At 39.0% G+C, this 72,089-nt stretch overlaps 1 protein-coding gene and 1 non-coding gene across 4 annotated transcripts; both read left to right on the top strand.

Moving 5' to 3' along the window:
* The first annotated feature begins 7,232 nt into the window (after positions 1 to 7,232).
* Positions 7,233 to 7,339, top strand: LOC131257231 (small nucleolar RNA R71). The gene has a single exon (XR_009177243.1). It is a non-coding gene; the product is annotated as a small nucleolar RNA R71 (small nucleolar RNA).
* Positions 7,340 to 32,803: 25,464 nt separating this feature from the next.
* On the top strand, positions 32,804 to 56,046 carry LOC131255566 (aldehyde dehydrogenase family 2 member B7, mitochondrial-like). 3 transcript variants are annotated; one of them, XM_058256315.1, is made up of 11 exons: positions 32,804 to 32,941; positions 45,993 to 46,118; positions 46,788 to 46,930; positions 47,020 to 47,173; positions 47,669 to 47,898; positions 50,273 to 50,362; positions 53,297 to 53,470; positions 53,557 to 53,694; positions 54,783 to 54,920; positions 55,010 to 55,071; positions 55,490 to 56,046. In XM_058256315.1, the coding sequence occupies exons 1-11, from the start codon at positions 32,866 to 32,868 to the stop codon at positions 55,761 to 55,763; spliced, it is 1,605 nt and encodes a 534-aa protein (XP_058112298.1). In that variant the 5' UTR covers positions 32,804 to 32,865; the 3' UTR covers positions 55,764 to 56,046. The 3 variants fall into 3 exon arrangements, with proteins under 3 accessions (XP_058112298.1, XP_058112297.1, XP_058112299.1); XM_058256314.1 differs by lacking the exon at positions 32,804 to 32,941 and adding an exon at positions 39,391 to 39,552; XM_058256316.1 differs by lacking the exon at positions 32,804 to 32,941 and adding an exon at positions 43,235 to 43,259.
* Positions 56,047 to 72,089: the final 16,043 nt, after the last annotated feature.

Raw genomic sequence — 72,089 nt, 5'->3', positions numbered from 1 at the left:
ACCATCTATCTTGTTCACACGCAAGAATCGTCCGTAAGGACGCTCTCGTTTTACAAAAAAAAAGAAGCATCAGTGTGAGAAGGCGGGGCCTGATGCAGCTCGGTTACAACATTTTTCTGCTGCGGAAGGAGTTTCTGAGGCGACTGTGCGCATGCTCCACCGCCTCTTCACGCTGAGGGACCTCCCATCCACCGCCCTAGATGTCTACAAAAAGGAAGGGAGCTTAGCTAACCGGGGCAGAGAGGAGGAAGGAAAAAAAGGAGAAGACGTGAGGAAAAGAAGGGGAGCTCGGTTTTGAAGGAGGCAGCGTGTGAGAGAGGAGCAGTTTCGGCTGCTGCTGCACGAGGGGGGTCCAAATCTGACGTGAACAGAAGCATCAAACAAGGTGGCTGCACGTGATCTTGCGATCTGGGCTTAGTTTGGACGATTGCAAGGGAGAGAGAAGAAGGCAATAGAGAGTTCGTTTTCTCTTCTGATATATTTTTTTTGTTTTATTTTGTTTTTATTTTTAAGAGCGCTAGCCATCCATGTCTAGCTAAACCTCTTAGCTAGGGCTAAGAGGTGAAGCTTGTAGTGAGATGGGAGACTCTAATTGCTGGGTTAACTATTTAATCGTGAATTGAACTTGATTATGGTTTAATTATTAAGGGAATGTTTGTAGTTTTTAATGGTCTATTGTGACTGAAATTACAATGGGTCTGTGATAGCTTTGAGCATGTTCCTTTTCTCCTTTTCATGTTTATGAAGTCAGGAAGCCCTATTGTTCATCATTGTCCCATGGGCATGGTAGGATGACAGTACCTTCCTGATCTTCATACGTTGTTGATTGGTTGGAAATTAGTTTAATTCTATTGTTTACTTTGTCTCCTGGGCATGGTTTGGTGATGGAATCCATTCTAATTCATATACCTTTCACCTCTTGAGAACCAAATCAAGTAAGTTCAGTTTGACTTCCATAACCCTTGATGCGAGCATAAGATCTCCCTGATCTCTACAAGTGGATCCTCTGAATCCCTAGTTTCCTTCCTCTGAATTCCTTAAAGTCTTAGACAATTCTTCCACAATTATTTCTTAAATTCTATTTGGTTTAGATCACATCTTAGTCTAGTTCTAGTTCTACTTGGTTTCAGATAACGTACAGATATCAGTCCCTGTGGATTCGACCTCGGTCTTACCGAGTTTATTACTACATCACAACCTTATACTTGGGGAGTGAACAAGTTTTTGCAACCCCCAACCAGCATTTTGCTAGTCCCGAGCAAAGTATGCGAAAAATAAGTTGAGAATTACAGGAGAATTTCTATGAACTCGAGTGATTTTGGAAAACAATCTAGATATTCAGAATTCAACAATTCATGAATGTTGGGCTTTACTCTCTCCTAGACTCAAACACACGGCAAACTTCATTCAAAGTATTAGTCCCTTAATTAGAAATAATCCTAAACATTGAGTTCCACAGATGTAAAGTGTAATCCCAACTTTCAACATTAATATTCAATTCTTTATTTCAGGATATCGTTGGTAATTAACAAGAGAATTCATAATAACCAAAGCTTGCCTCAAAGATCATCTTTTCATTCCTTCAGTTTTTTTGACTTTTCCATTGAAAGTAATGTCAAGAAGGGGAATCAAATCCTTACCTATAGGGAGCAAACCTAAGGTAAAGACTGTACACCCAACTTGTTCACATATCATTCATGGGGAATTAAATCTACACCTATAGGGAGCAAACCTATGGTGTAGACCATTCGCCTAATCCTTTCATGTTTAGTGATTACTAAGTTAATCCTTTAATATCGAACTGAAACCTTAATATGCAAGCGAGATGTGTCCTGCGAATTTATGACTCAATCAATGTTTACAAATTCTAATAATAGATTAACAATTCAAACTTAGCTCTGAAATTTGATAGATGACTGAATCCAAGAGTCATAAATTACCAACTTCACTTATCTTGTAATTTTAAATCCAAGATGGTTATCAAAATCACTTCAAATTCAACAAAATGTCAGAAAATTTTTAAAATTTTCACAGCTTTTGTACAAGACCAAGAAAATGCTGATTAGGTGACATAATCTCCCACCCCCAACCTAAAATTCACATTGTCCTCAATGTAAAAGAAATAAGCATGCGATGCACATGGGACAAAAAGTAAATAAGAAGTGATGGAAAGATAATACCTGGATGAAAGAATCAAGAGGCTTTTCAGAGATTTCTACGTAAGAGCGGTCAGCACAAGAGAGAAACCAACAAATAAAATAACAAAAATACAATCCTACCTATACCACTTTCGCAGGTGCTCTCGATTGCATTTAGCGCATGCAACAAGCCTTTAAACCCCTAGGTTACCCCTAGTGGACGAGTTGTAGTCTCGTGAGGGTTTGCAGGGATGTTACCCACAAACATTGAACTAGCTAGGACGATGAAATAAGTTGAAAAGCTGGGTTGCCTCCCAGGAGCGCTAAGTTTAACGTCTTCAGCCAGACCAAAACAACTACCATAATCCTATGAAAGCGATAAACCTACCTATACCTCCATCAGACTAGGAGATCAGTCCTGGTAAACAGGATCAGTCAGAGGCATGGACATGTCCTCTGAATCAAATTTCTCGACAAATGGTTTCAATCGATGGCCATTGACTTTAAATTCCTTGCCATTGTCGGGATCTCTTATCTCAACGGCCCCATGAGGAAAAACAGTAACAACAATGTAAGGGCCGGTCCAACGAGATCGAAGCTTACCCGGGAAGAGATGTAATCGAGAATTGTACAAAAGGACCTTCTGACCAGGCGTGAATGATTTTCGCAAAATGTGTTGGTCATGAAATGCTTTCATCTTGTCCTTGTAAATTCTCGAATTATCGTACGCATCATTCCGGATTTCTTCAAGTTCATTCAATTGAAGTTTATGTAGCGAGCCAGCGTTGTCCAGATTGAAATTAAGATTTTTGATTGCCCAGTACGCTTTATATTCCAACTCCACAGGCAAGTGACAAGCTTTCCCATAGACAAGTCTAAAGGGAGACATTCCAATAGGAGTTTTAAATACAGTACGGTATGCCCATAAAGCATCGGTCAATCGGATTGACCAATCCTTACGATCTGGGTTAACCGTTTTCTCCAAAATGTGTTTGATCTCCCTATTGGAAATCTCAGCTTGTCCACTTGTCTGTGGATGGTATGGGGTGCTCACCTTATGAGAGATACCGTATTTCTTCATTAAGCTCTCGAATGGTCTATTACAAAAGTGTGAGCCCCCATCACTAATGATGACTCGAGGCGTTCCGAATCGAGAAAGGATGTTCTCTTTTAGGAATTTAATGACCGTGCGATGGTCATTCTTTCGACACGGAATCGCTTCGACCCATTTAGTGACATAATCCACGGCGAGCAAAATATACAGATTCCCAAACGATTGGGGAATGGTCCCATGAAATCGATGCCCCAAAGAATCAAATGCTTCAATGATAAGAATGGGATTCAAAGGCATCATATTTCGACGGACAATGCTCCCAATTTTCGACAACGCTCACAAGCTTTGCAAAACTCATGAGTATCCCTAAATATAGTGGGCCAAAAAGCCACACTGCAGAATCTTAGCCGTGGTCTTTTTAGCGTAAAAGTGACCACCACAGCCTCTAGTGACGAAGGAGATGACGCCTCGATGCTCATCGTCCGGTACACATCTCCTTAGAATTTGGTCTGGGCAATATTTAAATAAGTAAGGATCATCCCGAAAAAGTTGCGCACCTCGGTGAAAAATTTCTTCTTATCTTGCGAGTCCACTGTGGGTATAGCACCCGTAGCAAGATAATTAGCAATATCAGAACCAAGGTGAATGGGAGACTCAAAAGTTGTTCATCGGGGAACATATCATTGATATGGGTCGCCTCAAGGGAATCGAGGTATTAAGGCGAGAAAGGTGATCGGCCACTACATTCTTTACTCCTTTTTATCTTTAATTTCCAAATCAAATTCTTGGAGTAGAAGGATCCATCGTATCAAGCGAGGCTTAGAATCATTCTTAGAAAGAAGATGCTTCAGTGCTGCATGATCCGTATAGATAATGATCTTGGATCCGATCAAGTAGGACCTAAATTTGTCCAAGGCGAACACTACGGCTAAGAGTTCCTTTTCCGTAGTCGAGTAGTTCACTGGGGGGATTTAGAGTCCTACTCGCGTAATGAATGACGTAGGGCTTCTTATCTTTCTCTGGCCTAAGACCGCCCCAAGAGCATAATCAAGCGTCGCACATAAGCTCAAAAGGAAGGTTCCATTCGGTGGACGCATGATAGGTGCGGTGGTTAACGTGCCTTTAAGCTTGGTGAAAGCTTCCGGGCATTGCTCAGTACTTAAATGGAACATCCTTTTCAAGAAGATTACATAAAGGACGAGAAAGAAGACTAAAGTCCTTTATGAATCGCTGTAAAATCCCGCGTGTCCTAAGAAGGATCGCACGTCTCGATGTTCTTGGGTGGAGGTAGGTTAGAGATAAGATCGATTTTTGCCTTATCTACCTCGATTCCCTTGGACGAGATGATATGCCTAAGGACAATTCCCTTCGAACCATGAAATAACACTTCTCCCAATTAAGTACCAAGTTCTTTTCTTCACATCTTTTCAAGACATATTTAAGATTCTTTAAGCACTTACTGAAAGATTGACCATAAACAGAGAAGTCGCACATGATGACCTCTAGATATTGCCCTACCATATCGTAAAAGATACTAAGCATACATCGCGAAAGGTGGCGGGGCATTACATAGTCCGAATGGCATCCTTCGATAGCAAAGGTGCCGTAGGGACATGTAAATGTGGTCTTTTCCTGGTCTTCGGGGCTATCTCTATCTCGTTGTAGCCTGAATACCCATCAAGGAAACAGTATTAGGAATGACCAGCTAACCTTTATAGGATCCGATCAATGAATAGTAAAGGAAAGTGGTCTTTCCTCGTGACGGTATTCAACTTCCTGTAGTCAATGCACATTCTCCAACCAGTAGTGACTCTAGTTGGCACGAGTTCATTATTAGCATTGGCTACGATGGTGATTCCGGACTTCTTAGGGACCACTTGAGTTGGACTCACCCATTGACTATCAGATATAGGGTATATAATACCCACGTTTAATAGTTTAAGAACCTCGGCCTTAACCACTTCCTTCATATTTGGATTTAGTCTACGTTGTGGTTGCCGAGCAGTCTTTGCATTATCCTCAAGATATATGCGGTGAGTACAAATCGAGGGATCGATTCCCTTGAGGTCCGCTATCGTCCATCCTAGGGCTCCTTTATGCTCAATGAGAGTAGATATAAGCATACTCTCCTGTTCTTTCTCCAGGTGGGCAGAGATCACCACCGGGTATGTCTCATCTTGACCTAAATAGGCATATTTCAAATCAGAGGGCAAAGGTTTTAGGTCAAGCTTCGGCGGCTTGAGGTTAGACGGTAGAGGCACTACATCGGTTTGTGGCAATTCTTCAAATTGTGGCCTCCACCGGTTAACTTCAAGTACCGGTGCAGTATCAAGCAAGACGCACGTCTCCCTAAGCATGTCATCACCAAAATCATGGGAGTGGGCCAGGCATGTCTCCAGATGGTCGGAGGATAAGGTCAGAGGCGTCGTATCTTCCACAAAAGAGTCAATCATGTTAATGTCGTGGAAATCGTCATCATCCTCTGCGTTGCTGCCGTTATTGAAAAAAATGTTTGACTCCAATGTCAAATTTCCAAAAGACATAGTCATGATACCATTCCTGCAATTGATAATTGCATTTGACGTGGCAAGGAATGGGCGACCAAGAATGACAGGAATCTGAGTGCTCATGTTATTGATGGGTTCGGTGTCCAGGATGATAAAGTCTACAGGGTAGTAAAATCTATCAACTTGGACCAACACATCCTCAATTATCCCTCTTGGTACACGAACAGAGCGATCAGCAAGTTGTAGTGTGGTTAGGGTGGGTTTTAATTCACCCAAACCTAACTGTTTGTATACCGAGTAGGGAATCAAATTGACGCTCGCTCCTAAGTCAAGAAGTGCGTGATCAATTCGATGGTTCCCGATTACACATGATATGGTTGGGCTACCGGGATCCTTGAATTTCTGCGGCACGTCTTGCTTCAGGATGACACTCACTTTCTCAGTCAAGAAGATTTTCTTTTGAATAATTTTCCGTCGCTTGGTCGTGCATAAGTCTTTTAGGAATTTGGCATATGAAGGTATCTGTTTAACGACATCAAGCAGAGGAATGTTGACTTTCACCTGTTTCAACACCTCTAAGATATCCTGAGAGTTAGAGAGAGGTTTTGGTGAAACCAACCGTTGGGGGAATGGAGCAACTGGCTTCTCTAGAAGTTCCGGTTCCACTTTTTGTGGGGCATCACTGGATCCATCATTGTTGTCCTCTTCTGGTTCTTGAGGCTTTTCGGGCCTAACCGGAAGAGTTTTATCAATGATCTTCCCACTCCTAAGAGTGGTGATGGATTTAGCATGTCCCATCTGATTTGAAGAGCTGGGATCATTATTCTCGTATTGCGGTTTAGGATTGGGGAGAGGTTGTGCAGGAAGCATCCCCTTTTCTATAACCGTCATACGAGAATCTATCTTTTGCATAAAATCTGTGATTCCCCGCATTGCCTGAGCCAGCTCTTGTATGGGATTTTGAACTGGTTCCTCTTGAGGTTTCACTTGATTTGGATTTTGATTGAAGAAACCTGGAGGAGTCGCCGTTTGTCCATTCCTCCAACTAAAGTTTGGATGATTTTTCCAGCCAGGATTGTATGTGTTGGAGTTGGGTCCAGTAAAAGGTCTTTGATAGTTATTTACGGCATTGGCTTGTTCATTCAACACTCCTCGAAAGGCAGGTATTGTAGGACAGTTTTCAGTTGTGTGAATGTTGCAATCACAGATGCCGCAAACAATTTCATTGACCTTATCCTTCTTTCCTTCCATGGCCTCAACTTTCCTTATGAGCGTAGTCACTTTACACTTGAGATCATCCTCTTCTTTTAAGAGATATAATCCACCTTTCTCCTTTAATTGAGTCGGCCTAGACGTGGTGTTCGACTTTGGGTAATAGTCCCAAGATTGTATTTTTTCAGCCAAACTATCGAGGTAGTCCCATACCTCGTCGATATCTTTATTAATGAACTCTCCATTACACATTGTCTCGACCATTTGGCGCATGGAAGATGTCAGTCCATCATAGAAAAATTTGTAATGCGCCACGTTTCAAATCCGTGTTGTGGGCATGAACTGACCAAATCTTTGAACCTTTCCCAACATTGAAAGAATGTTTCATCTTCCTTTTGGGCAAAGTTCATGATCGCTTTTCTGAGGGTAATCGTTTTATGATGTGGGAAGAATTTTTTTATGAATTCCCTCTGCATGTCGTTCCATGTGCCAATGGATCTAGGACGCAGTGAATGTAACCACGTCTTAGCTTTCTCTTTTAAGGAAAAAGGAAAGAGTTTCAGCCTAATTGTATCCTCAGATACATTAGGAAAACATAATGTAGCTATAATTTCATCGAACTCTTTCAAATGCAAATATGGACTCTCTGATTCAAGTCCATGGAATTTGGGAAGGAGTTGGATAACTCCTGGCTTGATGTCCATTTGTCCTGTATTTTCAGGAAAAATCATGCATGAGGGCGTACTCACTCCCGCCGGTTGTAAAAAATCTCGTAAAGTACGAGGCGGGGGTGCCTGTTGCACCTCATTTTCATCCTGGGTATCCTCCACCCTGGGTGGAAGTAGAGGAGGTTGGTCTTCAGCCATAACCTCAGTTAACTCAGGGGATTTCGAGCGGTGTCTAATCCTGCGATGGATAGTCAACCCCTCAACTAATCCTCCTTCAGTCAAGAGACGTCGAGTGTTGTCACGGGCCCACTTGGGCATGAAATACTCGCAGCCCTCAATCAAATTCAAAGTCTAATCCTAAGAAAGGAAAAGGAAATCTAAAAAGAAAAAGAGAGTTGGAAAGAAATTACCAAATTGGAGTCCTAAGTTAAGGGCCTGCAAAATAAAAATAATATAAGTTAAATTCTAAAAGAAAGATAGCAGTAAATCAATTTCTAAAAGAAGAAATTTTTAAAAGAAAGTGAAGATTTCTAAAATAAATTAGGAAAGATCTAAACTAGAAAGTAAATAATTAAAAGAGAACTGAAAGATAAGAAGTAGGGAAAGAGCTTACCAAATTAGAAATTTCTATCTTAAAGGCCTATAAAATAGGAAGGTTAGTTTCTAAACAAATATTCTAAAAATAAATTAGGAAACAAAATTAGATTCTAAAAGTGTTAGAATTAGAAAGTTACTAAGATGAAACAAAAATAGAAAGTTAATTTCTAAAAAGGGAAAGAAATAACCTAAATTCTAAAAATAAACTATTTCCTAGAATTAGAAAAATTCTAAAATTTACACCTTAATTCTAAAAACAAAAAAAGTAGAGAGATTAGGAAGGAATTACCAATTGAGAAACTTATGTCCAGATCCTACAAAATAGGAAACAAGTTAGTTTTGAACTCAGATAGAAATAAATAAATAAATAAATAAAACTAAGGTCAGTAAAATCCTAATCTTAAACTAATCCTAAAACCAATTAATTTCAGAAAATCGTAACCGTCAGTCTCCGACAACGGCGCCAAAAACTTGTTCACTCCCTAAGTATAAGGTTGTGATGTAGTAATAAACTCGGTAAGACCGAGGTCGAATCCACAGGGACTGATACCTGTACGTTATCTGAAACCAAGTAGAACTAGAACTAGACTAAGATGTGATCTAAACCAAATAGAATTTAAGAAATAATTGTGGAAGAATTGTCTAAGACTTTAAGGAATTCAGAGGAAGGAAACTAGGGATTCAGAGGATCCACTTGTAGAGATCAGGGAGATCTTATGCTCGCATCAAGGGTTATGGAAGTCAAACTGAACTTACTTGATTTGGTTCTCAAGAGGTGAAAGGTATATGAATTAGAATGGATTCCATCACCAAACCATGCCCAGGAGACAAAGTAAACAATAGAATTAAACTAATTTCCAACCAATCAACAACGTATGAAGATCAGGAAGGTACTGTCATCCTACCATGCCCATGGGACAATGATGAACAATAGGGCTTCCTGACTTCATAAACATGAAAAGGAGAAAAGGAACATGCTCAAAGCTATCACAGACCCATTGTAATTTCAGTCACAATAGACCATTAAAAACTACAAACATTCCCTTAATAATTAAACCATAATCAAGTTCAATTCACGATTAAATAGTTAACCCAGCAATTAGAGTCTCCCATCTCACTACAAGCTTCACCTCTTAGCCCTAGCTAAGAGGTTTAGCTAGACATGGATGGCTAGCGCTCTTAAAAATAAAAACAAAATAAAACAAAAAAATATATCAGAAGAGAAAACGAACTCTCTATTGCCTTCTTCTCTCTCCCTTGCAATCGTCCAAACTAAGCCCAGATCGCAAGATCACGTGCAGCCACCTTGTTTGATGCTTCTGTTCACGTCAGATTTGGACCCCCCTCGTGCAGCAGCAGCCGAAACTGCTCCTCTCTCACACGCTGCCTCCTTCAAAACCGAGCTCCCCTTCTTTTCCTCACGTCTTCTCCTTTTTTTCCTTCCTCCTCCCCGCGGTTAGCTAAGCTCCCTTCCTTTTTGTAGACATGTAGGGCGGTGGATGGGAGGTCCCTCAGCGTGAAGAGGCGGTGGAGCATGCGCACAGTCGCCTCAGAAACTCCTTCCGCAGCAGAAAAACGTTGTAACCGAGCTGCATCAGGCCCCGCCTTCTCACACTGATGCTTCTTTTTTTTTGTAAAACGAGAGCGTCCTTACGGACGATTCTTGCGTGTGAACAAGATAGATGGTCTGGATTGACCATCCGATCAACGATGGTGGCCCACCTGGATTGACCGCAGCTCGATTTGCGAAGCAGAGCATGCGATGCCTCGCGCTGTGAAAGTCAGTGGGCCCCTGTTAAGTGTCGGTTGAAAAATCCACTCCGTCTACTGAATGCACAACGGAAAAATAGGTGGGAATGGCTGGTTTCGAATCAAATTAGGTGTGGCCCACGGATAGTTTCGTTGCACCGTCTATCTTCCATTTTAACGGCTGAAATCATATCTCTGGTGTCTTTTGACATTCCTCCACCTAGGTGTGGGTCACACCTTCCCTCTGGACTTGGTGGACGGTTCAGATGAATGTTTTGGATGCTGAATGGGCCCCACTGCTAAAAAACGGACGAACGCTGTCCGTCCGTGCTCGTTCGTGCTCGAGAAGGAGACGGAGACGAGTCTCCGTGCTGACCGGGTGACTTTCGGTCCAGTGCACAGCAGGTGTACACCTGTTGTGTGCACGGGCCGTGTAAAATGGGCCCCACCGAGATGTTAATGAGAAATCCGTTCCGTCCATCAGTTTTGTCAGCTCATTTAAACGGTTGAGACCAAAACTGGAGAACATCCAGATATCAGGTGGGCCCCACTTAAGGATTTAAGGAGCTGATCTATCCGTTGGGCCACTTCCACAGCGATCCAATGGCTGATTTTTGATGTGTACGGTTTATTTGTGGTCCTCAGGCCACGTATGAAGTTTCGAACTGATCAGATGGTGGAAACCCTATGATCTTGTATTATGGACACTTTTCAGGCCACTTGAGCTTTAATTCCTCGATTTTCTTGGATCCCTGGCGTGCAAATCTATTAATCTTGGTCTCCTAAGGTCCGTCCCATGCTTTAGTGTCATCAGATCGGTAAATCCATGCTTTTTAGTGTCCTTTTCCAGTCCAAGCTCATGAAGACGCCCTGCATCACAAATACAATTAAATTAGGCTATTAAACGGTGTCATGCTTGTAAATCCATGCAATAAATGGGTCTGATATGCAATATTTGACCCTCAACATCTATCTTCATTTGCTTGAAAAATATTAATTACAATTCTTGATGAAAGAAAAGTCTTTGTAAGGCAAAAAGAATCAATCTGAGAGGACTCGCTCACCCCTACTCTTTTACGATCGCCTTATTGTTGAACTGATGGCTGGCTTGGTAATTAAATTTCTGAATCCAATCTTACCAAGTCATTTCAGTGTGGACTTATCAGTGTTCGATCAAACATTAAGCCTAGTGCAACTCTAGCACACCAACACTTGCTATTACTCTATCTGGATTTCTAAAGTAATATTATTGTTAGGATTCCTTACCTAAATCATAGTTAGAAACGTTCGTGTAGCGATGGTGGGGAGGCGAAACGGCGTGAGGAGTTGTGGGAAAGGATCCCAACAACGATCTCCCTATCTCTCTCTCTCTCTTTTCCTCACTCTTTTCTCCTCTTTTCTCTCTTCTCTCTCTTAGGGTTAGAAGAATTCATATGGAATAAGAGAGGGGTGGTTTAAGGTCCTTATATAGGCCCAGAAGTGATGTAAATGACCCTAAGGCAATAGTATACTTGGGTTATAGTCAAAGGGTGCCTGTTTTTGATAAACAGGGCCCTTAGGAATGTCTATTTCTTACCCACGTCCTGGAGTAAGTTCCATGTCCATGGATCTACACCAGGGCTGTGTTTATGGTGCGATCTGATAAACTGATCGGCCGTGAAGGACCTGCGTCAGATCAACGGTCGTAGTTACTCGATCAAGGCCACAAGTATACCAATAAGTGCAGGAAAATTTTCTTGATCCATGGGTGTATTTAGGTCATAATCTGATGGTCTGAAGTCTTCAATTTCGCTCGCAAGTGAATGGTCTAATTCACTTAAGTTTGAGTTCATTTTCTAAAGATATTCACGTTTCTCACACACTTTGCTCAAGGCTCAAGTTGTGCGTTTCTAGATACTAGGGCTCGATTCCCACGATGGTTGTCAAGCCCAATAAAATAGTCGTAACCCTATAGTTTCGCGGTCATCGGACTTTCGACACGTGGTCCAGGTCCGATACAAAGTTTCAATATACTCCCAAGAGCAACTGGGTTTTAGGATTTTCCCGAGGTTTTTAAGTAATGTTGAGTTAGCAATTTTAATGGTTTTGGATCTTGTAGATCGTATAAATAGTGGTTCAAGCTAACCCACTAATTAACTTAGTTCAGCACTTAATTAATTTTCATCTAATTTCCACAGTATACGGTCTTTAGGGATTTCTGCCTAAGGTGGTACTCGGGCTTTGTATGGATTTTTTTGAGACGTTACAATCTACCCCCCTTAAAGAAAAATCTCATCCCTGAAATTAATACATTTTCGTTCTCCTCGAGGATCTGAGGGTAGTTCTTATAGACTTTGGCTTCCATTTCCCAGGTCGCCTCTTCCTCAGTGTTATGAGTCCACAATACTTTCACAAGAGATAACTTTGCTACATAGCACCTGTTCCTTCCTATCCAAGACACGTGTTGGTCGAAGTACGTATGTAGCATCTTCACTTAGCTGCACCTGCTCCCACTTAATAATGTGAGTGGGATCAGGAATGTATTTCTTCAGTATCGATACGTGAAATACGTTTTGCACGCCGGCGAGTGGTGTGGGCAAGACGAGATAGTATGCTACCACACCTACTCGATCCAGAATATGGAATGGGCCTATAAACCTCGGTGTAAGCTTCCCTTTCTTGCCAAATCGAAGAACTCCCTTCATGGGGGAACCTTAAGAAACACATGGTCTCCCACTTTGAATTCCAACTTCCGCTGTCGTGTATCGGCGTAACTCTTCTGTCTGCTCTATACTGCGAAGAGTCGGCGTCTAATAATATCAATCTTTTCTGAGGTCGCCTGAACCAAATCTGGGCCAATCAGGCTCTTCTCGCCAACTTCTGCCCAACAATGGGGTACTCGACATGGACTCCCATATAATGCTTTATAGGGTGTCATGCCAATGTTCGCTTGGAAGCTATTATTATAAGCGAATTTAGTATAGGAAAGACAATCATTCCAACTGTTCTTGAAATCAAGCACACATGCCTACAACATGTCTTCTAATATCTGGTTTACCCGTTCCGTCTACCCATCCGTCTGTGGGTGGAACACGGTACTGAACTTCAATTTCACTCTCATTGCTTCCTGGATTCGAGTCTAGAAAATGGACATGAATCGTGTGTCTCGATCCGACACAATCTCCACAAGCACTCCATGCAGTTGTACAATGTCCTTGATATACAGCCTGGCTAAATCATCTGCTGAGTTTGAAACTTTAATCGGAAGGAAATGAGCCGATTTCCTCAATCGGTCCACAATTACCCAAATAGAGTCATGTCCCTTCCTCGTCTTCGATAACCCGAAAATGAAATCCATAGAGATAAAATCTCATTTCCATTCAGCTATGGGCATAGACTGAAGCAAACCAGGAGGTCGACGATACTCAGACTTGACCTGCTGGCACGTGAGACAACGAGATACAAAATCTGCTATGGCGGCCTTCATGTTGTCCCACCAGTACGAACGCTTCATGTCTCTATACATCTTTGTACTGCCCGGATGCATTGCTATCTTGGAATTGTGAGTAGCGTCCAGGACTTCCTTTCTCAAGTCATGGAGATTCGGGACGCATAGGCGGCCACGATACCTCAAACCTCCTTTTAAGTCAACCCTCCATTCAGAGTCTTCACTGTCACTTGCTCGTTTTCTCATTTTCATCAGCAGTTCATCTTCCTTCTAAGCCACAATGAGTCGGTCTTCGATAAGTGGTTGTACGTGGAAATGTGCGATGCTCTCGAATGGCTCATCAACTGTAAGCTTTTGTTCGAAGTCTCGCACGAACTCTACCATGTTCCATTCTTTTATCATTAGCGGAGCTGTAAATTCTATTGTCTTCTTGCGACTCAACACATCAGTCACAAGGTTAGCCTTACCAGAATGGTAGGTGACCTCAAACTTGAAGTCCTTCAAGGTTTCCATCCAACGTCGTTGCCTCATATTCAGGTCCCTCTGCGTGAATATGTACTTGAGGCTCTTATGGTCGCAAAAGAGCTCAAACTCCTCTCCGTAGAGGTAATGTGTCCAGAGCTTTAATGCGAAAATAACTGTTGTCAATTCCAGGTCGTGCGTGGGGTAGTTTTCTTCGTATTTCCTCAATTGTTGTGATGCATAGGCAATCACTCTATCATTTTGCATAAGGACACAATCCAAACCAACACAAGAAGCGTCAGTGTATATAGTATATCTGACCCCTTGCTCTGGCAATACTTGCACGGGTGCGGACATCAACTTGCCCTTTAATTCCTAAAAGGCTGCTTCGACTTTCTCGCTCCAAGCAAACTTAATATCCTTCCTGACTATCTTGGAAAAGTCTTTAATGAACCTGCGATAGTAGCTTATAAGGCCGAGGAAACTCCTCACTTCTGTAACCGAACTGAGCTACTCCCAATCCTGAACCGCAGTCACCTTGGCAAGGTCCATGATGATACCTTCCTTGGACACCACGTGCCCCATAAATTTGACTTCTCCTTTCCAGAAGTCGCATTTTCGGTATTGGACAAACAACTGATTTTTCCTAAGAGTATCGAACACTGCTCGTAGGTGTTCTTCGTGATCCTTTCGGCTCTTGGAGTATATCAAAATGTCATCTATAAATATGATGACGAACTAGTATAGATAAGGCCAAAACACCTGGTTCATGAGATCCATGAATAGGGTCGGTGCATTCATAAGTCCGAATAACATCACGAGAAATTCATAGTGCCCAAAATTGGTCCTGAATGCTGTTTTCTACACGTCTTCATCCCTGACGTGCAACTGATGATAACCAAACTGTAAGTCGATTTTTGAGAAATACCGTGCCCCTTTCAACTGGTCAAACAGTTCATCTATCCTGGGCAAGGGATACTTGTTCTTCACTATCACTAGGCCGTATAAAACCTGCATCTAACAGATCATCGATCTGTCTCCTCAACTCCTCCATTTCACATGAAGGCATGTGATACATCGGTAGAGAAATGGGTGTCACACCAGGCATAAGGTCGATAGTAAAGTCGATCTCGCGCTGAGGAGGTAGTCCAGGTATTGTCCTGAACACATCCGTGAAATCTTGGACCACAGGCATGTTCCCAAGTGTCGGACCATCAACATTCTCCAACAAGGAAGCATAGCAACTTATACAGTAGGGCCAACTGACTTGCACTGGGAAAGTAAAGGTCGTGCCCTCAGGTGCATGCGCTGTCACCAATCTGGTATCGCAATTGATCTCTGCCTTCATTTCGGTGAGCTAATCCATGCCAGGGATGACATCATAATGACATAGTGGAGCAACAATTAGGTCAACGAGCATTGTTCTGCTTCCTAAGTCTATCGAGCAACCCTTACAAATCTTGGTAGAGTTTGAAAAGGTCCATGTGACAGTAAGAAGTCTCACCCCAACCATACGAGTAGTTTCCCACACTAGTCACTTGATTGTTATGCATGATACTATTGAAATAGTGAACCCGGTGTCTACTAATAGAAATACAGGTGTACCTTGAATGTGGGCAGTGACTTCAAAGGTTAAAGGCACTCCAGTTACTGTCTCAGATGCATCAGTTGCTAGTGCATGCACACGTGCCTGCTGAGGACGATTCGGTTGCACTACCATAGGTCGTTGAGGTGGCCTACTTCGAGGTACAGTTGGTCAGAAATATGGCTGTGCTAGTGGTGCCGATCGCAGAGGTGGAGTTGATATAGCTTGCGGTTGCTAACGGTTGATCTTCTGAGGCGGCATAAAACCATTGTCCCTCATCTTAGTAAAGAAGTAGGTGTCTGTATGGCCCATTCTCTTACAGTAGGTGCACCACAAATCTGATTACCTCGACTGGGTCGGTGGAGTTATAAGCCTGGGAGGCGAATCTGCACGTGGCCTCTTGTCAAGGAACAGCTGGTTCAGCAAATCAAGTCGAGGCCTCGGGCCCATGGGCATACGTGTATGGGACAGTCTGTCTCCATCCTGTTCACTTTGCAGGGACATGTTCACTAGCTCAGCATAGTTAGAAATGGTAGCGCAACATATCTTTGTACGGATATCAGGCAGCAGACCATCTAAGAAATGTCGCATCTTCATCGGTTCATTCACTAGGATCAAAAGAGCGTATCTGGATAGCTCCGTAAATTTATTCTCATATTCTGACACGATCATTCCTCCCTATTGGAGGCGAAGAAACTCACCGTCCTTTTCATTATGGTGAGGGAGAAGTACTTTCCATTGAAGCGTGTCTCAAATGCATCCCAAGTCCACACGTGTCCTTTGGGAATTGTTCGTGTAATGCTGTCCCACCATAGACTAGCCTCCTTCTCGAACATATATGTGAGCAGCTCAACCTGTTCTGCCTCAGTGCAATGCAGCGGCTTCAACATCTTAGAGATGCGATTTAGCCAGTATTCAGCTTCTTCGGGCCTGTAGGTGCCCGCAAAGGTGGGAGGTCGGAAGCGGTGGAAGCGTTCGAATAGACCGCTGGTATTCATGTTTCCAGCAGGTTGCACAGGTGGTGCAGGCGGGACCACATTCATGTTTTGAGCAATGACCCTCGCAATAATGGTAAAAAATTGTTGTTGCTGTTACATCAGAAATATCATCTGCTCTAACCTATCAAGAGGAGGAGCTGACTGAGGTACGTGTGGCATCGATGAAGACGTACGATTCTGTTCTGGAACTGGTGGTGCAAAAGGTGCTAGCCCATTGGTGGGGCCAATGGCCGGCTGTGAATCCAGCATTGTCTCAAAGTCCGGGCCCAAACTGGGGTCCGTATGGCTATTGCTTGGGGGAGGTGCCCCGTCAATCAATCCACCAAGTGCGAGACGTGCAGTGCTCCGAGTATTCTTAGGGGGCATTCCCTAAATACAACATAGGGTGCAACATGTGTGAGATTCAGAGCAAGGTTACTCAATTTACCAAAAATTTCACACATTCCATAACAAAAGAAGCGTCATGCATTTCATTTAACCAAAATTATCATAATACATGAGTTGTAGACTTACATGGATCATGACAGAAAATGCATGTGAGTTAATCTAACAAAAGCTTTAAACATTAAGCACACTAACAACCAACCAAGCCTACCAAGGCTATTACAAAGGAAAACAAGAAACAAGGAAAACCCAAAGGCAACTATAACCTATGATTAGTCGTCCGACTCTGGTGAAGGTGGAGGAGCACCCTTGTCCTGCATACAGCACAGGAGGGCCTTCAGGGTGCGAGACATCCTCTTGAACTTCTGTTTCATATAGGCCTGATTCTTTTCAAGCTTTTGCTTCAATTCAGCTTGGGTCTCCTTGACCTCTTGTCTTAGGGCGACCTGGTTCTCTTCAATCTGAGTCATGTAGGCTTCGAAGGTGGCCCGATCACGGCGGTGCTCATGTGTAGCAGTAGGAGGTCCCCCATTAGAGTCTTGGGCCTCCTCTTCTTCCTCACTTCCTTCTTCCTCACTTCCTTCCTCTATTTCGTTTTCTTCCTCTTCCTCACTACTTCCTTCCTCTTCACTGTCCTCTTCTATCTCATCCCCACTCTCATCAAGTCGGGCTTGACGTTGTCATTGGCCAATTCTCATGTTGTTGAGCGTAGTGTCATTAATGAAGTGGATCGGCGCAAGCTCATCCATATTAAGTCTGTGGCCGAAATTACGAGCAATCTTACATATAAGTCAGCCGAATGGGAGTGAAGTATCTCCCTTAACAGAGCATGCGGTCTGGATTATTTGTAGCAGGGCGAACTTAGGTAACACAGCTTGTCTCCCTGCCCAGCTCTGTATAGGAAGTCCACCATCAAACGAGTGCATTCAGTACAGTTGCTCCACCTAAGATACACATTATATGTGAATATGTGGTAGAGCAAGCAAAAATCATTTGTCAATTTGGTCGATGGGAAGGAGTTGTCTCTCTTCCAGTGAACCAATCGGAACCGCGTGCGATGATCTCTTTCTCGCATACTAGTGAGATGAGATTCACTAGCATGTACCTCACCATGTTCAATTCCCATAATTCGGGTCATCACACCTACATTGACTATGGCTTCCCGCCTTCTCACGGGAATAGTGAACTGAAGTGGCTCCAGTAATGGATCCCGTATGTGGGCATAGAAGGCTCGGACAGTGCTTTTACACACATGAGACTTGCCTTCAAATATGTGATCCTACCCGGATTCCAACAGGAGGTCCATCACTGAATACAGCCCAAATAGCCTTTCATCAACATGCGCTTCAAATACGACTTTACGGCCGTGAAACTTACCGAGACCGATGCCCGGTGGTAAAGATCTTTCGAGTGGAATTTGGAGATCGAGATCCCGCTTCGTCCTTTACTCTTGCTCGACACTCGTGCTTGCTTCGGCGCCCATCTTCTTCTTGTAACGGGTTGGGTGGCTAGGCCCAGCTTCATCCGCGGACGCCCTCTTCTTTCCCATGAGGGAAAAGAGCGTTGAGAGCGAGACTATGGCGGTAACTAGCTTGAAGAGCGCCATGAAAGTAGAAAAATCTTGGCTATTGAAGTGAATGAGAAAGTTTGGGAATTTTGAGACACAAAGATGGGTTTGTGTGCTCAAATGAGGAGAAATAAGGGGGATGAAAAGTTATAGGAGATGGGTTTGACAGAATGGAGGTGGGTGAAAGAAGACGAAGCTTGGTGTGTATGAAAGAGAGATTTGGAAGAGAAAATCACATTTTTAGAAGGGTTTGAGAGTTATAAGAGGGGTGAAATGAACAAAGGGGAGTAAGGGGACCCCAAATAAAGTGGTCCCACAAGAAAACGGGCCCCACATGTGCATGTGGAGGGAGGTGGGCTGCCGGACCAGCGGGCCCACCGCAGTTGGCGCGATGCCGCCACGCCTCCCTATGCTGGCAGCGATGCTGCCGCCTGGGGGTGGTGGTCTCCCCTCCTGGGGTGTCGAAAAAGTGCGGGGGACCCCCTAGGTCCCACCGAAAAATGGGTTGTGTACCCTTACGTCCGTATGACGCACTTTCTCGGTCCACTTCACACATATTCACACCTTTTGGCGTGTTTTAAATTTGGAATTCGCCGACTAATGGTTTAAACCCATTGATTGACGGCGTAGGAAGGAATCGAGATCATTTCACAAGATCTCGGACGCGTATGTGTCACATTTCAACGGCCAATCTCGCCCGTTGGTGAAACTTGAGATCCTATGATCATTTATATATGTTATTGCCCCCTCCTAAGTCAAAATATGTTAGAGTACATCGTGTTACCATAACCCAGGTCCAGTTTAATCCAAATTATGCTCTGATACCAACTTATAATGCCTCTAAAATCGGGGGTCGAGTAAAGCTCAACTCCCGAGTTCCAACGCATCACTTATGTAACATAGATAATGATATTTAAATGTTGTCTATATTAATGCATTAAACATGAGTGGGATTACACTAAATCAGCATATCATACTCCAGGGTTAATGTAAATAAGCAAGCGGAATATTGAACTAAATATATACAAAGTATATACGTGTTTCCTAACTTCCGGAGTATAAACGTGCTAACAGGTTGAATATATACATAATTTGTTTCAAAATATACAAAATGACAAAATGTGAATGTTACACTAATCCAATATCCCGATAATCCCGACGAGCAGCTCTAGGTCTACATAGACCCGCCTGAGAGCTGAACGTAGGAGAACTCCTCCTCCTCATTAAAGAAGTCCGGCTCCATCACGTAAGCCTCATCACAACTTACATCTAAATCAGAGTCTGGTTGGTGTTTTAGAACACCGTCCCAGAATGGGAGTGAGTGATCAACTCAATAGTACTATAAGGCAAAGGTTAAGATATTATCAATTTAGTCAAGCAATAATGATAAGGCAATATAATAAACATTTCTTAACTACTCTGGCTAATGCAGGAATGATATGCGTAATGATGCATGCCCTTACCTGCACTCCCTCAGCGACATCATCTCACAATCACGCATGACAAACTCCCTAAATGCGCGCTTCCTCGCCAAAGCACATGCAATGCGGTGCATGAACGTGTTAGCTAAGTAATTTATTAGGCTTATTCATACAACAGGTTTGAGAAGCTAAGGTACCTCCCTTTATATCATTTACCCAAACAATGATCCATCTAAGGTTGTCAATCCTAGTTAATCACATACGATATACAAGTTGTAGGGCATCACCCTTAATGAAAAGTAGTAGATAAGTAAGTTCACGAGTTTACACTCGAGGTTACTACGGAGAGGCTCGTCACCTCAGCGTAGGCCTAGTTTATACTCGAGGTCACTACGGGAAGCTCGTCACCTGAACGTAGACTGACAGCTCGAATACGGTGTCCCATACACCATCATATTCAGCTTACGAGTTTGGTTGCTCACTAGTCACTGCGGGGAGGCTCGTTACCCCAGCATAGGCCGATAGCTCGACCACGATGTCACATACACTACCATGCCCTGCTCATGAGTCTTAGCGGATCTTGGTATCATGGTTAAACGGGCTTTACATTGGTAAGTGGTACCTTATATTCAAGTAGTAACGTCCATACATAATGTATGTGAGATAATTTCGGAGGGTCTAATGTTAAATTCTTGGAATCGCCGCATATTAAGAATCTATAGTTTTCTCAACAAGTTTGGGTGGAAACCAAAATCACAGGATAGATCTATAACTCAGGCATGGCCCAAAGAGCTTTGAGGGAGAACGGGGTCTATCCCGTCTTGCTGGCACTAATTCGGGGTCGACCTTGACTTGTCGTCCCACCCTAGTTGGCTTTTGAAATTTTCTGTTGTCCTCACTCTCTTTTGCAATAATTTCCTAAGCTTTTGCATCTGTTACTGCAATTCAATGAGCCTAACATGAAATTTAATGAGCCTAACGCGAAATTGAGTGAGCCTAACGTGAAATTCAACGAGCTTAACATGAAATTCATCGAACTGAACATGAAATTTAATGAGCTTAACATGAAATTCACTGAGCTGAATATGAAATTCACAATATTAACATCTTCCATAGTGATTAACTACATCGGTTTAAAGTTTTCAAGTTTGAGGTGAGAAGAATGTTGGGGAAGCCTAATCGAACTAAAACTTAATATTTATAGTAAAAATGAAAATAAAATAGGCTTTCAGCCATCGATCTGATGGAATCTCATAAATTTGCTAGGTTGGTTGGCTAAACCAACTTCTCCTACCCCTAAATCATATATGATATGTCGAAAAACTCATTCTGGTTTGCAACATACGACTATTTTAAGGTTTGACAGACAAGCAGTAAGTCAGGGTCGACCTCGACTAGACGGTCAATTCCCTTCACTTCATGGTTAATTCCATGCATTTGACGGTCAATCTCAGCAATTCCCCTTCACTTCACGGTCAAATCCATGCATTTCACAGTCAATCTCGACTCGATGAAATGCATGGAATTGACTGTGAAATGAACGGAATTGACCGTGAAATGCACGGAATTGACCGTGAAGTGAAGGGGAATCGCCGGAATTGACCATGAAATCATGGAATTGACCATGAAATGAAGGGAATTGACCGTGAAATGGAAGGAATTGACCGTGAAGTGAAGGGAATTGATCATGAGATGCATGGAATTGACCATGAAGTTAAAGGGAATCACTGAGATTGACTGTGAAATGAATGGAAATGACCATGAAGTGAAGAGAATTGTCACGCCCCAGACTCGGTAACCGGACTCACAAGGAACCCGATGGCCGGTTCTGGCCGCAACAGCCTCCGTAGTACCCCATTATCGGCTCCTGAGGTAGGTTCCGATCCTGGGATCCTACAAGGAAGATTTTCATAACAATATAATCACTTCCAATGCGAGCATACTCAAGATCACAGCAAGTACATATGAGAATAACAAAGGCACACATCACAAAATCCACTAAAAATTACTCCTGTCACGCCCAGACTCGGTAACCGGACTCACAAGGAACCCGATGGCCAGTTCTGGCCGCAACAGCCTCCGTAGTACCCCATTCTCGGCTCCTGAGGTAGGTTCCGATCCTGGGATCCTACAAGGAGGATTTTCATAACAATATAATCACTTCCAATGCGAGCATACCCAAGATCACAGCAAGTACATCTGAGAATAACAAAGGCACACATCACAAAATCCACTAAAAATTTGAACTTTTACAATCATCCAAAAGGTCCAAAAGGACATACATGAGAATAAAAGGAAAAGAGAGAGAAATCGAACACTGGAGTCCTCACTCGCTCAATACTCTCCATGCTCTGCTTCGCTACAAGAGTCTCGCAGGAGTCATCAATCGTGCATAAGCTTAAGCATGCACGATTGATACGGCGAGACTCTGTGTCGCAGAGCCAGAAGCAGCATGGAGTAGAGTGAGCGATGAGGACTCAGTTGCCGATTTCTCTTATGCACGATCGATACGTGCAGGTGACGCTAGGCGGTAGCAGCAGCAGAGCATGGAGTAGAGTTGAGCGGTGAGGACTCCAGTGTTGCTGATTTCTCTCTCTTTTCCTTTTATTCTCATGTATGTCCTTTTGGACCTTTTGGATGATTGTAAAAGTTCAAATTTTTAGTGGATTTTGTGATGTGTGCCTTTGTTATTCTCAGATGTACTTGCTGTGATCTTGGGTATGCTCGCATTGGAAGTGATTATATTGTTATGAAAATCCTCCTTGTAGGATCCCAGGATCGGAACCTACCTCAGGAGCCGAGAACTGGCCATCGGGTTCCTTGTGAGTCCGGTTACCGAGTCTGGGGCGTGACAGGAATTAACTGTGAAATGCATAGAATTGACCGTGAAGTGAAAGGGAATCGCGGGAATTAATCATGAAATGAATTGAAATGACTGTGAAGTGAAGGGAATTGACTGTGAACTGAAGGGGATTGACCGTGAAATGAATTGAATTGACCGTGAAGTGAAAGGAATCGCCAGGATTAACTGTGAAATGAATGGAAATGATCGTGAAGTGAAGGGAATTGACAGTGAACTGAAGGGTATTGATCGTGAAATGAATTAAATTGACCGTGAAGTGAAAGGGAATCGCCGGGATTGACTGTGAAATGAATGGAAATGACTGTGAAGTGAAGGGAATTGACCGTGAAATGCATCGAGTTGACCGTGAACTGAAGGGGATTGACCGTGAAATGAATTGAATTGACCGTGAAGTGAAGGAGAATCGCTGGAATTGACCGTGAAATGCATGAAATTTATTGTAAAATGAAGGGAGTTAATTGTGAAATGCACGGAATTGACCGTGAAGTGAAGGGAATTGACCATGAAATGCATGGAACTGACCATGAAGCGATGGGGAATCGCCAGGATTGACCGTGAAATGCATAGAATTGACTGTGGAGTGAAGGGAATTGACCGTGAAATCAATTCCCTTCACCTCACGGTCATTTTCATGCATTTCACAGTTAATTCCTTTCATTTCACGATCAATTCTATGCATTTCACGGTCAATTCCGACGATTCCGCTTCACTTCACGGTCATTTCCATTCATTTCACGGTCATTTCCCTTCACTTTACGGTCATTTCCATGCATTTCATGGCCAATTCCCTTCACTTCACGATCAATTCTATGCATTTCACGATCCATTCTGGTGATTCTGCTTCACTTCATGGTCATTTCCATTCATTTCACGGTCAATTCCCTTCACTTCATGGTCATTTCCATGCATTTCACGGTCAATTCCCTTCACTTCACGGTCATTTCCATGCATTTCATGGTCAATTTCGGTGATTCCGCTTCACTTCATAGTCATTTCCATTCATTTCATGGACAATTCCCTTCACTTCACGGTCATTTCCATGCATTTCATGGTCAATTCCCTTCACTTCACGGTCAATTCCATGCATTTCACGGTCAATTCTGGTAATTCCGCTTCACTTCACGGTCATTTCCATTCATTTCATGGACAATTCCATTCACTTCACGGTCATTTCCATGCATTTCACAGTCAATTCCCTTCACTTCACGGTCAATTCCTTGCATTTCACCGTCAATTCCGATGATTCCGCTTCACTTCACGGTCATGTCCATTCATTTCACGGTCAATTCCCTTCACATCACGGTCATTTCCATGAATTTCACGGTCAATTCCCTTCACGGTCAATTCCATGCATTTCACGGTCAATTCCAGAGATTCCACTTCACTTCACGGTCATTTCCATGCATTTCACGATCAATTCCGGCGATTCCCTTTCACTTCACGATCAATTCCATGCATTTCACGGTCAATTCGCTTCACTTCCCGGTCATTTCCATTCATTTCACGGTCAATTCGCTTCACTTCACGGTCATTTTCATGTATTTTATGGTCAATTCTGGCGATTCCCTTTCACTTTACGGTCAATTCACTTCACTTCACGGTCATTTCCATTCATTTCACGGTCAATCGCTTCACTTCACGGTCATTTCCATGCATTTTACGGTCAATTCCAGCGATTCCCTTTCACTTCACGGTCAATTCCATGCATTTCACAGTCTATTCGCTTCACTTCATAGTCATTTTCATTCATTTCAAGGTCAATTCACTTTACTTCATGGTCATTTTCATTCATTTCATGGTCAACCTATGTATGTATTGGACCGTCTGTTTGACATTAATTAAACGGTGTCCCATGAATACACAAAAGCCCCTTGCTCAGGTGATATGATATTGGGTAGGAGTTTTCCCAACCTTACAACAATAACTTTTATATGCACTACAATATATTGTATAAGTGCTACAACGCCTGTAAGTAAATGTAAAACAACTCGCCCATGCACATAACCATCTGTCATGTGATAAATACACTTTGAGCCATTGTTATCAAATTTGGTGTTCCATATTAAGTTTGAGTTTGCGGTTCGTGATTCAGTACTTATCAGAGTCAATGATATAGTGGGTCTGCCGGGTTGCCTCGAACCTGATAAAAAGAAAATTTTAGAATTATTCTTTTACAGGTATTCCATCTGTTAGGGGAGCAGATCCAATGCCTCCAAAGGCACAAGAGTTACCATGGGACCGCATCATTTTACTACAAACATCGCATGGCTGAAAGAGATTTGTATCTCTCACTCAGCAGGCCCTAGAGTGACTAGGCCCTAAAATAGAAAGGTCATACTGATTGGATGGGATTGCTTGATCAATACAAGGATTGGTTAGTACCCAATCCATTTTGGGACCCATGGTATGATCAATCTGGATTTTGTACACGTATGCCATTAGTACGATAAACAATGCGATCAGCTCTCAATGTACAGAGTTAGAAACTCAATAGACCACCATAATAAGTATTAGTAGCAATGTTTTAAATAGCTACGCTATGTACCGCTGCTTAGATTTAATGCTAGCTCATGAAAATAAGATAAAATCATGTAGCCTACACTACATGATTAATCTACATAGACTAGACTATATATACTAGGATCTCACATTATAAGCTATTTTTCACTACAATATTAAAATTAATTAATCTTTTCAATGATTTGTTACATAAATCAATTAATCTGCATACACTAAACACTGCATATCCTATGGTACACGCACATACCTTACACCACAAGTTATCGTTCACTAAAACATTAAAATCCACTAGCAATTTCAATGATTTATTACATTTATCATTTTTTAATGATAATTAGTTAATCTTTTTCAATGATTATGATGTGAGGCCCACCAAAATCATGACAGGTGGATGTAGGGCCCACCAAAATTATGAACATTGAGTGTGGGGCCCATTTAAAATTATGTGGGGTCCACAATGGGACCCACCTAATTTTATTTTATTTTTAAAAAATCAGGCGGCGCTACCGTTCAGACGTTCAGAGGTTGGCAGCATTATCACCGGATCAGCAGTATTGCTGCCCGGATTACACTTTTTTTTCAATGGCTATGGCTATAGGGAACCCAGCTTTCAGAATTGAAAAAAGCAGGGGCATTTTCAGCCTGAGAAAGCTATCCGTACTGCTGGGCCTTATTCTTGGGAGCTAAAATAAGTGGGCTTAAATGAGAATGGACCATAAATGCGTCTTACAGTAGGAAATTTCTTGGGGACGAAAGCGGATTCATGTTCTACCGTTCCCATAAGCTTTGAGTAGCCACGGTGATGAATGGGTTATATCTACAGCATTCGTGCATTTTTCATTATCACTTCAAAATGTAATCCCAAAATTAGGCAAATACAAGAGACAGGTGGACCCCACGATGGGTTTCTAACTCTTACAGTTGAAAACTTCTTTTGGGCAACAAAAGTTTTGGATCAAGCTGATATGTTTTCTTTATCTTAATCCAGGTCCATGTAACTTTGTGAATACGTTGGATGGTAAATAACAACATGGTGGGCCCTAAAAAAGTTTCAATGGTGAGAATCATTTTCACAGCTGCTTCTTGTGGTGTGGTCCACTTGAACTTTAGATCTGCCACAATTTTGGGATAATTCTCTCAATTGATGAGAAAAAATAGATGGACGGTGTGTATAAAACTCAATCATCACGCTGGCCACTCAAAGCTCTGCCCGTTCCTAGCGGGAAACGCGGGTAGGGAACGCGAATTTCCTGCAAAAGCCTCCCGCCTGAAGTTCGTGCGCAAGGACAATCCTATTTGTGGAAGTCTATCCGGTTCATCGTTTTCCGAGCACATTTTAGGAAAAGAGAGAAGAAATGAAGTGCATCCAAGGATTAAGTGAGCCACACAAGCAGGGGTGTACACGGATCGATCTGAGGCGAACTCGGCTCAACCCAGCCCGGCCTGTCCACCAGTCAAACTCAGCCCGAACCCGGCCTGGCCCGGTCACCGGGCCAACATGTCCAGCTTGAAGTCAGCCCGGTCAGCTATCGGACGAGTTTGGGGCAAGTTTGGACCAATTTTGAACCTTATTGGATTCAAGTGTGTTTTTAGTTGTCAAGGAGGTCACACTCATTGTGACCTAAATCCCGACCTGTGAAACTGGACGAGTTCATCTTTGATAAACTCATTTGGAATGATCTATCCAGATAGTCAACCTAATTTACTACACCAGTTGGATCAACTAATATCTCATGATCATTTACTACCGATGAGTGGGTTTTCTTTAGGTTGACTATCTGGATAGATATTTTATAGTTCCCTTAGGTTAATGCAATAGTATAATTTACTATTTACCTAAATATTTCTTTATAGTTCCCTTAGGTTGACTATCTGGATATTTCTATTGGATCACATCAGATATCTATCCAGATAGTCAACCTAAATATTTCTTTATAGTTCCTTGATAGTTGATATTACTATTGATCAATTATTGAGTGGATCATCTAATTTATTAAAGAAATATTGAGTGGGATACCTCAATAGTTGAATTATATAATCTGTATAGAAATATTATTTCTAATCAATAGTTGGATTATATATCCAGATAGTCAATAGGAATATAATCCACCTCAATAGAAATATTTTTAATCAATAGATATTATAATATCCAGATAGAAATATAATATCCAAATAACCTCAATATTGGATATCCCACTCAATATTGAGGTTATTCCAATATTGAGGTTAATACCTAATATATTTCTAATCAATAAATAAGATCCAGAAATATAATATATAATAGATATATTTCTAATCAATATTTCTAATCAATAGATATAATCTAGAAATATAATATCTATTGATTAGATATTATATTTCTAATCAATAGATATTAAAATATCTGGATCATATTATAATATTTCTGGATATAATATATTTCTAATCTGATTTATGATATCTATAAATATTATATCAATAATATTAGGTTAATACCTATTGATTAGATATTCTACTCAATAAAGTGCTCTTGCTCCAGTGGTAGAGTCTTAGGATATTCAACATTATGATTGCAATAATTATAATATTGAGATATTATCAATATTAGCAATGAAAAATTGAAAAATGCATTCAATGATGTGCTCATAAAAATTTTAAATAGAATTTTTTTAAATAAACAAGCTTTTTATGATATCTCTATATTGGCAAAATTATTGAAATATTGCGAATACACTTGTGACATAAGCGTCATCTAGAATTTACATAGTCGAAAATATTGGTGATACATTGGTGATATCAATAAATTGATAATGCAAACGACATCTGCAATTTACACAATTGAAAATATTGACAATATCAATACGCTGGCGATACTTAGCAATACATTGTTGATGCCTGTAATTTCTAATATTATCAGTGTTTTTAGTACCGCTAAGCTAAAGATAATGATAATATCAAAGATATTTGGATAATGTCAGAGATAATTCAAACAATAGGCCCACCTAATGTCTGAGCCAGATTTCAACAACACATGCATCCTGGGGAGAGTAGGTCTCTATTTATGAGAAATTGACTAATGGCCATATCCTGTGTACATGCATGTCCTATAACCTCACTCCCATGTTTGATGTTGTTGCTATCCAATCGTGTGAATTATTTATACTTTGATCGAGATTTCACTTACTTTTCTCTCTCCGTCTCTCTCTTTTTTAAATATAGATGTAATTGCTAGTCGGCTGTGTTTTACTAGCTTTGGTCATTAATATAATATTTATATTTCTAATTACTTCTTGTTTCTCGATTTATTTTGGTCTTTATTTGCCATTTATGATTATTTTAACCACCTTTTGGCATGATCTTTCCGTATCTCCCATAAGTTGAGTTAATACGCTTTTAGAAATCGACCATTGATCAAAATTTTGATCATCTTTCCATCCATGTCACGTAGAACATAAGCTCTTCTATAAAAAAAACTTTTACCACTGTGTATAGTCCATCCCATGTAGGTGACAATTTATGGAATGTAATATCTTTAGTTCTAATAGGTAATATTACTTTCCAAACCATATCGCTCTCACCAAAAGCTTTCTTTTTTGTTATTATTATTTTTTAATTGTATGCTTGAGTAACTTTGGGATTGTTTATTATAATAGAATCCAAAGCCTTTAACCAAATTTCATCTAAGCGCTTACGTTCAATTAGCATAACTTCTATAAACTCGGTTAGGGTCAAATTAGCTTAATATGCTAACCATAATGATGATATATTCACTTTTAATGGTAACACAAAAAACATGTTTATATACCAATCTAAATGGACTCATTCCTGTGCTCGTTCAGAATGAATTACGATACACCCAAAGAGTCTCTGACAACTTATTAACCTCGGCTTGGCCGTTAGCCTAAACATATATAATAAGGTGATGAGATATTAAATTATATAATTAGATATAAAAAGTTAATAATATTATATCATATTATTTTAATATATCATATGATATAATAATATATATTATCAATATAATATAATATTTATTATAATATATATTATATGATAGTAAATGATAATCATATTATAGTAATATTTTAATTAATATTATAATATATATTAAATATAGTAATATTTATAATATATATTTAATTGATAATATATATTTAATATATATTATAATATATATTATAATATGATAATATAGTAATATTTAATATATAATTAATCATATTATAAATATAGTTAAATATATAGTAATTACTATATTATAGTCAAATATATATTATAAATGATGAAGATTATTATTAACTATATCATATTATATACTATCAAATTATAATATTAGTTTGACTACTGTCATATTAACAAAATACTAAATTATATACTAATCTTCATCATTATAATATGGTAATTAGATACCATATTTAATATAATATATATTAATTAACATACTAATGTTATCATTATATTAAATCTTAATTAGTATATAAATATATTTAATATTATATAATATTAGTATGTTAATTATATTTAAATACGAAAATTAGTATCATTATACTAAATTAGTATAAGGACTAATCTTATGGCCATAAATAGTATATGATATATCTATATAAGGATCTATAATATTATTAAATTAATAGAAATAATATTTGGCCATAAATTAATTATACAGATATATCTAATATTAAATCAAATACTATTTAGTATGCGATATATCTGTATAGGGACATCGCATATTAAATACTTATGGACATCGCATACAGATATATCTAAGATTAATATATAATATTATAAATAGTATCTATTATGCGATGTCCTTATACAGATATATCATAAATAGGGGTATGCGATAACCATAAATATTAGTATTTGATTTATAATATTAATATTTAATTATCGGATTATCAATAATATTATACTATAATATTATATATTGGTATTTAGTATGCGATGTCCATAAATACTGATTATTCAGTAATCCGATATTAATATCAAATTAGTATCCGATGTCCATTATTGGTATCCGATGTCCATATATATTGGTATATTATAGTATTCGATATATACTATATTATATATATATTATAATATTTAGTATTTATACTATAGTAATATAATATTAAATATAGTAATATAAATCAAATACTAATACTCCATAAATATTAATACCAATACTAATATAATATATTAATATTTATACTATAGTAATATATTTGTGGTATTAATATAATATTTGTATACTATAATATAAATCGAATACTATAATAGTAATATAAATACTATAATATTAAATACTATAGTATTCCATAAATATATTAACATCAATATATATCAAATTAGTAAATACTTGAGGTAATACTTATTATATAAATATAAATTAGTATTTATATCAAATTAAGTATTATATAATATTATACTAAATACGAATCTTCGTGATAGCCCATATAAATACTACCTATAACATACTACCCTGTTAAGTATAATATTAAATATGATAAATGATCCTATAAATATAATTATTATACTAAATATAATATTATACTAAATATAATGTTATAGAGGACATTAGGTAAAAATATTATATAAATATATGAAGATTACTAAATATATGTCCATAAATATATTAGTATGCGATTTAGTTTGCCTCAAATACTAATCGTATATTTTTAGTATTTGATATATTTAGTATTTGATATATTTAATATTTGAGGCTCAAATTTAGAATATCATATTTGAGGTAATATCCGATAGTATAATATATTTGAGGTAATATTATAGTATATATTTATTTGATATTATATTAATCGCATATTTGATTAATATTACTTCAAATACTAATATAATAATATATTATATTTGATATTAGTATTTGATATATTTGATTTGAGGTAATATCCGATAGTATAAAATTATAATAGTATATTATAATAGTATTAATCAAATGTCAAATGCGATTAGTATATTATAATATCATATACTATTATACTATAAATTTGAGATAATATTAGTATTTGATTGGGTTGTTTGAACTTGGGAGGAAAGGCCAAGTTTATAATATTATAAATCAATATACTATTATAATATTTGATTTAATAATATATATAAATCATATACTAATATTAAATCATATGTCCATAAATGTCCATAATAGCATACTAATATATTTATGGACATATTAATATGCGATTAGTATATTAAATATCATATGTCCATAAATATTAGTATTTGATTTAATATTAGTATTTGATTTAATATTTATATTAGTATATGCGATTAGTATATTTATATATTAGCGATGTCCATAAATATATTATAATAGCATACATATTATATATTAGTATATTATATATTACCCCAAATATTATACATTTATAAATATTAGTATGCTAAATTATACATTTATAAATATGATATTAGTATTTGATGTCAAATATATGGATATCAAATATTTATAAATATATGGATGTCAAATATACATCAAATATATATTTATAAATATTTATGGACATATATTTATATATTTATGATATCATAAATATTAATATCATATATTTATATATTTATATATTTATAAATACTAATATTTATGGACATATATTTATATATTTATTTTGATATCACAAATACTAATCGCATATTATAGATCAAGTTTATATTTGTTTTTTTCTCTTCATCCACATATGTATGATCTTATGAACAGTTTGGATGACAAATAAACATTAATGTGGAGCCTAGCAAGTTTTCAACTGTGTAAATCATTATCCCTGCTCTTTCTTATGGTATGATCCACTTGATCTTTGTATGTGCTTCAATTAGATGGACAAACGAATGGACGGCGTGGATAGACAATATACATTCAAGGTGGGCCCATCTGAGTTTACTCAGTAAGATGAGGGCTTATTGAGTAACTCAGTAGGCAATCCAATTTCCGTGTTTGGATACCATCCAATCCATTCATCTGATTTGCCACGTGGGGGTGAAAAAATTATCGAAAATGATAGTATTTTAAGACTCACGTGGACAATGTCACATGAATTTAGAATTAAAAAAAAAATGTAGAGTGGACCACATGAATCAACCTAATTTTACTGATAAGGCCAACGAAGGGTGATGCCGGTGACGTGGATGGCGTCAGTTTCAAGCGTGTTGAGTGGTTTCCACCAGTGATATTAATTACCGTTGTCTTTTATAGGGGTGGCCATAAACACTGCCAGAGGAGTGCCCTGCTCTAAATAGCTCGCACAGCATAAAATCCTCTGCGTCTGGATTCATTCGGAAAAAGCTCTCAGGCTCTAGTGATGTATTTATTTTATATATGTTTTTCTAAATTATTTTATTACATGAGTCCAAAAAAAAGATAGATTCAACTCTCATTCAGAAAAAGCTCCCACAAATACATAATTAAAATTATTAAATTGTGTTTGGCGGCTTATATTTGAAAGAGTGGGAGAAATAATTTTCACTTGCGCATCGGTGGTAATTGGTGGTAATTAGAAATCCACATAATGTATCACAGGATTTTTAATGTTTTACTGTGATTTTTTTTTAAGTGCTATTTGGTACATTTGATGTGGATTGGATCTCAATTCACATTAAATACACTCCCCAATTCCTATCTATAAATGAGAGAGTGTGAAAGGGAGAGGGAGAGAGAGAAATTACCTCTGTAGTTTAATTTTTTTTATTTTTTTTTCCGGATTGATTTTCAAAGCTAACAGATCCTCCATCCATCGACCGTACATGGCGGCTAGAAGGATCTCATCCCTCCTTTCTCAATCTTTCTCTTCTTCTTCTGCAGCCGCTCCACTTCTTCAAGGTATTTATTATTTTCTCTTCTTTTAGTTAATTGAATTTCTTTTAGCTTTAAGTAGATGTAAATGGTGTTTTTTTTTTTTTTTTAAATTTTTATCTGATTTGAATTTAGAAAAATGAAAAGAAAATTTTGAATGTATTGGGAGAATCAAGATTCAAGTTAAAATTATTATTATTTCTTTGGAATTGTTTTGGACTGTTGATTCATATGTTTTTTATTTTTCAGTTGATTATGTAAATTGGTTCTTTTTTCTCCTAGTTGAAATTTCAGCAAAAAAGAAGAGATTTCCAATTCAAAGGAAGAATCGCCTATAACTTCTAACCTTTTATGTGCATGCAACATCCAACTCTTCTAATAGGTTTTCTGCATCTTCAAGATCATGCAAAAACCAACCACAACCACTCATCAAGTGGACCACACTTGTATTTTGTTGCTCATATTGGTCTGCATGTTGTTTTCTATGTTGTGGCCCACATGATCATCCGACAGAGATGACTTTTGCAAAATGTGATCCTTATCGTGGGGAAAATATATTGGACGGGTTGGATATCAAATGAAAATGATAAGTTGGAAGTTATTCACTGGATGAACCTTGAGTTATAGTCTAACCGTTTGAACTTGGGACCTTCTCAAGAAGAACGGCTGAGTCTTAGAGTCTGGACTAGGTGTCTGATTTTTCAAATCCCTAGTAAATTCTGGCAAATGATTATTGTTACTTCTAACATACATTTGCAGAGGATGGAAGTCTCCCTCTTGAAAACCTTCTTGTCCAAAAGGGGGCCTATTAAGATAGTGGCCTCACCGTGATGTATGTCACTTATCCACGCTGTCCATCCATTTTATCAGAACATTTTAATGCATGAGCCCAAAATTGAAGCAGATCCAAAGCTCAAGTGAACCACACCAAAAAAATAGTAGTTCAGGTAACGTCCACCGTTGAAATTTGTTTAGCTCCTTCGGCCCACAATGATGTTTATTTGTCATCTAACCCATTCATGAGGAAAAACACAAATATCACCTTGATTCAAAACTTCCGGGCCTTCAAGAACTTTTCAACGGTGGCTGTTCAATTTTCACTGTTTCCTGTGGTGTGGTCCACTTGAGCTTTGGATTTTCCTCATTTTTTTTTGATCATACAATAAAATGAGTCGGGCAAAGGGATGAATGGCGTGGATAAGTTACATACATCACAGTGGGCACCACAATTTTTACTCTGGGATTTAGAGGGATAATTTCAAGCAAAGCCTCTGTCAGGAAAGCTGTAGGAATCACTAAAGAAAATAATAATTACTTATTTAAAGTGATTTTATAAGGAAAATTGAATACCAAATGGGCCTTCAGGGCAAGTCATGGTGGAAAATGAAAACATTGATAGAATGATCTAAACATTTGAAGTGGGCCATTTTGTTACAGCTGTCTGCTTTTTATGAGCTATAAGCAATAGTTGGGATGGTTAGAATCATCAAATCACTGTAGTGGTAAGAAAGAAAAAGAAAAAGAAAAAAAAAGAAGACGAGACCCATCGGATCTTCTGAACCCTCTGAATGTGGGTCATATTGTTACAATCATTAACTTTTTACGAGCAATAATTCAGATGGTTAGCATCATCAAATCACCATACTAGTGAAGAAAGGACATGGCTAAAATGAGCATTAACTCTTTAAAATTAGGTCATTTTGTTACAACCATATGCTTTTTATAAGCAATACTTCAGCTGGTTTACCATTGTTGGCTGCTCTGTTTTTTTTTTTAAAATTATGCGGCATATCAGAATTGATGCAGCGGCTCGATCCAAATCGATCAACTTTAACTCTCAAGAGCCAAAATAAGCATATATGTCCAATATGAATGCATATGACTAGATTATGAGAAAATTTGTTGCTTACTTAGCCACTTGCAGAAGTTTATAACGATTAGCCGATAATTGCAGGGTAGGATTTTTCTTCCGAAGATAAGTTACTTTATGCCTTTCACAAGAAAGGACTTTCAAAATATCAATGCAAATCAAACAAAAATAAAAACTCACAATCAGCCTAAGAGTAACTGCAAAAATGCATCTCTTGGAAGAACTATTTGATATTGGATAAAAAACAACTTCAGCGTATGAGCGTAGAATTGGATTACAACCAAAGATTACAGTTACTTGATTACTGTTACTCCTAGGATAAGCAGAGACAAAGTAAATCGATAAGATAAATAAACAAATTTATTGTATCGGATTGAATAGGTTATTGGGTTTTTCTCCAGGGAATTCCTATGTTATTTATAGATTTCTGTTATAGCTTATTCTTCTGTATTCTTTTTCTATTACTGCAATGGTTAAAGCAGCCGAAAAAGCCTCTTGCTAGATCATTTTCTTGTTACGTTTATTTTTTGCGATTGTTCCTCTTCCAAATGCCATCCACACCGTTCATAACGTCCATAACGTCATTCCTTCTTGGATCCATGCTCTTTGACTTTATTACGATAGTTATCACATCCAAAGTGTCCACATGTCAAGTTTGCATAACATCCAAGTTGTTTCAAATGTTGGCCCCACCACCCCAAAAACACATAATAAATAAATGAGATTAATTAATTCTTCGTATAGGCCGTACCACATAAATCAATGGACAATCATTGATTTTATAAAAAGTGCATATGTTGCCCACCTGATGAGTGGTGGATCGGCTTAATTTTTTGGCAATATAATGATCGGGATGGATTCAAAGGCTGACAATTTGTTTGGATTTAAATAATTTTTTGGCCCATCCCCTAAAATAATCTTGCAAAACTGATAAACGTAGTGGATTTTTCATAAACATTATAGCAGGTCCCACCTAATGAAAATCCACGTACGTGGTGTGACTTCCGTTTCAAACTCTTTCCAACCCAAGGGAAGCGGCTGTGATAATGATTCTCAACCTTGAAACTTTTTTAAGGCCCACCGATGATTATTTGCCATCCAACCCATTCATAAATTACATGGACCTGGATTAATAGAAATAAAAAATATCAGCTTAATCCAAAACTTTTATGCCCTCTAAGAAGTTTTCATTGGTAAGAGTTTAATACCCATTGTATGGTTTACCTACATCTTTTACTTCAGTAATTTTTGGGATTATATTATGAAATGATACAAAAATATTTGTAGTCGGTGTGGATAAAACCCACATATCACGATGGCCACTCAAAGCTCCTGCCCGTTCCAACGGGAGACTGGCGGGGTACGACGCAATCGGATGCCGTTTTGGCTAGTGAGGCTGGTGGCTAGTAGTCGGTTGTATATGGCCCCACCATGATCTATGTGTTTTATCCACAACATCCATCCATTTTTGCCCATCATTTTAATAATTTATCATGGAAATGAAGTAGATCAAAATCTCATGTGAACCGTACAGTGGGAAAACACAAGATAATCATTGAGTCTACCATTGAAAACCTCTTAGGGCTTATAGTAATATTTATTTGACATCCACTAGGTAGATTAGGTCATACAGACCTGGATGAAGGCAAAAAAATAAATATAAGCATGATCCAAAACTTTTGTAGCCCCAAGAAGTTTTTAATGGTGATAGTTCAATCAACATTGTGTGGCCCACTTAAAATTTTTATCTACCTAATTTTTGGCTTCAAACTATAAAATTATTTGGAAAAATTAATGGACGGAATGGATGAGACACACATATCATGTTGGGTCCACAAGGCACCAACATGGGAGTAGCTAATCCGTTTGTTCGTCCAGGTAGTCAGGAGGGGATTGCTTCATGTAAGGAGTGGTTGCTCGGATGCTATTTAGGGTCCACTGTGATATTTATGAGAAACCCACTCTGACCATATGTTTTGGGATATCATTTTAAGACATTCGAGTAACAATGGGGCAGATTCAAAACTGGAGTGGGTCATACAAGATAGAAAATTTGGAAATAACTTTTCTACCATTGAAACCTTTCTCAACTCCACGCTGATGTTTATATGTCATCCAAACTGTTTATAAGGTCATCTATAACGGGATGAAGTAAAATCACAAAAAATTAAGCATGATAAAAAGCTTTTGTGGTCAAATGAATGTTCCAATGGTAGTTACTGAAGCTTGATTATTTTCTCTTCCGTAGCAAATTCGAATTTTAGATCCACTTCAGTTTTGGCCTAATGTACTAAAAATAATATCACAAATATAATAAATGGGATGGATATAATACATGAATATGTACCTAATCACCATTCACATCACCTAAATCAATTTCATTTTTAGAGCGAGGATGGAAAGCCAGATAGATATTGCTAATTTCTTCAATGAAAACGGGGGAGAGGGGAAGTCTTAGTGAGTATTTTGACGTATTTTAATCTCAACCGTTTGGTAGATCCAACTACTGGTTGTAGATCCAACTAATGATTGTTGAGATTCGCACCTAACGTGGTTGGAACCGGTTGGGGGCGATCGTTCCCATTACTGTGATGCAATCTCGTGCAAACTTGGCATGAAGTTGAGTTGTGTGGGTCTACCATGATGTGTGTCAAACGTCAACACTCTGCATTTGATGGGTCCCCTCTAAGATATTGGATATCCAAAAAATCGGCTTTATATGGAGTTAAAGTGGGCCATACCATTTAAAACCATGCAAAGACATGCCTAAAACATATAAAAGCATTTGGTGGGGCCCAATTGAGTTTTGGATGCAGCTGAAACTTGGTCTGACCCTTCATCCAAGTGAGACACACACAATGAATGGTCTAGATTTGTGAACCACATCTTGGTGGGCCTAATAAATGATTATGAATGTTTTAATGGGAGAGTAACTCCTCTCAACTGTTGTATGTGGTGTGGTCCACTCAAGTCATGAATTGATATGATTTTTAAGCCCATGGCCACTATGGAATGGTGCATCTGACAGATGGGGTAGATGTTCGACACAGTTCGGTGGGCCTGTTAATCGGACTAAAATACACGTAAATAAATATAAAATCACAATAATTATGATTTCCTTTACTTTTCCGCCGCCACCACAGCTGATCATATGGTCCTCAACCCTTATCAACTTCCAACAAGTACATTTACGTGATTTTCCAATGCGAATTGTAAAAGCCTATCTGGACCCACCATGGATGTACATGAATGAAATATCTCTCATGCCTTGTTTTAAACAATGTATGCCACGTGTACTTTGGGAAAGTAAGAGTACGTGATTATTAGAAATTTGATAGATTTCATAAGATCCACTCCGTCCATCAGCTACACTGCCTCATTTTAATTATTGAAATAAAAAACCATGACCATCTAAAACTTAGGTACGCTGCTTCATGGGAAACAGTTGGGAGAAAACGTGCAGGACTCACGGTGGTGTTTGTGGAAGCAGACTGTGTAGCATCTCACTTCGCTTAAGGCGTGTTTGGACGGGCACAATCCATGAGATTGGATTGTATTAGGGTGGATGGCAGCCATTTCAAAGTAATGATGGCTGCGTAGGTGGATGGGATTACTGTATCCAGGGATTTTACCACCGAGTTTGTTTAGCACGTTTGGCCAATCCTGGGATTACACTTGGCCAATCCCATCCAATCCGTCCAACCAAACATGTCCCAGGCAAAATAGACGGGATTAGGAGGGATTGGGTGGATTTTAAGGTAATGATGGTGATGTTAGTGGATTGCTGTGTTATATCTAGGCAGAAGTTTAACGTGTCTGTTTGGCATACAGGGCTAACCTCAGGATTGCTCTTTCCCATCCCTTCCAATACAATCCAATACCTTCCAATCCGCCAGTCCAAACACGCCCTTAGAGTGCTAGTAAACTCTGTGGGGTCTATCATGATTTATGTATTTTATCTGCTCTGTCCATCCATTTTAAAAGATGATTTTAGGGCTTGAGACCAAAACTAAAGTATATACAATGTTCAAATTGACCACACCACAGGAAACAGTTGAATTGAATGTCTACCATTCAAAAATTCTTGAGGGCCACAAAAATTTTGGATCAAGTTTATATTTGTTTTTTTCCAAATAACCACATATGTATGATCTTATGAACAGTTTGGATGACAAATAAACATTAATGTGGAGCCTAACAAGTTTTCAACTATGTAAATCATTATCCCTGCTCTTTCTTATGGTATGGTCCACTTGATCTTTGTATGTGCTTCAATTAGATGGAAAAACGAATGGACGGCGTGGATAGATTCAACTCTCATTCGGAAAAAGCTCCCACAAATACATAATTAAAATTATTAAATTGTATTTGGCAGCTTATATTTGAAAGAGTGGGAGAAATAATTTTAACTTGCGCATCCGTGATAATTGATGGTAATTAGAAATCCACATAATGTATCACAGGATTTTTAATGTTTTACTGTGATTTTTTTTTTAAAGTACTATTTGGTACATTTGATGTGGATTGGATCTCAATTCACATCAAATACACTCCTCAATTCCTATCTATAAATGTGAGGGAGTGAAAGGGAGAGGGAGAGAGAGAAATTACCTCTGTAGTTTGATTTTTTTTTTTTTTTTTTTTTCCGGATTGATTTTCAAAGCTAACAGATCCTCCATCCATCGACCATACATGGCGGCTAGAAGGATCTCATCCCTCCTTTCTCAATCTTTCTCTTCTTCTTCTGCAGCAGCTCCACTTCTTCAAGGTATTTACTATTTTCTCTTCTTTTAGTTAATTGAATTTCTTTTAGCTTTAAGTAGATGTAAATGGTTTTTTTTTTTTTTTTTAAATTTTTTTTATCTGATTTGAATTTAGAAGAATGAAAAGAAAATTTTGAATGCAATGGGAAAATCAAGATTCAAGTTAAAATTATTATTATTTCTTTGGGATTGTTTTGGACTGTTGATTCATATGTTTTTTTATTTTTCAGTTGATTATGTGAATTGGTTCTTTTTTCTCCTAGTTGAAATTTCAGCAAAAAAGAAGAGATTTCCAATTCAAAGGAAGAATCGCCTATAACTTCTAACCTTTCATGTGCATGCAACATCCAACTCTTCTAATAGGTTTTCTGCATCTTCAAGATCATGCAAAAACCAACCACAACCACTCATCAAGTGGACCACACTTGTATTTTGTTGCTCATTTTGGTCTGCATGTTGTTTTCTATGTTATGGCCCACATGATCATCCGACAGAGATGACTTTTGCAAAATATGATCCTTATCGTGGGGAAAATATATTGGACGGGTTGGATATCAAATGAAAATGATAAGTTGGAAGTTATTCACTGGATGAACCTTGAGTTATAGTCTAACCGGTTGAACTTGGGACCATCTCAAGAAGAACTGCTGAGTCTTGAGTCTGGACAAGGTGTCTGATTTTTCAAATCCCTGGTAAATTCTAGCAAATGATTATTGTTACTTCTAACATACACTTGCAGAGGGATGGAAGTCTCCCTCCTGAAAACCTTCTTGTCCAAAAAGGGGCCTATTAAGATAGTGGCCTCGCCGTGATGTATGTGACTTATCCACGCTGTCCATCCATTTTATCAGATTAATGCATGAGCCCAAAATTGAAGCAGATCCAAAGCTCAAGTAGACCACACCAAAGAAATAGTAGTTCAGGTAACGTCCACCGTTGAAATTTGTTTAGCTCCTTCGGCCCACAATGATGTTTATTTGTCATCTAACCCATTCATGAGGAAAAACACAAATATCACCTTGATTCAAAACTTCCGGGCCCTCAAGAACTTCCGGGCCCTCAAGAGCTTTTCAACGGTGGCTGTTCAATTCTCACTGTTTCCTGTGGTGTGGTCCACTTGAGCTTTGGATTTTCATTTTTTTTGGATCATACAATAAAATGAGCCGGGCGAAGGGATGAATGGCGTGGATAAGTTACATACATCACAATGGGCTCCACAATTTTTACTCTGGGATTTAGAGGGATAATTTCAAGCAAAGCCTCTGTCAGGAAAACTGCAGGAATCACTAAAGAAAATAATAATTACTTATTTAAAGTGATTTTATAAGGAAAATTGAATACCAAATGGGCCTTCAGGGCAAGTCATGGTGGAAAAAGAAAACACTGATGGGACGATCTAAACATTTGAAGTGGGCCATTTTGTTACAACTGTCTGCTTTTTACGAGCTATAAGCAATAGTTGGGATGGTTAGAATCATCAAATCACTGTACTGGTAAGAAAGAAAAAGAAAAAGTTAAAAAAAGAAAAAAGAAAAAAAAGACGAGACCCATTGGATCTTCTGAACCCTCTGAATGTGGACCATATTGTTACAATCATCAACTTTTTACGAGCAATAATTCAGATGGTTAGCATCATCAAATCGCCATACTAGTGAAGAAAGGACATGGGTAAAACGAGCATGACTCTTTAAAATTAGGCCATTTTGTTACAACCATATGCTTTTTATAAGCAATACTTCAGCTGGTTTACCATTGTTAGTTGCTCGGTTTGTTTTTAATTACGAGGCATGTCAGAATTGATGCAGCGGCTTAATCCAAACCGATCAACTTTAACTCTCAAGAGCCAAAATAAGCATATATGTCCAATATGAATGCATATGATCAGATTATGAGAAAATTTGTTGCTTACTTAGCCACTTATAGAAGTTTATAATGATTAGGCGATAATTGCAGGGTAGGATTCTTCTTCCGAAGATGGGTTACTTTATGCCTTTCACAAGAAAGAACTTTCAAAATATCAATGCAAATCAAACAAAAATAAAAACTCACGATTAACCTAAGGGTAACTGCAAAAATGCATCTCTCAAAAGAACTTGTATGAGCATAGAATTGGATTACAATCAAAGATTACCGCTACTTGATTATTGCTACTCCTAGGATAAGCAGAGACAAAGTAAATCGATAAGATAAATAAACAAATTTATTGTATCGGATTGAGTAGGTTATTGGGACTTTCTCCTATGTTATTTATAGATTTCTGTTATAACTTATTCTTTTATATCCTTCTTCTATTACTGCAACGATTAAAGTAGTTGAAAAGCCTCTTGCTAGATCATTTTCTTGTTACGTTTATTTTTTGCGATTATTCCTCTTTCAAATGCCTCTCGGTCACTTGTTTCACTTTTATTGGTCAAGGTTTTATTTTAGTTGTCCTTTCTATTTCTCATATAATGCCACATGTCACTCCCTTATTTACTTTATCAGAATTGCCAGACATATGGTACAACATTGCCCCCTACATCGCTTCGCCTTTGATAAAAGGTGACAACGATGTTGTTCCATTGTCCGATACAATAAATGCAATAGGCCATTAATCGACGTGTTGTTTCCACATTAATTTTACTCGACCAATGTTGTATCAAGAGATATTATTTGCCTCACACTTAAAGGTTGTCCATGTGACACGTTGCATAAAAGCGTATCATATAAGGAGTCATGATTTCCTCTTCATTAATACACACATATCGTGACTGATGTATAAGCAACTTTGAAGTCGGTGCTTCACTCCTTTCATTCTTTCTTCTCTCTTTGGCATAAGCACTTCCCGATTTACTCTCTTCAAATCATCACAATGACTCATTTCCTTCTCCTTCTGCTTTAACTTTCCACATGGAATCCTTCATTTAAGACTTTGATGTTGATCTCCTCTTCAATACCTCAAACTAAGCCAAACAGTACAATATTGACACTTAGTCTTGCTTTCCACCTGTCAGTCACCTATGAACACCTTCACAAAATCGAACCAAATCCACCTAATTGAGTGTGACCCTTAACCGTGGGGTTCGCAGTGATGTATGAGTCTTAAATCCATACCGTCAAACAATTTGGAATCTCATTTTAGGGCATGATCCAAAAAAAATGAAGCAGTTCCAAATCCTAGATGGGCCATAGTACAGGAAGTAGCTGTGATTGACCGTTAAAACTTCTTTTGTGCCACAAAAGCTTTGGATCAAGATGATATTTGTGTGGTCTCTTCATCTTGGTGTTTGTGACCTTATCAACAGGTTAGATAGAAAATGAAATTTCCGGTAGAATCCATGAAGTTTTTAATGGTGGGGATTCAATCACGGCTGTTTCGTGTGGTGTGGTCCACGTAATTTTTGACTCACTTTCATTTTTGGGATCATGAGCTTTCAAAATGGTTGGACGGTGTGGATTTAAGACACATATATCACTGTGATCCCCACAGGGGTCCCACCCACTTGGGTGCATCCGGGGTCTCACCTAATCCGCTCCATCAGGATGTAAGCATTTCCTTTTGTTAAACCAGTTACATGTGTTTGATTTTTAATGATTTATTCTGTAATGCTTTCGAGGAATATTCTATTCAACCGAGGCTGTTGAGTCTGTTCAAGTGGAACCTGTTGTCTGATCCAACCCGTTCATCTAGTGGGCCCCACCGTGGATTGACCATGATGTGGAAATCACCCTGGTTGGTAGTCCTACACCTTCAACCAGTGTCCTGCAGCTAGACGGTTGAGAAAGGGATACAGTAACGGTACAAGTTCAGTGTAGAGATGGCCAAAGATTCCATCTCTAGGATGAAAGAAGATTTTTGAAGCGTGGGTCCCATCATATCAACCATTTGGATCACCAAACCATGGCCCCAACGGTATGGGCTTGGCGCCTGGAAAGCGACTTGCCTGTGCCCCCACCGCAAGAAGTTCGTGTGGTTGGGAGCTACGTGGGGCCCACAGAGATGCCCGTGACAAATCCACTCCATCCATCAGCTTAGAAAGACCATAATAGGAAAGGAGTCCAGAAATCAGGCAGATCCAAAACTCACGGGGGGACAAATCACGCAAAACAACGGTAAGAAAGGAAACGTCCACCGTTGAAACATTCCTGGAGCCGGCCATGATGCTTATATACCATCCAAACCGTTCATAGGGTTATTACCACTCAGATAAACTGTAGGTACAAATTCTGTGGCCCCCACAACAATTTTCAAAGATAGCCATTCAATTCCCGTTGTTTTGTGTGATGTGGCCAGCCTGACTTTTGGATCTCCCTGATTTTTGGACTCCTGTCCTATTGTTGTCTTCCAAAACTGATGGACAGAGTGGATTTCTCACGGAAATCTCTGTTGGCCCCACATAGCTTCCCACCTCATCAACTTCCAATATTTTGTAAACCTTGTTGTGGCTCTCCAAAATTGTAGGCGTATATGACAAAATGGGATTTGGTAAGCGAGGAGTTGTAGTGTGTGCAAGATCTGAGGCATTCATTCGATGGTCCCAGCTCCCAAGTCCGGACAGTGAATGTTCCTTAGCCCTGGAAAAAAACCATCTAGTCAATTTATCAGGTGGGCCACAGTAGCAGAAAGATATGGATGGTTAGGAAACTGATAATCAGCTATCTTCATTGTAAGTAGGATGCATGCACTGTGATAGACTTAATCCCATAAAATGGATCGATTTATACATTAATAATGGATATCAAACAAACAAACTATAAAAACATACCTGATTGGAAAGTCATAGAATTCTTGATGTGATGATACACGGGGTTGTTTCTATATCTTCCACACCTTACACTCTTTAGAAAACCCCTTCAATGATACTACATTTCTCTACATATTGGTGAGGGGACAAATATCGTAGTTTATAGAAAAGAGCTTGAAGAAGTGATGTAGGTGGACTAGAGAAGGCCCGATCGGAGGCGGAAATGATCCCAGCTGTCAGAACCTTAAAATAGTCGTATCTTGAAAACCGGAATGAGTTTTTCGGATAACCTACTTAAGCCAACCAACCCTACTATGCCGGGTTGACCACACCGTATTTGCAATTTTCCATCAGATCGACGGTCAAAAGTCCATTTTATTTCCACTTTTACTATAAATAGTAAGTTTTAATTCAATCATAACTTTTGATCCTTTGAGTTGTAAGAGTCGTGCCCAACATGAAAAAGGGCTTAGAAAAATTAGGAGAATAACGTGGTTGGGTCAAATTGGACACTTACCATTTTTGGCCGAAAGCCATGAAGTCCAGTAGGAATGATGACCGTCTATAGATAATAAGTTTACTATTTATAGTAAGTCATGTTTTTTGGGAGTTTGAGTCTAAAACTCCGTCCTAGGGTTGAACTGATTATTTAAAGGATTATAATTTCGTTTTTATCATCAATCAATTTATTTTCGAATTTATTAGAAGTTATTTCTATTTTATCCTCATGGATTCGAGGAAAATCTGTGAGGAATCCAGAGAGCTCCATGGATTCAGAGTAGTTATCCCTGACGAAGATGGTGATCAAACTCATCACGTCCTTCCCTGCATCAAGAAGTTGCCCATCACAATTTCTTCCGGAGGAAGTCCTCGCATGATAGAATTCTGAATATTGTGAATAGGAAATACAGTTCAAGACAAATCAAAACCATAGTAGGGGCATTTACTAGGGGCTAGTTATAGGTAGGATGCATGCACTGTGTTTGAGTTAATTACATAAGAACGAACTGATCTATGCATCAATAATGGAAATCAAACAAACAAGCTGTAGATAGTTATCTGATTCGAAAGTCATAGAATTCTTGATATGGATGCAAGAACATGTTTCTGGATCTTCCGCACCTTGCACTCTTTAGCAAACCTTAAATGAGACTATAGAAAAGGTCTTGAAGAAGTTGCCCATTACAACTTATTCTTCCATCAGAAGTCCTCGCATTATAGAATTATATCTGAATCCTGTGGATAAGAAATACAGTTCAAGACAGATCAAAACCATAGTAGGGGCATTAACTATTGCTTACTGATTAGGGAAAGGCCTAGTTTTAGGTAGGATACATGCACTGTGGGGACTGCCCTATATTTCCTGGATCCCACATGCCTTTGTGTTCTGTTTGGCTCTTGAACATGCAGTGCCTGGAATTAGTACTCTTCTCTGGAATTTGATACTCAGGTGTGGCAAAAAAAAATAGGACCCATTCACCAAAATGCAATCTCAAATATTTTTTCTTGAAACCAATGGCAAATGTAAAAATGATCAAAGCTAGGAAGATTGTATTCACTTTTCACTGGAGGCTTTCTTGTAGAATTAGATGAATATTCCAACTGCTTGGATGCTTTTCACTCAAAACTCTGTATCAATCATCTTCTGATTCTTATGGCAGTGAAGTTCCTCATTGTGGCAGTTCTATTTACAGAATTCTATGTTGTAAAATAAACTTCAGGCAGAAATTATAAAGGCATCCGTCGACTTGGCACCACTGGTGCAGCTGAAGAACTGATAATGCCACCTGTAAAAGTAGAGCATACCCAGCTACTAATCAATGGGAAATTTGTAGATTCAGCATCAGGTCTGTCCTTTTAACTCAAAAACAAGAATATTGCTTTCTTTTGGTAACTTAGTGATGTCTTTTTCCAATGAGATCAGCCATATCTTCAAGTGTTAGATTTCTTCCAGACTCGACAGTTCTTGTAGTTACTGGTTCTATCTTAAATGTATGTGGTTATTGCCCAAATTCTTCACATTGTATCAGCAGGTTGGACGGTATATCCATATATGTATTCCCATTGTATGGGATATCGGCATCCTGTTTTTCAGCAAATGTGGAGTTGTTTCCCTTATATGGGTCCTTGTTCACATCCATATATGAGCATGATGGATTAATCTACTCTGCACCAGATGACCAGAAGCTTTTTCAATCTACTGTGGAGTGATTTCAGTGGCCTTCTGCCAATGAAGCTTCTCACTGATTATGCCTCTCCATTAAGGGGTTGTTTGGATGCTTGTAAGTTTTTTAAGTTGTAAGTGACTTTCTTAGAGGGAGGTGACTTATCGGTTTTTCTTTACAGGTTGTAAGTGATTTACAAGTGAATTTCCTCTCCCAAATACCACCAGTAAGTGACTACTTGTATGTCACTTCCCACCTAAAGAACTTACAGGCATCTGAAAGACCCCTAATTCGCCTTCCTTCAAGGCATGGTTTAATGAAACTCGAATCGGGAACTTCATTTGGCCTCAGGAAAAACCTTTCCAACCTTGGACCCTAGAACAGGAGAGGTGATTGCTCATGTTGCTGAAGGTGATTTGGAAGACGTCAACCGGGCTGTCTCTGCTGCTCGCAAAGCGTTTGATGAGGGACCATGGCTAAAGATGTCTGCATATGTAACAATCCTCAACTTCTTTTTCTTTCTACATGTCGGAATATGCGATCTTGGATAGTATGTGAAGCCATTTTATATGTGAATATCCAGGAAAGATCAAAGATACTTTACCGTTTTGCGGATTTAATCGAGAAGCACAATGATGAAATTGCAGCACTGGAGACTTGGGATAATGGGAAGCCTTATGCACAGGCTGCTGAGGTTGAAATTCCTTTGCTGACACGCTTGATTCGATACTTTGCTGGTAAGCAAAAAAAAAAGAAAAAGAAGAAGCTAGCCCATGCTCTCACATAGGGCCTGTTTGGATAGCAGATAACGACAGTGTAACGCAATAAAAGTGACATTATTATGATTTTACAGTGTTAGTTTAAACACGTAATTCAGTGGTCAAATGCAGATGTAACAAGAGACAAAGAAATTGTAATCATTACAAATTTACAATACATTACAGTAGAAAGCTCTTATCCAAACACAGGAATCAGTGTATTTTTCCCGTTGATTTGACATTTCAGTAAAGTAGAATTATCATCATTCACTTTTATCACACCTACTCAAACACAGAAATTCTCGGTCAAATTACTTGTTGACCAGGAGAGGTATTGTAATTTGTAATCCTTGCACTTTTACCATTCATTACGGTCGTAATTCACCATCCAAACAGGCCCTAAATCTGAATGGTTTCTTTAGAGTGATTGGATGAAACAGATTTAGCTAATGTTTCAGTTGGAAAATTCTCCAGGTTGGGCAGACAAGATTCATGGTCTCACTGTTCCAGCTGATGGGCCATACCATGTTCAAACCCTTCATGAACCAATTGGTGTTGCTGGGCAGATTATTCCATGGAATTTCCCACTTCTCATATATGGTTGGAAGATTGGTCCGGCATTGGCATGTGGAAATACTATTGTTCTGAAGACTTCTGAGCAGACGCCTCTATCCGCCTTATATGTGTCAAACCTATCATATGAGGTGGGTGTAAGGAGTGAGGAATATCTTTTATTTTCTTCTGTATTAGCATGAATTCTAAGTTTTTTATATGAAGTATTTCCCACTATACTGTCAGCCATCATTCGCAATCACTGTGCATTGATAGTGCTTGTATCATCATTTATAAATGTGAATCAGTTGTATGAATATTCAGTAATTATCACAGGAAGATTTATGTCCACTGAAACTAGCCAACTGTACCTGCAAATGCACGTGGAACAGATAATTTTATAAATTTAATTACAAAAAATAAATAGTTTAAAATTGATTAAAAATATTTAATAGGGATATTCAATAAAATTTCTGGAATTTAATTTACTTATTTTTAAAATTAAAATATGTAATCAAAACCACAATAGTACATATGGTACAAATTAACATTTTATTAAAAGAGAAATATATAGTTAAATATTTAAAAGAATGTCTCTTATTCAAAATATTTAACAATGTACAATAAATAAAATTACATCTATTAAGAAGTACCAAGACTTTAAAACATTTAAATTTTAAATAACTTTCAAATATTGCAAACTAAATATTTTATTAGAAATTTTAATTATAAAAAGAATATAGGCTTACCCACAATTTTAAGGGTGAACCCTGCTGTCATGTGTGTACAAAATCTACTCCCTTCATCATTTGAGCCCCCTCGTGTTCTCAACTTGGGCGGATGAAAACTCAATGGGCCACACGATGCAAAATCATGACTAAAACCTCTACATCACTTTGTGTGGCCAACATGAATTTAGGGGTGAGCTGATTTTTCCATTCATCTTGGTGAGGCACATTTTGTGAATGAATTGGATGTCATATGGAAAATACAGTAAGCCTTGCACACAATCTGAGTTTTTCAGTGGTGGAATTTTCCCATTCCAATGGTTCCCTATGGTGTGACACATGTTTTGGATTGACTTGATCTTTGGGATATTTAGTGAACTTCAAGGGGTACATCTTTTGGTTGGAGTGGATGTAGGCCCTACATCACGGTTGGGTCCATACGCGAAAGTATAATAAGCTTTGTTGAAGTGTTTACAAATTTAATAAAAACACCCTTCAACTTCAAGTAGTATAGATCTTATAGCCATAGGAGTAAAATCAGAATGTATAATACCTTGAATCCCTATTTTTATAGCAGTATAGATCTATATTCTCAATAGAATCTAGAATTCAAATTTACGATATCCCTTCAATTCATTCGATCTTTTGTGTTAGAATCAAGTAGTTTCTGTCCTAATAACAGCCTCATTGACAAGATGGTACCATAGGTGGAAAAAAAATGAAAGACTTTCAGTTGATTCGACAACAAAAGGAGGATGGATCTCCCTTGTCATATAGAAAATTTACTTAACATGTTTCTTAGAGTAGGAACATTGTATTGAATGTTGATCACTTCTACTGCCCAATTAGGTTGGATGATGCATTTTGATCTTCATTTTGGAGCCCCTGATCTATTTCCACAGGATTCAAACTCTAATAAATAAGCCACCAATTCCAATAGGAAGATTAATATGTATTTCAGGCTTCCAAACTGAGAATCGATGAGAAATTAATGGTTTCTGGTGATTAGAAATAGTTCTTGCAACAACTATGATTCAATTTCCAGTAAATATGGTTAAATGCCACCAATCAAGTTCAAATAATCCATAAGGAGACATGTTCTTTAGCTTGCATAAAATTTACAGCTGACACCCAAAATAACGCAATGTCCCTATGTTTGTTCTATGAAGAGAAAATGCAGCAACGATTCCCAAATATGCTTGATTACTTTTTTGAAATAAAAAGAGAACACCAGAAAAGATTAATAGTTACCAAAAACCATAGGTTTGAGAAATATTATACTTTTGGAGACTAACATGTGACAGTTTTCCAAAAGTTCAACTGTAATGTTGAATGTGTGTGTGTAGTTAGGTGGTGGGTGTTGTTCTGAGGTTAACCAGATGAATGGTTTTCAAACACTGAAAATGTGGTCCTCTCTCCAATCACTTCACGGGTCCTCTTACTTCAGTCACCTGTACACCAATCTCCACACATGGAATTCACATACTAGTTTCCCCAGAAACAATGGAAAACTTTGTGTACGTCCTATCTGGTTCATCTCGATCAGAGCATTTTTTTTTTCTATCCTGGTGGATTGATATTGATGTTGTAGTTTCAGCAAGATATATTACTTATTTTTCTTGGTCTAAAAGAGCTTCTATCAGGTAGCTTTTAAATGCTGGTTTATGTTTGTGTTTTTGCTTTGTTTGAATTTGAATGCAAAAATTTCTGCAGATGCTAAAGAAAAGCTAATGCATTTTGTTTTTTTCATTTTTTTTAATTCTTCCACAGCCATTCTTATATTATTTCTTTATTGCAGGCTGGTCTTCCTGATGGAGTTCTGAATGTGGTTTCTGGACGTGGTCCAACCGTTGGTGCAGCTATTGCCTCTCACATGGATGTGGATAAGGTATTTTAGAAGAGTAACTTGTTTTGAGTTTTTGAACTTGTGGAGAATGAGCCTTGGAATATGTTTGAATATTTCTCAGGTTATCTGAGTTAAAATGTTTTTAGGAAGGACCAAAAGATCAGTGTTAATTTGAAATATTGTTTCAATTAATACAGCTGAAAATTCCGTCTTTGAGTCCATGCACTTGTTTCACCAAATTATAAATCAATGCATTTCATTAGTGACACTTAGACTGAGAAATTGATTCTATTCCATGAAACATTCCTTGTAACGATAGTGGAGCAAGCCTTAAGGTGGGGAATGATGTATGACGGAGAACAGATCCAGGTTTTTTTTTTTTAAATGAAGAGGCTATTAAATTTGCCTCTAGGTGTAAAACAAGCAAGTTCCGATCAGCTCGGCGACCTATGAAACCTTTTTCTATGAATAGAGATGTCTCAGTACCCTTCAAAAGAGATAGGAAGGGATGGATGTTTCAGATATTTCCTAAACCTAGCAACTGAAAACAGACCTCAAATTAATGTAAGGAAGTTAAAAACCAACTTTTAGTCAACTTCTTAAGAACCCAACTCAAATTAGATCTTTGAATATTTCAGAACTTATTGACATGTGTCCTAATCTTTTGTTTGGCGATCTGGACTGTCAATTGGTGGTGACAGTGTGGATAGAACACAAGTGCTATGCGCCACTAAAACCACATTGAAAGACGTGTTTCATAGAGTAGTTGTCATTCATGTAATACTATATGATGCTTCACTGAACTTAATTGCATGAACTTCCTCCATCTCACACCTGAATATGCAGCTGCTTCCCTTCATGCTTCGTGCCTCTATGGGCTGAACAAAAATGTTGTTTTTTGTTCAGACAAAAAGATACAAGAAGATGCCACCTTTCAAAGATCAGTGTTTGATTTATCTCCGATATTATCGAAATATCTCTGATATTATCTTTATCTCCAGCTCAGTGATACCGATAACAATGGTAGAGATACTGATAACACTGGTAGTATAAAAAATTTCAGGTATTAGCAATGTATCGCTAAATATCGCCAACGTATTAATATTGCTAATGTAATCGCCAATATTTTCAACTATGTAAATTCTAGGTGTCGCTTGTATTGCCAATGCATCAATATTGCCAATGTATCACCAATATTTTCACCTATGTAAATTCTAACTAATGCTTGTATCATAAGTGTATCGATGATATTTCAATACTATCGCCAACGTATTGATATCATCAAAATTTTGTTTATTAGAAAAAAATTTATTTCAAAATTTTTTCCTGGGCACATGGTTGTATGTAGTGTTCAATTCGTCATTGATAATATTAATAATATCTCGATATCGCAACATGCGCGATATTGAGACCATAATATTTCTTAGTGAAATATCATGTGTTGTTGATATTTTGCAATATCGATGGATGTTTGGATTGTTAAATAGGGCGGATGGGATGGTTGGACTGATTTCTTACAATAGTACATGCTTTTAAGGCCCCATTAAATGGAAAATTGTTATATATGCATTCTTTTTGCAAATTTTTTTATTTCTAAATATTCAAATATGTAAGTTTTAACATGTCCTGAAGTTTCGCTGAAAATTCCACCATTTTTCCCATGTTTTCCCACATTTCCAGTTATCAACGATATTATCGGCGATATCGATATCGTTTCCATATCCCTGGCAAGCAAAACTTTGATACCAATACCTCGAACACTGTCAAAGATCCAGATCATTCATCTGCCTTGGCCAGACCATCCATCTTGGTTGGTTCTATCATTAATAAGCCATGCCCCAAAATCTCCTCAATCAGTGATCTTAATTGTCTGATTGATAACATGCAAATGGACAAGTAGCCAGCTATCTGTATGTAAATGGAAAAGAGAATTCAACAATTGCGTGGAAAGAAGTTTTGGGAAGTCTTTCAGAAGACGAGCTATCATGTTGGACCCAACTAGATAAATAGTCTTGATCAAGGAAGGTGGGCACAAGATACATTTGTGGGCTATGATAGCCGTAGAGACCATGAATTTAAATTCTTTCCATGTATGGGGTAATTATATACAGATGTCATATTTATTACCTTCCTTGTATATGATGACATATCTCTATATGAAGCCTTATTGGGGTAATGCAATATATAGAAACCATTCAAGAATTCTCCAAATTCTTTCTAAGTTATCAGGCCAAGCAAAAAAATGGGTACAAGATACAGTTGTTTGCCAAGTAAAATATGACGTTTTTCTTTATTGCTTGCCTATACTACCTCAGAAGTTATACCGCAGGCCTGATATAAGGGCTCGTTTGGTTGCTTGTAATTGGAATACACTGGAATCCAAATTACATGGTAAATGGAATCAATGTGAATTGAAATCCTCAATTGTGTTTGGATGCCAGTAATTAGAATACACTAGAATTCAAAATTTTTGTTTGGATGCCTGTAATTGGAATGCATTAAGTAAATCACTTTTAATAAATCCAATTAGTATATGTGACATTTGACATAATAATTGTAATAAGGCCATTGAAATATATACTCTGGCCCAAAATAAGGAAATTATAAGCCTCGGTTGGGCCATAAAAGTCTGACTGTGTTTGGGCATTTGTATGCGATTCTCAGCCTTTTGGGAGGGATTCCAATTCACATGATTTTGCTGCATGCCATTTCACATTGATTCCAATTACCACTGTTTACCCTCAACCAAATGACCCTTTTTGCACATGCGCATCCATTTACCACCGCTTATAACGGTTTACCATCAACCAACCGAACCCTAAGTTTAAAATCAAAGCATAAAATAACTCAAGCCTGGCTATTGACATCTCTAAATGTAAAAACAGCAGATGATTCTTGACTACTTTTCTGTCTACGTTTCCTGCCAATGTTATTCCTTGTCTCACACACTTACAATTCTTTCTACTTTCTTGGCAGATTGCATTCACAGGATCAACTGCTACTGGTAAATTTGTGCTTGAAATGTCTGCCAAAAGCAATCTTAAGCCCGTGACATTAGAGCTTGGAGGGAAATCTCCTTTCATTATATGTGAGGACGCTGATGTTGATCAGGCTGTAGAGCTTGCGCATGCTGCTCTGTTTTTTAATCAGGTGTGTCTGATCAATTCAACATATAGAAATTTTCTGGATTTCATGGAGAATGATTTTATTGAAAACTAAGTCTGATTTGTGTACAGGGACAATGTTGTTGTGCTGGGTCTCGTACGTTTGTTCATGAACGTGTTTATGATGAGTTTGTAGAGAAAGCAAAAAACCGTGCTTTGAAACGTGTTGTTGGTGATCCTTTCAAGAAGGGTGTTGAACAAGGTCCTCAGGTAAATTAGAAAATTTCTCTCTTCCTTTGTACATGAACACATTGTTGAAGAAACATTCCCAAATAGCTCTTGCAAAGACGCAATGCACGAATATAGTCTACTGGCTCCACATCTCAAAGACACAATTCATACATTGGCAATAAACATGTCTTTTCTGCGAGTTGTCCACAGTGAGCACCCTAATCTTTACCACCAAGGAAACACATTAACCTTGGACAACCCTAGTAGACTTGGTTTTTGTTTTAACAAGAAATGAATGTATTTGATTTGGGGATCATCTTATTTAATAATGACAAAGAAAAGATAGAGAAAACAACCGTCATAATATATTTTATTGATTTTGAATTCATTTACATCCTCACTTATCCCTTGATTCAAAAATAAAGTATACACCGCAAAGTACAAGTATTAAATAGATTCGGATATCAATTCTGGCAGCATTCTGGCTTGCGATATATTCATCTCAGCAAGAGAAGTGTCATGCAGATTATAACATCTTTCATTCTCCCTTTCAACTCATTTTGAATGGAAGCTATAGGGTCCAAAATGGCGGACCTGAACCTGACACATTTTCTAAATGGGTCTGATAAATTGCACTTGGACCTGTTAAAATAGGGTCAGGCCCATTGGGTACCCTGACAGCCCTAAAAAGGCTTGAAGGAGTGCGAGAAGAAGCTAAAATAGACAAGAAGAAAAGGATGATTAGTTTTGTAAGGCTACCCTTAGATTATGAAAGAACTCTTACAAAGAGCAAAAATACCCCTATATAATAAAAGAACCAACAAAGAGCAAAATGACCAAGATTTAAAAAAAAACAAAGGCATCCATTCTAACAACATATACTAGTAGTCCATTGTTTTGCAGTCTTCCACTCATTTCATCAATCTTTTTATGGTGCCTTTTAAAAAAAAATAATAATAATCATATGACAACATTCCAAAAGGCTGGAAATTCGTCGCCTGCATTTGTAAATTTCGTCCTAGTTGTTTGTGTTTACACCTATTCTTCCTGCCTCTTATGATTATCAAGTGTTATTTTAGACAAGCTCATATTAATGATACTGTTTTGTGGCCCTTTTGAATTTCCAGATTGATTCACTGCAGTTCGAAAAGATAATGAAGTACATCAAATACGGCATTGAAGAAGGGGCCACCCTTGAATCAGGTGGTGAAAGGGTTGGCAGCAAAGGATACTATATTCAGCCTACCGTCTTCTCAGATGTCAAGGTATCACTTTGCCCCACTCCATCAATGGTTCCTACATCAAAGAAATATTACTAGGACTAAGCCATGTTTTAACTGTTTATGTTAATTAGGATGACATGCTGATAGCAACAGAGGAGATTTTCGGCCCAGTGCAATCCATCTTGAAGTTCAAGTGAGAGCTAAAACAGTCTGAGACATCTATATGTCTAGGAGGAATGCTAATTGCAAATGGTTTCATGCACATGAGTTTCCATGGTGATGTGGCAGACATGACCCAGACTGCTCATCCAGCAATCTCCAGTGAATATGATCCATGGAGCAAATTTCAGGCTGATCAGATAATCCTAAGTGCTTGATTAGAGTAAAAAACACCCAAGCTTTCTGGTCATGTTCAGTCATGCAATTAGGATGGTTCAATAGGCCTGAAATGTTGGATATGGCCCATAAATGTTGTATCGCACCAGGTGAGTGGTCTGGTGTTGTATACATCTTTCACATGCAAAAAATCATGTGCTATTTGCATCCCTCGTTCACATGTTGTTTAAGTTCTCCTTTTACATTCCCCGTGCTTACATTCCCATTGATAATAGGGACCTCGATGAAGTGATCCGAAGGGCAAATGCCACTCACTATGGGCTGGCCGCTGGAGTTTTCACGAAGAGCTTAGACACAGCTAACACCCTGACCCGTGCATTGAAAGCTGGGACAGTATGGGTCAATTGCTATGATATCTTCCATGCAGCAATCCCTTTCGGAGGGTACAAGATGAGTGGGCAAGGTAGAGTAAAGGGCGTCTACAGCCTTCAAAACTACTTGCAAGTGAAGGCTGTTGTTACTCCCTTGAAGAACCCTGCATGGTTATGATCTCTTGAAGTTATTTTAAAAGCTATTTGGGTCATGCGACGTAAGTTTTTTAGTATAACTTATGTTGATGAAAATAAAGATGTTCAGGCACCAATTTCTGCAATGCCATGTATTGGTTTAGCTTGGATTACAATATTCTCTTCTAGTTTCCTTTGCATTTGTATGCAGAAGTGAATTGAATTGTGATTGTTGAGTTTAAACAGGAGTCATGTCATGCCATTTCCTAGGCTTCATTAAGAGGAAGTAGCCCTCAAATTGCAGTTACAGTCCCTTTCAATTTCAACTTGAAGTCACATGGTTTGCAATATGTATCCAATCCCTTAGTAATAATGAAAAGGTAACTACAATCTGGTCATTTAGACTTCACTAGAAGAAGTGGCATGTACAAGGCATGTAAAGAGATGGAAGAGAGAAAAAGTAGAAGTCAGAAAAGGGGAGAAAATATGGGAGAAATTGTAGCAGACTACATGCAGAGAGAGAGAGAGAGAGAGAGAGAGAGAGAGAGAGAGAGAGAGAGAGAGAGAGAGAGGTCATGGTTTCAATGGTGGGCGACCCATATTACATCTTCATGTGTTGTGACTCTCAAGCTTTAGATCTGCCTCTGTTCTGGGGCCACATCCTAACATGAATAGGTAGAGCAGATGTATGGTGTGGACGTTACACAGTCATCACAATGGACCCTACAGAGCTTTGTTGCATAGTCTCCTTAACTACGCTCCGTGTGGACTACATGCAAAGAGAAATTCACTACTTGCATCAAAATGTGGGTAAAATGTAAGTAATCTTTTTTAGGGTGAAATTTAAACTATATGCTGAACAATAGCCCATTTTTCAGTTCTCAAGATACCTGATTTCATATACAATGCCTTCTCATGTCCTTCAAATATTTGAAGTTTTCAGATTTCTTCTCTAATAGGAATGGCCTTCTATATCTTCGGTTTCAACGATGGTTCATGATCTATCTGGCTAGGTTGGTTTTCTTCTCTAATAGGCTAGGCCTTCTATATCTTAAGTTTATGGTTCATGATCTATCTGGCTAGGTTGGTTTTCTTCTCTAATAGGCTAGGCCTTCACGGTTCGACGATGGTTCATGACCTATTTGGCTATGCTAGCTCTCTTCTCTAATAGTCTAGGCCTTCTCGGTTCGACTATGGTTCATGACCTATTTGGCTATGCTAGCTCTCTTCTCTAATAGGCTAGGACTTCTATATCTTCAGTTTCGTTGGTTCATGATTATTTGGCTAGGCTGGCTTTCGTCTCTAATAGGTTAGGCCTTCTATATCGTCGATTTCAACAGTCTCTTCCATGGAGTTTTGGTTTGGTCCTCTCTCAATGGCTGTATTCCTTTTATTTTAATCTAATAAAGTTTAGGTGGTATTCTCCCACCTTTGGCAAAATAAAAATAAAAATAACAGTTTAATTTCTGGCAACATAGACCTCAAATTGATGGACACTAATTGGACAGTTAGGATTGTCCAATCACTATGATTTTCACGAAATGTCCATCCGGTAAGACTATATATTTGGGCAGTTATATTGCAGGGGTTAGAGAAAATAGATCAACAATTAAAATGATGTAACTTTCTTTGGGATTTTTACTGTGAAATTTCTCAAGGAATTGGATTTTACCAAGTAGAGGCCTCCATAAACAGATATTCCCTGGCAGTGCTTTTTAAGAGGAGGTGGAAAATAGAAAGTTATGGGACCCACATGGTATTTATCTCACATCCAATGTTGAAAAAATCGTTATAGTATCTTAAATCGCAATAGGGATCGAATTGCAAATCATATTGTAAGTTTTTTTATAATCTTATTAAAAATATGAAAAGAATAGATAAATCAGAAAAAAAAAAAAATTTAAAAATCAGCAATACCACATCCAATCCATCCAACAGATTCACGCCGACTTTTTTATTTGATGAACAAAAAACATGGTGGATCTAATCGTAAGGTGGGCCATTCTAAAAAAATAAATCATGTACACCATTCAAAATATCACAATTCAAGTGTAGCCCATCTAATGATCTGATTGACCTGATGTTGGTGTTATCACCACTTTGTGGTGCATAAATTTAATGGGTAGGTTGTTATACATGTACCATTTTGTTAATTTCATCCCTCGAAAACCACCTCCATGTAATTTCTAACTGTGGATGCATTATTTGGTAAAAAAAAAGTCCATTTTCTTCTTTCAGTAGGAACATCAAATAGGCCTTAAATATTGTTCTTTGTTAATTATTATGTTTCTTTGATCATTTATGCATTATATATTTAAGCTAATAAGAGATTAATTGAAAATACAAGCTGAAAGCCTATTAGAGATGTTGAAACTCTCTCTCTCTCAGTTTTGTATGTCATCAAACCTATTCATAAGGCGTTTCCCAAGGGGATGAAGGGAAAATACTGTATCAGCTTGATCTAAAACTTCTGTTGGCCCCAAGTACGTTTTCATGGTGGGCAACTGGGCATCCCAATCCCTACTATTTCTTGTGTGGCCCACTTGAGTTTTGAATATGCTTGATTTTTGGGACCATATCCTATTGTGAGCTTGTTCAATGAATGGATGAAGTGGATGTCACATTGACGTCACGGGTGGGCCCACCATAATGATGGTATTCACTACAAATTAAGCCTATGCAATCATTACATGGGCTACATCATATAAAATAATTTACGCCCATCCCAAAGGCTACAAATTTGAGTGGTGGCCTACATGATTTTTGGGGCGTCTAGTTTTCATGATGGGTAGACCCTGCTGGGAAGCTTGGATGTCATATACATGATCTTGTAAAATACAAGGATTTGTACACGATCTAATGAACGTACATCATTTTTCTTTTCTCCATTCGACCAGTCTAACTCATCTTTCCTCATTTGCTCTGTTAAGAGCTTTGCGAAGATGGACTGTGACACAAGGCAGCTGATGTACATGCCATCACATGTGCCGGCACAGCTCACGCTTAGGGCTGTCAGTGGGTCAAGCTGGCCCACCGGGCTTTTGGGCTGTGTTGGGGCTGGAGGGGTTGAGCTTAGAAATCAGGCCTGTCATTGACAATTTTCTAATATACACTATAGGTAAAAATCCTCATATTAGTGCTCGAACTGGACTAACCCTTGGACTCATGATGGGGCCCATCCATCCCTAGCACTAATATTTAGGAGGTGTTTGGATCCAAAGTTACTTTAGATAAGCAACTTATGCCACAAGTAGCTTATCTTGGTTTCTACTTATTCAGCATATGAGTATGTTTGGTAAACAATATATCACGTGGGGCTAAACTTTGATGTGGACCATTCATTGTGTGGGCCCCGCCTTTGATGTGGGCTGTCCATCATGTGGGGCCTACCTTGGATGTGGGCCATTCATCATCAGGAGCCGACCTTTAATGTGCACCGTTCATTATGGAGGGCCTACCTTTGATGTTGGTCATCCATAATGTGGGGCCCACCATCAAGTTATTGTCGATCACGTGGGGCCCATCTTCAATATCCACCGCCCATCATGTGGAGCCCACCTTTGATGTGGACCGTCCATCATGTGGGCCCCACCTCAGATTTGGGCCGTCCATCACACGGGACCCCATCTTGGATATGGGCCACTCTTCATTAGGGCTTACTGTCTTGGATATGGGCCACTCATCATTATGGCTTACCGTCTTGGATATAGGCCACTCAACATTAGGGCTGACCTTTGATGCGAACCGTACATCATGTGGGGTTCAGCCCTAACCTGGACAGAACTTGGCCCAGTGACACTCCTACTCACGGGTACTAAATCTAACCCATACAGGATGATATCAGTAATAGATGACCTGGTCCAAAGATGAGGTTGATCGATTAACTAAGTGGACAATAGTTTAAGAAGAGAATGCACGGTTGAAAAAGGCCTGCTGAAGTCTTCTAAGCCATCCCCACCTGTTTCTAACGTAGTAGATCACTCGGTTGGAGAATCCTGATTTTCAGGTGAGATCATCCACTGGATAATCTCAATTTTGGGCTCAACCACTCAAGTGATCTCAAAACACGGATGGACCGAGTAGATAGGACAAATACATTCATGGTGAGCCCAACCGAGTTTACTCAGTTCGATAAGAGCGTACTGAGTTCCTCAGTACGCAAACCGATTTCTGATGGGGAAGCGGATTGTGTACTAAGTAACTCTGTGGGTCCCACAGTCATTCATGCATTTTATCCACTCCGTCCATACATTTTAGAAAATAATTTTAAGTCTTTGGCCTAAAAATTAAGCATATCCAAGGCTCAAGTGGACCACACCACCGGAAACAGTGTGAATTGACAATCTACCATTGGATATTTCGTGGGGGCCACAGAAGTTTTAGATCATTCTTATATTTGTGTTTTCACTTCATCCATGTCTTTGTGATATTATGAACATGTTGGATGACAAATAAACATCACGGTGGGCCATAGAAAGGTTTCAACGGTGAAAATCATCATTCCCACGGTTTCCTGAGGTATGGTCCACTTGAGCTTTAGAAATACCTCAATTTTGTGCTCAACCACTCAAATGATCTCAAAACGTGGATGGACGGAGTGGATAAGATAAATACATTCACGGTGAGCCCAACCGAGTTTACTCCGTACGATAAGAGCAGAGTTACTCAGTACGCAATCCGATTTCCTGTGAGGGGACGCGGATTCCCTGTTGAAAGGAAGTTCGCGTGCTTGTAAATTTAGATGGGGCCTACCGTGGTGATTGTGAGAAATCTACTCGTTCATCCGTTTTGTGAGCTCATTTTCGGACACGATGCCAAAATAGATCCAGATCCAATACTCAAGTGGCCTAAAACGTGAGTATTGAAAGTTTACAATTAAAATATCCGTAGAGCTACATAAGTTTTGAATCAGGATAGTATCTGTGTTTTCAGTTTATCTCAGTGAAGTGAAATGGGATTGCGTACTGAGTTACTCACTGCGCTCTGATTGTACTTAGTAAACTATGTAGGGCCATCCATTTTCCCAGCTCATTTAAGGGGTTGGACCAAAATTGAAGCATATCCAAACTGAAGTCAACCATACTGCAGGAAAATGTGGGAATAATGATTTCCACCACTGGAAGCTTTATAGGCCCCACAGTGATGTTTATTTGTCATCCAACTTGTTCATAACATCACATAAACATTGATGAAGGGAAAACACAAATATAATCTAGATCCAAAACTCATGTGGCCCTCAAGAATTTTTCTATGGTATATGTTCAATTCGCACTGTTTCCCATGGTGTGGTCCATTTGGTATTTGGATATGCTTCATTTCTCAGTTGAGGCCCTAAAATTATATGATAAAATAGATAGAAGGAGTGGATAAAATATATAAATCACGGTGGACCTTACAGAGTTTAATCACTATGCTAAGTATAATGAGTTACTAAGCAATCCTCTTCCCATCTCAGTAGGAATGACCGAAGCGGATTGGCTAGTGTACCACATTCCGCTATATAGCTTATGTATTGACATCAGCAAGTTTTGTGGGTCCCATCATAAGGTACGTGTTATTTCCAAACCACGAGCTTCTTGTAAGGCTTGGGACTAAAAATAAGATAAATCTAACTATCAAGTGGACTACACTACAAAAAGCAGTATGGGATTGAGTGTCTACCATTGAAACCCTTCTGGTGGTTACAGAAGTTTTGGATCGATGTGAAATTTGTTTTTCCTCTTTATCCTGGTATTTTTGACTTTATCAATAGATTAAATGGAAAAGAAACGTTATGGTAGGCCCTACGATATTTTTTAACATCGAAACGGTTCATTCTTTCATATAATGCTTTAAAATGATATGAAAAAATGGGTAAGTGGTGTGGAGATAATAAATACATCACATTTAACTTTGATCTCCTTTAAACTGTTAGTACAACTGGGAGCGCGAGGTGGGCCAGTGCTTATCTTTATACCACATGTACTTACACCAGCTATATAACTAGTGTGTGTTATACCAACCAATTTGCTTCAGGAATGACATCATGAATGGTATGGATGGCATGGAAGTGGATTGGCTGGTGTACCTCGCACCAGCTATATAGCTGTTGAATTTATGTGAGCAAGTTCTGTGGGTTTGATCATGAGGTATGTGTTATATCTGAACCATTTATTCATTTGGCGAGCCTGTCTTAAGGCTTGAGACTAAAAATAAGACAGGTCTAACTATCAAGTGGACTACGCTATAAAAAACAGTGAGAGATTGAACGTCTACCATTGAAACCTTTTTTGAGGTCACAGAAGTTTTGGATCAATATGAAATTTGTTTTTCCACTTCATCCAGTTCTTTGTGACCTTATGAACAGATTGGATGGAAAATAAACGTTATAGTGGGCCTTACAAATTTTTTAGCTGTGAAATGCTGCTATTTGTGGTGTGGTCCATCTAATCTTTGGATGTGATTTATTTTTTTGGATAATGCTCTAAAATGATCTCTAAAAATAGATGAACAGTGTAAATATAGTAAATACGTAAATGTGGAGCCCATGTAGCTTTGATCTCCTTTGAACCGCTAGTACAACTGAGAGCTCGAGGAGCGTTAGTGCTCGTCTTCGCCCGACCTACTGCAGTTATATAACTGGTGTGTGGTCCAGTGTTACACCAGCCAATCCGCTTCCTTATGTCATGTAAACATCACTGTCGACCAGGGAGCTTTTAACGGTAGGAATTTTTCCACTTACCTTTACCTTTTATGCGGTCCACTAACTTTTTGGTCTCGTGTCTAAAGTGATGTCAAAAAGTTTCTATAAAACATAACGGTGGGCCCCACCTAAGTTTACAGCGCAGTGACTTCTACGGAAGGCTTTAGCAGGAAATCCGCGTCCCATGTGATGTACGATGGGGTTATCGTGGGCGCAGATTAGCTACTGACAGGTTGAGCAGCGAAACTCGCTACTGAAGTGAAGTCACCATGTTCCCTGGCCCCACCATGTCGTATGTTTTGTATCCACGCCTTCCATCCATCTGTAGAGATAATTTTAAAACAAGATCCTTAGAACGAGTTAAATCCAAAGCTCCAGTGGACCCAAAACAGTGGGGACAGTGACGCCACCATTAAAAACTTTAAAATGCCACAAAAGTTTTAGATCAAGCTGATATTTGTGTTTTCCCTTCTCTCGTGTCTTTTTTAACTTTTGAAGAGGTTGGATTTCAAATAAACATTATAGTGAGTCTTAGGATAATTTCAACGGTAGGAATCACTCTCCCTACTGCTTTCTGTGGTGGGGTCCACTACGGATTTTTATCTGACTCGCTCTTTGCTCTGCCCTAAGACGATATCTCAGAGTAGATGGATGGTGTGGATACAACACATACATCATAGTGGGCCCACATAACTTGGTGTCCTCACTTCAGCAGCGGACTATCTACTCAACCGGTCAGTATCCAATCCCCATCTCAAATGGACCACAATATAGGAACCAGTGTTGAATGAACGTCAACCATTAAAAATTTTTTGGGGGCCATAAAGTTTTCTATCAAGCTGATCTTTGGTTTTTTACCTTCATCTATGTCCTTATGATCTAATCAACGGATTGGATATCAAATAAACAGTACAGTGGGCCTTGGGAGTATTTTAATGGTGGATATCCAATCACTATTGTTTTCCTGTGGTGTGGTCCCGCTGAGATTTATATCCCTCTCATTTTTAGGATCAAGCCATAAAATGATCTGTAAAAATTGATGAACGGCATGGATGAAACACATACATCATGGTGGCCCCACAGAGCACCAGCCAGGGGAAGCAGATTGGATGGTGTACCTCACACAAGCTATATAGCTGCGGAATTAACGTCAGCAAATTCTGTGGGTCTGATCATGAGGTATGTGTTAAATCTAAGCTGTCCATTCATTTGGCAAGCTCGTGTTAAGGCTTGAGATGAAAAAATAAGACAAATCTAACTATCAAGTGGACCACAATTCAAAAAGAAGTGGGGGATTCAATGTCTACCATTGAAACACTTTTTAGGGGCACAGAAGTTTTGGATCAATATGAAATTTGTTTACCCTCTTCATTCAGGTCTTTATAACCTTATGAATAGATTGGATGGAAAATAAACGTTATGGTGGGCCCTACAAATTGTTTAACGGTGAAAATCATTATCTCCGCTGCTATTTGTGATGTGGTCCATATGATCTTTCGATATGATTCATTTTTTGGATAATGCTCTAAAATGATCTATAAAAATAGATGAACGATTTAGATATGATAAATACATCACTGTGGGGCCATGTAACCTTGATCTCCTTTGGACCATTCGTACAACTCGGAGCTCGAGTAGCATCAGTACTCATCTTCACATGACACGTAGCTATAGCAGCTATATAGTTGGTGTGTAGTACATCAACCAATCCGCTTCCCAGCCACCGGGCTAGTGCCTAGTCGCAAGGAGAGTAGCAAATCCGTTTCCATCGTGGTCAGCTTACTCATGAGCTGGTTGTTAGAGGTGGGCAAGTTGGACCCGATCCGGTGGATCCGACCCGACTCGGTTTCTTTTCGAACAGAACTGACGGCCTAGATCGGCCCTAATCGAATCTGTCCATCGAGATTTGGTCGTTTTTCAGGTCGGATTCGGATAGGGGTGTATCCGAACAGAACCGATCCGAAACCCGGACCGAATGGGTCCGAACCGACTCGACCCGACCTGACCTGGGATATAAATATCCCTCATTTTTACAAAATTCTTTCTCCACGCATCTTTGGCTTTTCGTTTGGCGCCAAAAAACCCCGCCCAATGTACACCTGAGCCCCAACTCTATTTCTCTATCTCTCTTTATATCTGTCTCTCTCTGTATCTGTCTCTCCCTTTTTGTTGAAGAAGAAGGTAAGAAGAAGGTTAGCTAGATGTCTTGCGGTGGGTTTTGGAGCTTTTATGGGATTTCTCTGGTGGAGAGAAATATATAGGGAGAGCCACTTACATGCCAACACTACTACCATCCGAGGAGAGAGAGAGAGAGAGAGAGAGAGAGAGAGAGAGAGAGAGAGAGAGAGAGAGAGAGTAGTAGTAGTAGTAGTAGTAGGCATGGTTGGCATACAACTATTTACCTGTTGGTTGATGGAAGCATATTGGCTAGTGTACGAAGTGGATTTGCGGGTGTAACGTTAGCAAGCTCTGTGGGTCTGATTACAAGGTATGTGTTATATCTAAACTGTCTATCCATTTGGCAATATCGTATTAACGCTTGAGACTAAAATTAAGACATATTTAACTATTAAGTAGACCACACTACGGAAAGTAGTGGGGGATTGAACGTCTACCATTGAAACCCTTCTTGGGTTCACAGAAGTTTTGGATCAATATGAAATTTGTTTTTCCTCTTCATTGAGGTCTTTGTGACCTTACGAGCAGATTGGACAAAAATAAACGCTATGGTGGGCCATACAAATTGTTCAACGGTGAAAATCATTTTCTCTGCTTCTATTTATGGTGTCGTCTAGATGATCTTCAGATATGATTCATTTTTTAAACTCTAAAAACAGATGAATGGTATAGATTTACTAAATACATCACTGTGGACCATGTAGCTTTGATATCCTTTGAACCGTTCGTACAACTCGGTGCTCGAGGAGCGTCAGGGCTCGTCTTCACATGACATGTACAGAGCACCTGTACAGCTAGTAGGAGCTATAGCTTATACGGATTGGCTACTCCCCCTGACACCAACCATTGGTTGATGGTCGGTGCTCTGTGGGGCCCACCAAGATGTATGTGTATCATCCATGCCTTCCATCTATTTTTATATATCATTTTATGATATGATAAAAAAAATGAATTATATCTCAATCTCAAGTGGACCACATTACAAGAAACAGTGTTGAATGAATTTTGACCGTTAAAAATGTTTTGGGGGCCATAAAAGCTTTGGATCAAGCTGATATTTATTTTTTCCCTTCATCTGGGTCTTTATGACCAAATCAACAGATTGGATGTCAAATAAACAGTATAGTGGGCCTTAGGAGGATTTTAATTGTGAATATCCATTCATTATTTTTGTCTTGTGGTATGGCCCACTTAAGATTTATATCCCTATCATTTTTTGTACCAAGCCCTAAAATGATCTGTAAAAATTGATGAACCGCATGGATGAAACACGTACATCATGGTGGGGCCCACAGATCACTGATCGAAGTAGCCAATCCGTTCGCACTTGTACATAGAGCAGCTGTATAGCTGGTAGCCTGGTAGGAGCTATAGCTTATAAAACAGCAAGAGCTATAGCCTATAAGACAGCAAGAGCTATAGCCTATATACTAGTACTCGTAGAATTAAAATTAGATTTCGTACTGAGTTAGCTAATAAACTATGTGGGCCCATCTTGAATTTTTTTGGTTTATCCAAACCGTCCATCAATTTTTTCAGATGATTTTAGGGATTAATGCTAAATTTTAAATATATCTAATAATCAAGTAGATCACACCATAAGAAACAGTGTGAATAATGATTTTTACACCGTTGAAAAAAATGATGATCCGACCCTTGCCCAATCCGATCCGACTCGGTTGTCCTGACCGAGACGGACTCGGATCGGCTCAGGCCAGGAGGGATTAGGATCTGTTCGGGTCAGATGACCCGGACTCGGCTCCGGATCGGATCAGGTTCGGGTTTGGCCCTCCAGATTTCGATCCTGGTCGAGTAGGACCCAATCCGGTCCGACACGGTCCGATGCCCAGCTCCACTGGTTGTATTGTACAACCACCCAAAAACCTCCTATCACATGGGAACAACTAGATTTTCGAGTTTCATGGTGGGGCAATTCTTTTGAACTGCTTAGATGGCATGAATTTTTTAAAAGGTTTTTGAGAAATAGGTAATTAGCTAATCAGACTGACCAAACCATCTTGACCATCCATCCAATGGTTCAAATTCAAAGTGCAAATCAGATTATCAAGAATATTTAGATTGTTGATGATTTTCTAGATATCATCCATCCTGAAAATGGCAGAACAGAATTCATCTAGCCGACTCTTGCTAGCACGTGTAGATATGAGAAACCTAGCTTTAAAATTGGTGGTGAACTAACACTTACCAGCAACAAATTGTCATATCATTTTCACAAGAGAGCCGTTGATTTATCTTCAGCCCCATACAAAAATGTTCAAGTGATCAAATCCAATTATGGATGCTTGGATTCATCTTAAGATTTTCTATTAAATGGGCCTACATGGATCAATGGCTTAGATTGGCTTAAATCTGATTGGACCGTTATAGTATTTGGACTTGAGCATGCTAGTAGCCCATATGTTAGATGGGATCATGTAGGTCATTTGGGATAGACATGGACTCGTACATTTTGTATGGATATGTGGAGAAGGTAGCTGCAGGTCTTGTTGACCCGTTGAATGTCTACAATAGGCAGTGGATATGAGGGATAATCACCACCGTTTTAAAGGGTGGTGAGTTGGCCACAATGCTCATGGCCTAGTTTTGCAGGCATCTAGACCGTTCAAATCGCTGACCCAAGTGGAGATGGAATATAATCCAAAAAATACGTGGATCAAATGATACTGACCTTCTTGAAATTTATCTCATATAATTTGGACCACTCGATAGACAACCGGTTACCACGTTAGGGTTACAAGGCCACGTTGCAAATACTGGCATTACATGGTTTACAATAGAGCTGGGCAGGGGACAACTCGACTCGTTCGGACCCAACTCAATCTGAACCGAATGGGTGAGTCCGTCTGAACTGAGTAGGCTTCGCCCAATCCGAACTTAAATCAAGTTGAGTTCGAATTACCTAGTAACTCGATCTGACTCAACACAAAACTTGATCTGGTCAAACTCGACTCGATCCGAAACCGACTCGACATGAAACTTGATCCGGTCAAACTCGACTCGATCCGAAACCGACTCGACTCGGATTCAGGTACATATCTAATAAAAAAATTCTAATTTTTAAGTATCTCTAACCCTATATGCCACACCCGACCTCCCTTGACCCGATCCCAAACTCTCTCTTCCTCCCTCATCCTCCTCCTCTTCCAAGCTTGGCAACCCCCCCCCCCCCCTCTCTGTAAAACCCCGTACTTTTCAGTACTCAGGTGTTACCATTTAAATCAAAATTAGCATGAGCGTGTGAGGAAACAAGGGTCGCTACCTCACATATCATTCTTCACAAGCTGCTTGTCGTAACCATTTGAGTTATGACGACCCACAACGTATCTGTAAGGTCTAAAGTCAAGCCATTTTGAATTAACCCTTGATTTCTCATAGAAAGGATTGCGCCTTGAACAATCATCCTAGTTGGAAGTTGTGGTTGCGATATCATACTTATACACTTCGAATTCATATGATCACAAGCCCAGATCAAACCTTAGTTTTTGTCCTAAGCTAATGTGTATGACCCCTTGACCCAAAAATGGATTAGGCAATTCATTTAATCGACCACAAGATCCATCCATGAGGAGTAATCTTCGTCGTGACCATGAAATAAGACCATTCATACGATCTACCTCAAGACCAGCATATAAATTCCACCATGAATCAATCTAACCATCAATGACACTTTTCATCCATAGTTCAAGTCATCCAATCGATTTATTCCCTAGGTAGACCTCTACATTAACGAAGAAATCTATTTTCAAGATAGACCAACCTAAACATTCATCTTAAGTTTAGAAGTCTGAATCACGAGGTCCATCGTTCATTAGGTCCACAACGTTTTGTCGATCAATCAAATACTTGATTTCCCTAATTTAACTAACGGGTTATGAAATCAACTTTTAGGTTGCAATTAGACAGTCCTCTAAACCATCAAAACCGTTCAATATGGACCATGGAAGGCCTTGACCATAAATCATCTTAAAGTTAAGTCCCAATTCGCCAAATCCATTGATCTAGCACAACCTCCATTCAGATAACAAGACATCTATCCGATTGATCTTCAAATAACCCATCACAACTTCAAAGGCACCTATTTTAGGATTTCAATCACCTTGGTAGATGATCCAATCTGGATGGTCCTAGATGGATTGGACTCATACAGAAGGATCAGAATGAGGTCTTCTATGGGTCAGCCCCTTTCCTAAGATTCCTTATAACACCCCGCACCTGTGGTACACGAGTGTTACCATTAAAACCTATATTAGTGTAAGTATGAACCTAGTTAATGAATGAATGTAGCATAAACCATCCCTCAAGTCGTCCATTAACGCCTAGAGAATATTAGAAGTTAATCGGGACGTTCACTAACAAGTTCGACTCTTGAACCACCAACTTAGGACCCTCAACATTCTATAAATCAACCCAACCGCTGAACTATAGGAACCGGCCCTGGACTCCTCAATGAATAGGAGTGTATGAGCCTAGACAAGTGGCTCAACATGAAGGAACCTGATCAAAGGCAGGAGTACCCACCAGCAGGAGGCAGAATCGGCTGGTGGGTACTCGGTGAGTCGAGTTGGGTACAGGATCAACTAGAGCTGCTACTGTTGGTCCAATTGCCAGTGTTGACGAACCATTCTGAGTCATTGCAGCAACCGTATGGGCTACCAAGTCGACTTAGCTGACGCTAAGGGCAGTCCAGGTAATGCCCAAACCACCACTATGTTGTCAACACAACAACCCGACTCAGTTCCTACTCGTTCGCAGCCATGAGCAGATGGACCAGGTGGTGACGCTGGTTCGAGTCCGACAAGTGGCCGTTGTGGAGCTGAGTTGGTTAAACAGCTCGGGTTGGACAGACTAAATGGACCATGCGAATCGGCCTCTGGTTCAGATTCATGTCCGTTGGGGCCACCCATCTTGACAGCCTCGTACTGACGATGTTGGGTGGATGGATTGAGTGAGTTCGCTCACTTTCAGCACCCGGACATTACGAACTTGGTAACTCACTAAGTCACGGTCCCTTTCGAGTTTAAACAACTAGTGGATGGCAACCAATGGATTGATCTCGCGCCTCTGAACCTCGGTTTAGGCGCGTTTAGCTCAAAGGCTACCATCTCCAACAACCGGCAACTCGCTGAGTTCAGTTTGCCTATGAGATGAGCAGCCAGGCCATACACCTCACTACTGCATCCAAAACCCGACCTCCCGGTTGGGGTGTTGTCCCACAAGTCAGTGACTCAACCGAGTGTAACTAGATTTGGGATACAGTGACTCGGGCTGAGTCATCTCGGGTTGACTCAGTTCGGACCCTCTTAACCAGATTGTAAAAGAGAACTCAGCAAGGTTTGGGATCATGCCCTCCTTTGAATCAGTGGATGATTGGCCAAGCAACTTATACCCCCCAAACCTTGTATATGGGTCTCACTCCAATTTGGAGTAGAAGATTTGTAGCTTCAATCACCCGTAGGACATTTGATCATAGACTAGCAATGAATATTAACCACAGATAGGGTAACTCTCTAACCTTCAAAGGATTAGTTGATGGTTAAGTCTGATTAGCCTAAGCTTATTTGAATGATAGGTGACCAAACTTGCCTAAACTCTAAGTAGCTTGGAATCAGAAACGCCCCTCAAAAGGTGATGATTTCTTCCCCTAAAGCTTTCCATATCTAAATTAGATCAAGGATAGCTTTTAAATTGATTATGAATGATGCCTTAGAGTTTTATTAATTATATGATTAGTTTACTTGGATATATGTTTGAGAATTGATCATTAATATCAAATGCATATGCTAGACCTTGATTCATTTAATAGTTCTTGAATTGTATTTACACTTGTACTTAAGTTGTACTTTATTAAAATGGTATCCTAGTTTGATACTTGATCTCTATGTCATTTGGATATGCTATTGTACTGTTTGCAAGACACGTATGAATTGAAATCTCTCTAGTATGTAAGGTAAACCTCTATCTATGAAAGAGAGTCCGTACTTAGGGTGTAATGAGATTGATTGTGCTAAGAATAGATCCTCAATATGAAGGTTATGTTAGGGGCAAAATTATTCATGGGACTTACTATCTATGGGGTGATTCCACCTATTTGACTGTGGGATGAACTATCTGACGTTTTTATCGCCGTTGCTTATTCGAATTTAAGGCACGCATACCGACTCCTTTTAATCGTTGTATTTAGTATCTTTGACATTAATTCCCGCTAACATATGATGGTAGCTTCCCATACATTGAGAGTTGATTGGCCACATGCGGATGGGTTATATCAACATCCTAAGTTGGTAGACTTATGGGCCGGGGATGGTGGAATGAGACACTATACCCGAGCCGTCAACCTATGCTGGGTGACGAGCCCCCCATAGTGACCGTGAGCTTTATTAAACTGGCTGATTGTAATTGGACTAATAATGACTTGGTTAATCATGCATACATGACATATTAACGATGATGGGTGAATATTTTTGAATGTTGTAGCACGTACCTTCCGGGTTATTGGATGTATCATTTCGCTAACTGCTAGACCATCGACTATCGATTTATGTACGTGATGTATGATAGACAGTCATTATGCAGTACGTGATGTACGCATGTGATGTGCTTCGCTAATGGCCAGCCTTTGCATGGGTGACGAGCCCAACTGCCGATTGGATGAGCATCCCCAGGTCGATGATGCATTCACGCATCCATGCATATAATAAGACTACATTTTGTTATGTTTTGTATGCCTTGTTGCTTTCATGCTATACTTGTCTAAGGTGGCGGTGTGTAATCTTGAGGAGAATTCACACTGAGTTGGCTACTCATCCATCAAATATATAACCATACAGGTAGCACATATGGCTTAAGTGATATTCAGGTTCAGACTGATGATGAGCCGAGTATAATTGTCAAGGATGCATGGTTGTACCTGTCAAGAGAAGCCGCGCAATCTTGCGGCTTTCATTTAAATGTATTTTAATATTTCTCATGTATTAAATTATGTAAATCTTGTTTATTTTTTATTATTTATTATTTATTATTATTTATTTTTGGGTTAGCTTGTCAGTACACACCCATGTTAGTACACACTCCATGTTAGCCAACCCCGCTAGGGATCGATACCAAGACATTGGTTTGTATTTGTTAATATCGAGACATTGGTTTATATAAGTCATTATGGGTAGCCTCTTGTATATTATAAATGTAAATACAAATTTTCCTTTATGTTGATTTGTCCATTATACGATAAACTGCTAACTCTGAAAGATAGAAAAAAAAATCTCTATAGGTTAACACTTGGGTTTTTGGGAAACGAGTCATATACTCGGGTCCTGAAAACATGGGGCGTTACACACACACTCACACACACACACACACACACTCTCTCTCTCTCTCTCACTCTACTCTCCACTCCCTCCCTCCCTCATCTCTCGTTCTAAATCAGTGCCAACTCGAACCGACTTAGTACTTCTTACCGGGTCGGACTCGGTCCGGATTAGTCCAGGCCAG

The sequence above is a fragment of the Magnolia sinica genome, chromosome 9, assembly GCF_029962835.1.
Source record: "Magnolia sinica isolate HGM2019 chromosome 9, MsV1, whole genome shotgun sequence".
NCBI lineage: Eukaryota > Viridiplantae > Streptophyta > Magnoliopsida > Magnoliales > Magnoliaceae > Magnolia > Magnolia sinica.
Note: the sequence above shows the minus strand (reverse complement) of the source record. Positions and strands in the feature narration are given on the sequence as shown.

Coding starts and splice junctions, on each gene's coding strand:
- LOC131255566 (XM_058256315.1), top strand. CDS start 32,866: ATGGCGGCTAGAAGGATCTCATCCCTCCTTTCTCAATCTTTCTCTTCT. Junction 46,931..47,019: donor GGCTAAAGATGTCTGCATAT/GTAACAATCCTC, acceptor GTGAATATCCAG/GAAAGATCAAAGATACTTTA. Junction 54,921..55,009: donor CCGTCTTCTCAGATGTCAAG/GTATCACTTTGC, acceptor TATGTTAATTAG/GATGACATGCTGATAGCAAC.